The 68327-nt window shown below is 45.4% G+C and overlaps 1 protein-coding gene across 1 annotated transcript; it reads right to left on the bottom strand.

The window, feature by feature from the left end:
* Positions 1-27384: 27384 nt before the first annotated feature.
* Positions 27385-66648, bottom strand: LOC114447152 (gamma-aminobutyric acid receptor subunit pi). The gene is made up of 10 exons (XM_028423257.1): positions 66599-66648; positions 57416-57505; positions 40426-40538; positions 38542-38609; positions 37408-37625; positions 33687-33769; positions 28511-28648; positions 28275-28427; positions 27974-28164; positions 27385-27774 (listed from the first exon to the last, which is right to left on the bottom strand). The coding sequence occupies exons 2-10, from the start codon at positions 57466-57468 to the stop codon at positions 27412-27414; spliced, it is 1380 nt and encodes a 459-aa protein (XP_028279058.1). The 5' UTR covers positions 57469-57505; positions 66599-66648; the 3' UTR covers positions 27385-27411.
* Between the last annotated feature and the right edge of the window lie 1679 nt (positions 66649-68327).

The following is a 68327-nucleotide window of genomic DNA, read 5'->3' as shown; positions in this document are numbered from 1 at the left end:
AGGGACGACCTTCAGACACAAAATGCAGATTGGAGGCAGACCAGAACCGCAACAAATGTTTTTAAACCAGTTCCTATTACAGTAACACCTTGAGATTAGGGATGTCCCGATCAGGTTTTTTTGCCCTCGAGTCCAAGTCTGAGTCATTTGATTTTGAGTATCTGCCGATACCGAGTCCCGATCCGATACTTGCTATAAAGGCACTCATTACGGCAAAACCTGTGTGTGTCGCCACACTGGGAGATTTCACACACGCAGCACATCGAGGTCTCGAACCCAGGACCTGTCGCGCCAAAAGCGACTGTCATACCCCTACACTACAAGACACAGAGCCACCCTGCACAGAGGTCATTAACTTTGACAGGCCTAATAAATATATATCCGAGTCCTGATCGGGAGGTAATGTCTGATTCCGATCGAGTCTGAAATCACGTAATCGGGCCCGATTTCCGATCACGTGATCTGATCGGGACATCCCTACTTGAGATACAAGTTTAATTCGTTCTGTGACCTTGCTCATGTCTTAAAGCAACTTTCCCTATTTATTAAATTAACTATAATCCCATTAATCTGTTCCAGCTCGCAAAATTCCACTCCAGTTGTTTCGTTTATATGTTATGAATAGAAAAATGTACAGTACCTGTATAAACCCATAGAAAAACTCAGAACAGGTCCTCTGAAACCTGTGGGTGAAGTCAGGCAGCAGGTTCCTGAGGTCCCAGCAGGTTCCTGAGGTCCCAGCAGGTTCCTGAGGTCCCAGCAGGTTCCTGAGGTCCCAGCAGGTTCCTGAGGTCCCAGCAGGTTCCTGAGGTCCCAGCAGGTTCCTGAGGTCCCAGCAGGTCACGTTCATCGGTCTGCCTGTGAGTCACGCATGAGCTGTCCGGACATCTCATCAGCACATACGTGCAGTCCTTCCCCTCCAACATATTTACATGTGCTTGTGGACGGTTGATAAAAATGTGAGTGGGCACCGGGCACCTGTGACATGTACTACTGTGACACCACCAACACCAACAAGAGCCCGTGGCTTTTAACCAGTTTAAAGCCCAGAGGATCTTTGGTCAAGAAAAGTCAAGTCACATCAAATCCAGCCTTGTTTTTAAAAGGACTTCACCAAAAGTGATTCATCACAGAAGGAGAAGCAGCATGCATATGTGCAGGCTGTGAGAGAGACCACAGTCGAAGAAGTGATAATGCTAATTCTCACCAGGGAGCAACAAGTACAACAACAACACCAAATAAAACTCTAATTACACGTTCTGCAGTGAACAATCTGGCCTCCTTTCCTGGTTAAACAGGCTCGTTGGATGAATTACCATCAATAAACTCACTATAATAAGGCGCCAAGAGGGTTTGGGAAACCAGTGCTACTTTTAAACTTGAGAACGGAGGGCGATGTGGTGCGAGCTGGCGTGTTGGTGCTCCTACAGCGACTGGGTGGACCCACACTGACCACCAACCGCCACGGTGCAGCACAAGGACTACAGTAAAGGTTTGGAACATGTATAATGATCTAAACAGAGACGACTGGACTCCATCTTCTCAGGCCCTTTTTTTTTTATGAGAGGGTGGACTGCCTCCACAGTCTCAGCCTGAGAACACAAACACTGGATCTCAAACCAGACGTCGACAACAAGTGCACAAACCGGCCAGCTTCCTCAGAAACATTCTTTTCAGAGGAGGCTGTGGACGACAGGCTGAGCGTGCTCATTTGTAATCACCGTTTCCCCTCAAGCCTCATAAACACGCCGTACATAAACTCCTCTCTTGTTCTCACATCTCAATACGACCGTCATGAAATTTCATCAGCCTGCTCATTTGTCTTCATTAGCGCTGATGGAGGTCGCTCTGCGCCCGTCTGCCGATGCTTAACAACACATCTGACACACGAAAAGGCTATCTGGGCACAGAGTGATGTGTGCGCCTTTATTTTGCTGTTCTGGTGGAGAGAGAGAGAGACCAGAGGGGGGTTAGGTCCGGCTCCATCTGCGGTGCAGAACTGAACTCGGCCTTATAAGTATTCTAGTCTCCCTCCATAATCCAGACTGCGTGAGCGGAGCCCCAATGAGGAGATGAAGTGCCATGGGAACATTTCCTGGCAGAAGAGAGGAAGAGAGGCAGAGAGGAAGGGGACGAGTGTTGCTTAAGAAACAAAAACTATTTCAACAAGTCTTCTTATCATGTTTCTAGACTTGAAATATATTTTTATAAAACAATTTGCAAGCAGGGTGCACAAAACTCACAGCTCCTCTCAGCACCCTTTTAAAAACAAGAAACGATATTTTTCAAACATATCACGCTGATTCTCAGGGATAAGGATATGACTTCCTGCAGCTTCTTCTGCTTTTTGAAGATTTTAGAAAGACAGATTTATTCCTATTGACATTATTCGTAGCAGTACATATACAAAACAATATTTTCCTGCTGCCCTTTACTTGTCATCTGAGCTATTCTTGGCTTGTGTGCAATTCTATTTCACAGTACTGGGAAAGGGCAGGATGCACACACACACACACACACAATCACACACAGCGGAGCATGCCACAAACAGTCCCACCAGTGTGTGATCTAATCATGAATATGGGAATTAAGTGACAATACTGGGCCCTATTGGGCAAAAGGTGGAATTCACTCCACTATAATCTACTCTTCTTTAGAGGATGTTACGAAATCCCAAGGGGGTTTAGCATGCCAGCTCCCTGGCTCCTTAGAGTACAAACAATGAATAGGAAACACAGAAATGAACATATTTTTGTCTTTAAACAAAGATGTATTGTACGATAGGATGAATCTAAAAACAGCCCTGAGGGGTGGCTTGCATGTGAACTCTGACCTCGGTGGCAGTAAACTTAGCAATAGCACAGGGGTAACGAGCAGGGCTCCCATATCCTGCCCTACCCTGCCCTTTCTCTGTAGCATAATTGCTACTTGTTCTCTGTGGTGAGATAGGTCATCACAGAGTCAGAGCTGAAGCTCTCCCACGGCAGATATTTCACGCCTGTCTGTGGATCTCTCTTTATCTGTCTGCCTCCCTCTCTATTAAAAAGACACGCTTTGGCTCGTTCTGAAGACGTCTTCTTCTTCATCATCATAGCTGCTGAGAGAGGCTTACAGCTGGACACTTTGGCACAAGTGTATCAAGGCCCGCTGCGCAGTGAGCGCCCAGTAAGTGCTTCTTTTTTTAACTACCCTTAATTCTTTGCAAATCCACTCATCCCTGACACGGCCTTCATACAGAAACATCTCTTTTCTGTTTCCTGCCCGCATCAAAGACTATGGATTGGAGGAAATCAAGAAAGCACATGTTGCTAACCGCAGAAGCCACCAGCTAAGCCGTACCTCACTGAGAAGGGTTTGCCAAGAGCCAGGCTTCTCAGTGACACATTCTCACAGGCATTTCATGGCCAGGATGCGTCCTGGTGCCCAGCTCCCTCCAATGCTTTCACACTTTCCTGAACCCCGTCATCCAAGCCCAAACCATGAGCTTGAAAACGCTCTCTAATTGGTCAAAACCACTTATTTGGCTTGTGCGGCTCAGCCTGCCCACAGAATGTTCCACCGCCGCCTCCCTGCCACAGCAAAGACTGGGAGGATGCGGCGGCCCCTGTGGGCACAAGAAGGAAGGGACATGGCTGGCATCACCAAGCAGCGAAAAAAAAAAAACCCAACATACAGGACGCACTCAAACAGCAGGACGGCCTTGGACAGTCCAGCTCATTATATCTGAGGAGAACTTTTCTTTGCAGAAAAACAAGTGTACCGACTCTCACACTCCATCACACCTCCTCCATTTTATTTGCTGCCTCTGCTACCCTCTTGGCAAGGTTGTACACAAAACAACAATACCCCGAACAAATATCCAAACTGACAGCACAAACTGGATGTGTGCACTCCAGGCTAACCCGGCGTGTGTTGTGTATTTGTTAAGTAACTACAGGTATCAACAGACGTGTGTGCAGTTGTGAATAATTCATTGTGACTAGCTGTAGTCCCAGATGGTTGTGATTTACCAAACAGGAAAAAAAATCCAAAGAGGATGTTGTCACCTGCAGAAAAGAGAAGTCTAAACCGTCTCCCCCATCTGTCTCCATATACTCATTTGCAGTTGCCATTGACCCATGCCTGAGCTGCAGCACTCCATTCCTCACTGACATGTTTTATTGACTGGAACAGCGTTTAAGCCAGCTTCTTTTATTCTTATATTGTTCATTTGCTTCTCTGTCAAAACACAGGCAGGGTTTCGGTTAAATATATCTTTCAGCAGGTTTGTTCTTTATAACTTAAACTGGCAACATGCTGTAGGAGTAACACATGAATGAGCAAGGATAGACCTCCGTCCCCCATCAGGTCTTTTCTCCCACAAAAACTTAGTGTTGTACTCGATTGAGTGTGGACACACACTGTGCAAGAGCCGCTTCAACAGATGGGTGCTGATGTGTCTGGGCCTCTTCTGATATACAGACCGAGCACCTGATGGCGTCCTGCCACCCCACCAAAGGAGGAAACTTCCAAGCTGGAAGCTGTAACGTACGTCTCCCATGGAAGCCTTTAGCTTTATTTTAGTCAAAAGGTTGAAAGCCGTGCTTTCACTTGTGGTTGTGGTGAGTCATTAAAAACATTGGGTTAAAATTGAGCATTAAAAAACAAGAGGTTTCAATAAAGACTCTGGTTTGGCTTAAACGGACTCTTTTACAACATTCAGTACATTTTACGTGGCAAAGCTTTCCCATCTGTCTCTGTGCCATGACAACAAGTCCCACCATCAACAACACATCTGACCACAGGGGGGCAGCAGATACACACACAGTGGGCATTTCCAAGTCCTGGCAACCTCATGTTATTTTTTTCCAGGCTGTTATTAATGGAGACAGATTAAAGGAGTGTAATCAGCAGCTTTAGCTGAAGCTGCAGGGCTATCTTAGCAGCTAGCAGCTCGGTTTCTTTGGACGACTGTAAAACAGTTACAGCAGCCTGGGCAGCAGCACAAACTCAGAGTGAAGTGCAGCCACTGTGCAGTAACTGTGGCTTGTTCTGGTTTTTATAGCTAATATAAAAATGTCCTTTTCATTGATATTACATTTCTATGACACAATTACATTTTTACGGCAGAACTACAAGCCAGAGTGAAAGTGGTGCAGCGTGTTTGGACTTTGTGTGGCATATGTTTCCTACAGAGAGCAGATTAACTCTGCTTAAAAGCCAACGTGCCCCGGAGGCTTTCTCATGTTGACACATACTGTACTCTCCAGGGAGGTCTTGGAATAAGATGGATGTAAGTTGAAGCACAGCTCCGGAGCCCACAAACCCCCGGGGCTGGCTAACCTCTGCCGTGCTGCGCTGCTCTGCGCTCTGCTCGGTCCTGATGTGTGTTTTTTCACTTGCTCGCTCTCCCCTGATTTCCTGAGCTTATTGAGTCATGATTGTGCGCCGGCGCCCATTGACAGAGGATGTCAGTTGGCTGTCAGGCATTCAGGAGACTCCAGCTGAATCAACAGACTCTGCACAGAGGACGGCTCTCACTCACACACAGCTTCTCAGCCTCTTTTCTGTATATGTATATATATATAGCAATAAAAAATATGCTTACAAAAATAGACGAGAAGATATTTACAACTCTTCATGGACATCATAAAAGAAGCAGATCCTTCTTTTACTGGATGCATTTATCCTGAGCAGATGGGCCTAGACGTCACACTGCAGGAGTTAAAAATATTAGCCCTCTTTGCCGTTTTTTTCCTCCTCATTCTTTTCCCTTCTCCAGCACTCCCTCCTCTAGTTCATGACACTGGAAGCATGCCAAGCAAAATGTTGACGCCGATTCCCCTGGCGTCACTCGCAAAAGCAGGTTGAACCCTGGCTGCAGACGGTCCCGAGCTACGACTGACCGACACAAGCCCACAGGTAGCGTACCGTAGAGAATTAGCTGATGCACTAGGACATAATCTGCCCGTGCTTCGAAAAAAGCTTTTTTGGATTTACTTCTTTTTTCTTTTGCTTTTTTTTAAAATAACTTCCGCACTGGCTGTGCCCGAGTCTCCACGGAGACGGATTTATCTTCAAAAGAGGCTTGACATGTCTAATGTGCCTGCTGGTCAGTCACCGAGGGGTCAAGCTATTCTCAGAACCCCCCAGCGGGAAAAAACAAATTCAGCATCGAAGACAACAAATGAAAACACTCGATTTCCTCAAGACTTTTGAAAATAAACAGACATATTCACATGCCTCAAATATGGACAGAAATAAACCCTCATCTGGTTTTTTTGTCTGAGACTGAACCCGCCATATATTCTTCATCTGCGGGTCACCGCTGCACCCCAACTGCCAACGGGGACGCCACCCAGACACCCAGACGTGCTGTGTGTGACATCACTTCCTGTCATTGTGTCAGAAACCGATGCAGACGAGACGAAGTAACATCCCAATCAGGCCTCTCACACGCCTTCAGTCCACCAAGAAAAACAGAAGTCACAATTAGAGGAAAACTACAAGAAGAAAAACAGACTTTTAGTCCAGACGTATGAGTCACCGGAGATAAACAACCGCCAGTCGCTTCTGTCATGGTTTGGTAAACACTGAGGGAAAATGTATTTTGACTTTATGACTAATTGCATCTGCTGAATGTCATTAGCAAAGCAAACGGCGGTCGTCCTTGAATTTTATCTCCGTGCAAAAACACTGAAATTATAAGGTTTCGCTTGCTCTCAGTGTTGTGAAATGAGTTCATTTAATCCATGACAAAGCTAATTGATTTTGTGTTTTGACAACGTCTCTTCCAGAAGTTCTATGAAGCTGCGATTCCTCTCAATAATTGCAGAGCGACGAGGATCTCTTTTCATTTTCTTCTTTCTAATCCGTTGTTAGTCTAAACGACTTTGTGGAAAAGAACGACATAAGATAATGACTGCATTTCTAAAACAATCATTATTAGCTTTAAAAGGGTTAAAAGACAAATGTGGAGGATTCCTTTCAGATTTTACAGCTGCCGTCTGAGCGAACTGATGGTGGCGGAGGTGAGGACGCAGGAAGGGCTCTAAGGGTTGTGAAGGCGCCTGTGAACCAGGAGAGCTGGGTTTGAGATTCATCAGATGATCACTGATTCCACCGCGTCTCAATGTTTTAAAACACATTCACTCCCTAGTTGGTTGGGTTTAGGGATTAAATTACAGGGTTAGCTTTAGAAAAACATCATTGTTTGGGTTACCATGGTTACAACTCCTGTCCCTTTCTACAACATAAATCACTGCCGGAAAAGAAGCAGCTGCTTTAGGCTCACGGTCTCTATGACAACCAGCGCCAAAATGCTTCACTCTTTAAAACACCCTGACTATATGTCGCATGTCAAAATTCACTCTTGTGAGTTTGTTATAAAAAGTCACTTATCAATAGAGACCAGAACTGTGTTTTCAGTAGGCAGTGAACAGGATTATTTCTGTTGGACATTTTAACATGGAGGTCTGCAAGGATTGACTCACATTTGGAGCCAGCCCCTAAAGGCAGCAAAGGGAACTGCAGTCCCCAGAGCTTGGGACTCGATCAATATTGACAAATGGTTTAACATTAAACTACAAAGGCCCCGTTCACACTGGGAAAATAAATCCGGCTAGAGCAGGATTCGGGCTGTTTCTGGATCCAGATCCAGATTGTTTCTGAGTCTAAACAACACGAATCTGGATATATCCAGCTTGATTTCAGTCCACCTCTTGGAGGTGGATCTAGCCAGATTGGCTTACATCTGGCTCAGGTCTGAACGCAAATGCGGCTAGCGAATCCCACTAGCGATGTGATACTACAGTGTCTGGGTCACGTACAAAAGCCGTATGTAAACAACCGTTGAACTACGACAGCTTTGCCCCAAGTTTATTTTCCACAGGGCTACAAAGGAATAAACTGCTTTTTGAACCAAACAAACAAAACAAAAAAAAAAACACATGACAGTCCTACGGCGGGCAAAACAGACTCTGTATATTACGAGGTGCCACCTAGTGGTTTGGAGGACAACAAACAAGCCGGGTTAAGCTTGAATGAGTGCGAACACTCATGTGTGTGATAGCCAGATTTGAAAATAGCCTTTAAGCTGGATACATTCAGACCTATCTGGATTCAATCCTACTCTAGCTGGAATGAATTTCTCCAGTGTGAACGGGGCCAAAGAGGCAAAGAACTAAAAATGATTAATGTAAATGATTTTTTTCTTCTGCTGGAACCTGTTTCTCTTACCAGAAGGAAGATTCATGATAGTTTGTGTAGTTCATCATGTTTAAAGACACCCCCCTGTGTCAGAGATGTGTATTCATCTTGACCTTTGCTCATGCTGCATGTTATTACGTAGCCTCAGTCATGCATGTGCTTTCAGACACCTGTCAGTTCCAACCAAGGTTGTAGTTGACAGTTTTCCACGTCAGTGCTTTGCTCCGTATTTTATCACCCAGCCGATTCTCTTGTCTCTCGGGGGGCTGGAAGGAGATGTACTTCACTTCTGACTCACTTGCTCAGTCACTCCTAGCCAGGAGGCCACAAGAGCACTTGACAGGTAATATGCTGATGATTCTGGAGGTGCTCACGTAAAAAGGTTATTGTGCTTTGATTGAAAAATATCGACATGATGAACGCGAGCCACTAAAGGTCTTTTTCAAGACTTGTCATAATTCCGCCGTCTTACTAGGAACAGGAATTGCTGTGAATGTGCAGCAGGTAACGCCAGGAAAAAAGAACCCAGAAACACAGCATAAAAAGTTAAATTACCTGGAAGTATGACTTCGTCTAGAAGATGTAAAACATGAGCGTGAACTTCCATTCACAAAAAACAGGCAAAAACAAGACATGAGTTTACTGAGTGAGCAAAGGCGGAGAAACTATTGCACACACAGCCGCAGCATGAAACGAGACACAAAAAAACGACAAACATATGCAGCCTTTCAACTATGTCGTATTTTGTCTCTCGTGTGTCAATTTATGGCAATAAAATTATTTAAACTACACCTCATCCTAGACAAAATGTTTACATTTACATTATTTAATTTTTGCCTAATACAGTATTGATTATATATTAGAACCAACATTGACCCACTGGATAAAAAAAACTAAATCCCAAAATAGCACCACCTGTAGGCAAGGAGGGGAAATGACACGCTGTGGGACACACACACAGTAGATCTACTCTCTATATTACAATATTGCTCCTGTCCAATTGAGACATGCAGACTGTTTTTTTTTTTGTAGATAGCAGCTATGTGCGCCATCCACGCCTGACTCGCCTCAGCTCAGAGTGGCAGATAAGAGCTCACTAAATGAACCAGGAGCAGCCAGCGGGGCCGTTCTGCCCAGGAGTAACACAAGCCTCTGAGGACTGTGGCCCTCACCTTCAGTGACAAGTTAATCTGAGTGGGCTGCTCTTCAGCTGGACTCGTTCCTTTGAGAGCGTCCACAGCTCCGGGTGTCTGTGCAGCAGCAGCAGCAGCAGCAGCAGCAGCAGCACACATTTCACTGCAGGAGCTTTGACAATAAAATCACAGCTCTCTCAACACCGTCTCGTATAAATATTCGTACGACCCCACGTTAACTGTCCCCAGATGCCTGCATTCTTTTGTAATGAAGTGAAGAGACAGACAGGTGGTGATGTGTGAGTGTGGATATTACATGGTTTATATTGATCAGTAATTTCATATGATGTGTTAGAATGTAAAGAGTACCAGGGGAGACATCTGAACGCTCTCATTGATGCTTACAGACGGCAAACCTGATGTTCACTGATATCCACCTTTCCTTTGCCTACAGCAGGATGAGTAATATAATATGTGAGTGTGTGTATTTTCTCTGACTGCAGCCTCTCCTCCTCCTCCTCCTCCTGTGTGTGTGTGTGTGTGTGTGTGTGGCTGCGTTTATGTCTGCTTGCTCTTAATTAGGGTAAGCAGTGAGCATTTCACTTCTGGAGGGGATTTTATGGCTATGTAAACATCATACATCATGATTCAGCGAGGTGAGGCGAGCGCAGCCCAGCGGCTGCCAAATCTCACTTAGATTGCTGTCTAGATGGCAACAGTCAAGGGTGACACAGGAGAAGAAGTGATGACTGGCTGCTTGCCGCTCTAGTTAGAACACGTGGGGGTGGATGAGATTTAAGTGCAGATGTGATGTTTGTCTCCATGGAGGTGCATTGCTTAAAAAAACGATTTATTTACTCATTTAATTTGCTTATTTCTTTAAAGATGGAGTCAATGATGCTGATTTAATGGCTTCTCAAACAGCTGCCTCACCACAAGGAAACTGTGCGTGTACATTACAGTCAAAACAATCACAACACTTGGTCTGATGAGACACCAGTGTTTCCATTTTATGGGGGCTAAGGGGAGCCCAGCCCCCCTGAAAGCCTACTTTGAGACCTTTAGGGGGAGCTCTGAAATATTGTCAGTTTTTGGGTCACAGGTTACAGACTTTGGATTTTCTGTACAGTCAGCTTCCTGAAATAAATATAGTAAAACGTGCCAATGCGTGTTTATTCGCTCTGTCTCCATTAATAAACACAGTGCTGTATCTATTTCGTTGCTGACCAGGGGCCTACATAAATCACTATGGTTTTAGCGTGCCTCTTGAATTTCTCTTAAGTGGTGCGGCTGCAGGGCTCTTAAAGTCTCACACACTGAGTGAGAGTGAGACACTTCTCACACAAAGAAATTATTAACTTCACCGCACAGAAATACCTCGAGACCATCCTATAAACGAGTCAAAGGCAGACTACTGTGCGCTCATATACACAGCTGTCTGGAATTAGCGACCTATCGACCAATCAGAAAATAGAATTCCTTGTCGCCAGGTGAGGTCTGAGTTTCAGCTGCAAGACGTAATGGGTCATCGGGACACAAGTCACTGCTGCTGCTGCTGCTGTAAAGGTTTTTTTCAGCTTTCCGTGGCACACTCTGGACCCCTGTAGTACCGAGTCTGGTTTAAAGGCCACAGCCTGCCTGAATGCTATTACTGGACCATGTCCGCCATCACCTGATGGCTGCGTCCAGCAGAATTACTGGTTTATGGATTTGATCACATCTGCATCAAGGATGACTCTGTGGTATCTAACAATGCCCTCCATACTCTGGATTCTAAAATGAAGTTTAAAAGCACATCAACAGGTCCCTAAGCATCAGGGGACACTGACAACAGAGGACCTGTGGTGGAACAGGTTCACATGTAGGCCTACAGCAACTGTGTGATGCTAACATGTCTGAGGAACGTTAGCAGCAGCGTGCTGAGAATAAGGGCAGTTTGTAGGTAAACGGGGGCCCAGCATAGTGCCAGCTAGGCAGACCTGCTCTAGTCCCCTACCTGCCATCTGGGTCAGACTCAGTACTGCAGCACAAAGAGCTTTGGTGATGGATGCCGCAACACCTCTCAGTGCTGCTACATGTATTTGTAATGTCAAGAATCAATTCAGTGTGCAATTTATTCTCACCAATCCTACAATATCCACTCCAGGCTATTCATTTCACTGCGGGCGGAGAAATGTTTAACCTGCGAGCTGCAGCACATGATGGATGTGTTGTGCTGTTCCTCTGGTGTTACACAATCTTACTCGGTGTGTTATAGAAAATGACAATCATGGAAGGGTCTGCATGGGGAGCAGACACGATGCAAATGTGTACATGAACCAAAACCCTGAGATAATTCATCATTTTTCAACAGGAATTGACCAACGGGGGACAAAAAAAGGCTACACTAAAAACCAGCCTCCATTTTAACAGTCTCCACACATGCCCCCTGAATTCCAGCTCAACCTCTGGGAACTTTAATGTGTGCTGCTGACACTCATAAGTTCCCACACTGCTCTGATCAGTGGGATCTGAGAGCCTGCTTTGACACGTCTCATGGCAGTTTCGGAAGGAAAATGAAAAAACCTCTGCACTGATTATAAAAGTATATACAGAATTAGAAGAAAGTGCTACTTGTCAAAATATTGAGTACAACCTTCATGCAGCAAAAGACTTTGCGATGAAATGGAACATTATGATCACCTAACCGAACTCTCAGCGTTAGCACACTTCTTCCCTCATGACCGCAACAGAGAATCTGCTCTTTGAGATCTTTGAAACTACAAAACTGGACATAAATACGTGACATTTTCAAACTACACAAACCAAAACCTGTATTCTGCAGGGTCCTCAAGTAAAATGGTGATAAGAGACTAAAATCAGAGAGCAGAGATCGGCTCGTTTAATTTGCGACAGCAATGACGTCATTAACAGCGACTGAAAATGGTGGAGGTAGTGTCCGAAATGTCTGAGAATGGTTTCACAATGAGTTCACTGCATGGTGCCCTGATTCCGAACACAGCCACAGTATAATGAAGCCCATGCATGAGTCACAAACTGCAGTTCCAACCAACAGCCTCTGAGGGGCTTAAATCCACTACCAAGAGAAATTCACTAGCTTAAGTGTAGCTGCTCCGAAACAAGCTTCAAACTCGAAGCAGCATTTATCTGGAACCACCATGTGACTGATGGCGTTGTGATCGTCGTGATTTTGCAAAAATATACGTACATTATTGACACAAACCCTGGTTACACTCACATAACTAAGACATTGTTTTTTTGCTCACCACTAGGTGTCACTGAAACAAAGCTTTGAATGAATGAACTCATTTTCAAGACAATTGATGAAGTGGTTCATTCAATGACACAACACTACTACGTGCTGAGCCACCCAAACATCTCTGACAGCTCCAAACACAGTCACCATGTCCGTGCCTCTGATCTATTCTTATGTAATTTCCTGCTAAAGTACATTGGTGTCCATACAGCTGTGAAGCCCGACTCCTCTGCCAGCAGTAAGACTGAATTTAAAGAACTTCATAAGGTGACATCAGGTGAAAGTCCCTTTCATAATGTTCACTCCTCTATGTGTGCAATATATGAATGTATGTCTCTGTCTGCCTCATTTTGTCCTACAGTTCCTATTACACTGCACGAAGAGGCTCCATTCTTCCTCTGTAGGAGCTCAGAGTGCTCACAGAGAGACAGCCCAGATTAAAAAAAAAAATACAAATATATAAAGACTAATAGTGGGGCGGATGAGGAAGCATCCAATACCAGCTCAGAGTGCTCCACTCTTTTTTCATTTGCCTGAACTTGTGCCTTTTCCGGCCCAAAACGAACAGACTGCAGAAGGATTTAGAGCCATCACAAGTGTCACTGAAAGCCAAATATTAGCATTTATAGCTGCATTACATGAGCGCCCTGATTATAGGCCGAGCATATTACCCAAAACCTCCAAGTAGCATTAACATTTGCTATCCTCTAGCACACCGTTAATGAACACAAGGTCATACAGAGTCCAGAGAGAGAGAGAGAGAGAGAGGGGTGCTGTTGTTGTTGTAATCTACTCTTTATCACATCTGCTAATTAACACGGCCTGTCCAAAAACACAGCACCTGCCTTTCGGGGCGAGCGGGTGGTTAACCAGCCGTGGCTGTGGATGCGTTATTCCTGATAGGTATGAAACTTTCTGATTTTACCCAGCTGGCCTGTGCACACACACACACACACACACACTCACACACACACACACACACACACACACACACACACACACACACACCTCCACCACGCTCCCTCTTTCCCAGCAGCGAGCTGTGTGCTGCTACTGACCCTAATCCCAGACCGCTGCTGTCACTTCAGCTTAGGCCCTGCTTCCGATTACTTTACAGGGGAACGCCATGAAACCCCACTCTCTCCTTCTGCTTCATCTCAACACATGGAGGTGTTCCACAGGTGTGGAATTGCTTTCTGTGTTTCTGTTCTTTCCCCACCCTGCTGACATGCTCCTCTTCCACAGAAAGGGACAGAAAGGTGTCTGCAAGAGGGCATTCATGCATTAAACCTGCACAGGCATGAGAGACGCCTGAATACATTAAGAATATAAAACTTTAAAATTCCATACAGACAATCCTCTTTTAACGTGATTTACCTTGATCTTCACATTGCCATTATATTTGTCTACCTCGGTTTCCATTCACAGAAAAACATTTAGGAATAAAAGCCATAAAACTGCCACCGGTGACAGAGCACTTCTTTCCCCTGGTGTATAAAAAAAGAAAAACCCCAAAAGTCGGCAGATCAAACGACCAATAATGAGCGTCTTTTTCAAATGTGTGCCTTTCTCAAGAAGTCTTAAAAAGGATCTTCCTGGTTTAATCAAACTATAAGCGTTTGTGGATCAAACAGATACTGATCTGCACAGTAAACACTCCAGAGGAAGTAACCTCAGAGTGAAAGCTACTGGAACTTCAGATGATCTCAGTCTGTGGACTGTTTATCCTGCAGCTTACCTCTAAGGATGATTCATGTGAACGCCACTGAATCATCGCAGAAAATAGAAGCCTTCATGGGAACTACATCTGAGTGTGTATTACACAAACATGTGTACTAAGTGCTAATCTAGTTTAGCTCTGCAAAATAATGAATATAGATGTCAGAATGCCTTTAAAGTGAGCTCCAGGATTTGTAGTTTTTTTTTCCATCAGGAAGGCCGGCCATGTTGTAGGTGAGGACCTGGACAGAGGTGTCTGAGAGGAGGACGTGGTCCAAAATAAAGACCATACTGGACTGTCCCTGTCACCCACTCCACACCGTGCTGACCAGCTACAGGAGCTCATTCAGCGACAGACTCCGACTCCCACGATGCACCACTGAGAGACACAGGAAGTCCTTCCTGCCTGTCTCAATCAAACTACTGAACTGTAACAGTCACTCAGACACTGTACATTCATGTCAGGCTCTTTACTGTGTAAAGGTTTTTATACAACAGTAAATATGTTCTTTAGATACAACTCAGGGATTTAAATGCTACCTAGGTATTTAGATATTTATTATGTATTTCTATTTCATATTTCAATTTATCTTTAATTCTTGTCTGTAACAAAAAAGAATTTCCCCTCTGGGATAAATAAAGGAATTCTGATTTAATTTAGTCAGACACAGTAGATAGATAGATCGATAGATAGATATATAGATATATAGATAGATAGATCGATCTATAGATATATAGATAGATAGATAGATAGATATATAGATAGATAGATAGATAGATAGTTATATAGATATATAGATAGATATATAGATAGATAGATAGATAGATAGTTATATAGATATATAGACAGATTGATATATAGATATGTAGATAGATATATAGATAGATAGATAGATAGATATATAGATAGATAGATAGATATATAGATAGTTATATAGATAGATAGATATATAGATAGATATATAGATAGATAGATAGATAGATAGTTATATAGATATATAGACAGATTGATATATAGATATGTAGATAGATATATAGATAGATAGATAGATAGATAGATAGATAGATAGATAGATAGATAGATATATAGATAGATAGATAGATAGATAGTTATATAGATATATAGACAGATAGATAGATAGATAGATAGATAGATAGATAGATAGATAGATAGATAGGTCAGCAACTGTCCCCATATAGAAAAAGGAATATAAAAACTCAGATCCAAACCAGGCTAATTTAAGTCAAACATATTTTGAAGTAAGCCAGACACTGTTGCCAAATTCAATAAGGTTAAATAAATAAATAAAAAGGACGCTTGTTCAAAAAACATAAACATAAAATAAATAAATAAAAACAAAACAGATAAATCCAAACATGGCTAACCAAATAATAACTTCTTCTTCAGCCTAACCAGGTCATCCAGACGCCCTCCGGGCCGAGCCAAAACCCCGTCATGTAGCCATAACGCAGCATCTTCAAGGCAAGAAGCTCAACACAACACAACACAACACAACAGCACGAACACACAAACAGCGCATGCTCGGCAACGGCAGTCGCGACCATTGACAGTATAAAACGAGTAAGCTAGCTCATGCTAACAACACAAACAACATATCAAACAGATGAAACTAAGTCCTCACAATGTGGACAAAAACTCCCCGAAACAACAGCAGCAAACGCGACCGTACGTCACACAACAATATCTATGAACGTTTTACCGTCGCTGTTTGTCCGCCGCAAATTAAAATCCAATTTCCGTGTGTCGCAGTGAAATGGGTCCTCCTCTGTTTCTGGCCAATAGTTCCGGTGCACTTCTATTTATGCTAATGTGCCGAAATCGGCTCCAAACCAGAAAGCTTTGACTCAATAAAGAGAGTTAATCACTGCAATAATTATTTATCACCTGCTTCTAAACTTTAGAACAATATTAATAAAGACTACATTTGATTGGCAGCTGAGGAGAGTGGGATGAGTTGAAGCGAGATGGAGGATGCTGCAGACTCAGAACTGAACTATATTTATACCTCCTTGAGGTTTTGGGCTCCAGCTTTTCCCCGCTCCCAGGCGTTCAGGTTTCTGATTTGTTTTGTAAATGAGCGCCGGGCATTACTCACTGCACTGTGTGTCTGCAGGGCATGAGGCTGCTTTACGCCTCGACCACGACTCAAAACAATAAGATATCATTTTTAATCATTTTTTAATTTATAGTGGCATTTTTGCCATGTCTGCAATGGCCAACATAGACGTTGCATCCAACATTTCAACAAAAACAACAAAAATTTAAATCAAACATTTGTCATTTTCAGAATTAAATAGATGTCCCTGATACTATAAATGGTATAAATTCTTAATAAAAAGCATTAATTTTATAAAAAAGGATTTTTGTGCGTCAATGTTTTTATGATTATTTCCACATTGATACCCATAAGAAATCCACCCCGTCACATGAGTTGCCCCCCCGTCACGTGTGTTACCACTCCGTCACAGTGTAATTTTCTTTAAAAAAATGTGAAAGGAGAGTGAAATGCTCTATAAATGAATGTGTCATAATGCTCTCACTTCTTGGACTGTTCAAATAAATGCAACGTTCATTTGATAATATATAGTGAAATAGTGTTTTTTGTTTAGAAACTGAAGCTCTGGTCATTTCAAAACCATATTTCAAGACTAAAACTCTTAAAATGAATAAATAATAATTAAATAACAAGACTAAACTTATTAGTATCCTAAAAAAGGACAGTTTACTTATAGGAAAGCATTTGATTTAAAACAACTTTTTAATGTATTACAAGTCAAATTGTACACAAACTGTCTGTGACGGGGTGGTGCAAGAATGACCCCCAGGTCTGAATTAAAAGGATAATATAAATAAGGATTATATGCCTGAGGTGGGAAAACACATTTTTCTGAAGGTTTAACATGTCTTTTATAAAGAGGATTTCTAAAAAAAACTCTTAGCCTTGATGAAAATTTTACAAAGTGGAAATGGCACCCGTTTCGTAGAATGACCCTACAGCTTTACTCAAAGGAGGCCGAATGCATTTAGACTCCTTGTGAAGTTCACCTGGGTAAATTGGAGACAGTTCTCCTCTGCGCTCTCTCCTTTATTCACCTCAAACCCAAGTCATTGATCAAGGGAGCGGCAGAAAGTTGTTAAGTTGTAAAAGAAAAAAGAAAGAAAACAGAGAGCTTTCCACAGCGAAACATTTTCCAGGGTTGATGTCACGACTGCAACACATGATGGAATAGAAAGCGTGGGAGCAAAAAAAAAAGAGAGAGAGAGAGGGGGTTTGCTGAAGGAAGTAGCTGAAATATACATCACAGAACGCTGCTCTTTTGAGATCCCACTGCAGTCTCGGGAGGCGCAGGGGTGGGAGAATGGAAAACAAGCTCTTTAGTCACAGAGAGATGAAACTCAAACACCGAGCAGCAGCAGCAGCAGCAGCAGCAGGAGGAGGAGGAGGAGGAGGAGGAGGAGGAGATGGCGGGGATACGATGCTGGAAACGGTCGTAATGCAGCCGCGTGTTAGGTGTGTTAGAGTGAATTTCAATCACAGCTCAGGGTGAAATTAATCAGGCCTCCTGACAATTCCAGCAGAAGTGAATAAGATCAGAGGGACGTCACACTGCTGCACATTACAGGATCACCGGGTAGACAATAAGACAACCTGCTGCCAGGGACGAGGCGTCATTATTATTATGAATAACAACATGTGTGACCATGAATATTCTTTGGTTTTACAGCTTCTACTGCAGTGTCTCACACACACACACACACACACACACACATATGCACAGTCATGTTACGTGTGCAGCGGCGCTGCCTCTGCCCCCCCATGCCTGTCCGAGTGTGGCTAAAACGCCGGAGCTGCTCTGTATTCTCCACTCCCTGCTGCGATGCAGAGGCTCCAGGCTGAGCTATGACTCATCACGGGCTCTCGGCGAGATCTCGGAGGTCAGACACAAAAGAATACAGGCAGACAGAGCGGCACAAGACGCAGGAGGAATCCACCAGAGAAAATATATCCCTCTACACAAGCAGAGGTCAGGAGGAGAGAAACAGCTTCAACATGGCTGCAGAATGAGCGGGGTCGAAGCTACCTGACCAGCCCCGTCCTCTTAGCACCTTCAACGTCTTTATTTGTGTGCACCCGTGGAGAAAAGAGGCCGGCAGTCAGACAGAGCGACAGACAGCGCCGTGGCGTTATCACACAAAATGCTTGTTACATAAACAAGCTCAGATCCTGCTTCCAATTTCAGCCCAATTACATGGTGCTTGCAGGCCACGGGGAGAAACACAGATCTGAGGGCAGATTAGGGATCACTCCAGCACGCCCAGCACGGGGCCCTCAATAGAGGCTAAACGCTGCCATTCCACGGTGATCTCACAGACGGGCAAAATGGGAGGGAGATAGAGGAGTGTGTGTGTGTGTGTGTGTAGGTGTGACAGGAGGATTTGTTGGTGTGTTGTGACTGCACATGACAAAGAGAGGGAAAGCACATTTGATAAGACGCTGAGCTAAAGAGCCCATCTGATAAGAGTGCGGTGGCAGAGCTGAATAAGTGGAGCCAGGATCACAGTGAAACACCTTCCTCAGTTTGCATGAGGTAACCTGACTCACATGACTATTTGCGGCTGGTCGGAGGATCGTAAGCGCCACCACATCTGAGGCCATGGATGGACATGCTCCTTCCAGGGGAACCTGGACAGTCTGTCCTCAGGTGGAAGAGTCAATTTTCTCAAAAGGCTTAATTACACAAAAGACACACGAAACCAAATCCATCAGGGTCAATTACCCTCCTTAAGAACCGCCCTCTCTGTTTACTACAGACCCTCTGTTAACTGAGTGACGCTGTAAGCATCTGATTTGCACTTAAAAGTGAGGATTGCTTGAAGTTACTAGACAGTCCTGCACAGGAATGGACTGCAGAGAAGACACCTCCAAACCAGACTGAAGTCTGCTAGAGACCACCTGGAGACAGAGCACAGACTGAAGTCATTTGGTCAGATGAAGCTAAACTAGAGCTCTGTGCTCACAGAGATGTTGTCTTCACGTGGAGACAGAAAGGAGAGGCTAGAACCCAAAGAACAGGCTTCATACAGTCAGACATGGTGGTGGCAGGATGATGCTGTGAGGAGGACTCAGTCAGTCTGGAACTGTGGATCCTGTCAGGGTGGAAGAATCATGAAACAAGAAGACTGTCTGAACATCTGAAGTCATCTGAGTCAGACCGGGTCTGGGTCCTGGTTTTCTCTCCAACATGACGACGACTCTAAGCAAACGTCTCTTCTAGTGTAGAACTACCTCCAGGAGAGCAAAGGGTTACTGACTGACCTGCACAAAGACCTGACTGAAACCTGACTGAAGGTCTGAGGAGTGGACTAAAGACCAGGGTCCATGCAGGAGACCATCAGGTCTGGAGGAGCCACAAAGGACACACAGCTGACTGTTAGCATCAAACTAGCATGTTGAACTGTTAAAAGTTTCTCTGCTCTATTAAACACAAGTTAAATATTTAAATCTATATATTTTCATAGACACAGCGTGAGATGAGCACAGAGATCCCCACAGTGTCATCAGTCTGTTGTCTTCATCGCGCAGCGCTGACTCATGTCACATTTCTACACACACACAGCTGCTCTTCATCCTCACAGGTGTCTCATTTGTCTAATTACAGCAGATCTCTCTGGACCTCCTCACATCCACTCTGCCCTGTTTTATTATTCCTGATGGTTCTGTTACCAAGACTACAACTTCAAGGAAGTCATGATGTCTTATTTTATGATGATTTAACTCGGCTCTGAGGAGGATCTTCCTGTAGACGTGTGTCAGGCTGACAAAAACAGGTTGTATACGGGATGATTTGGAACCCTCTTCAGGTTCTCGATGTATGGGAGCGATCTGTAACGAGGAGACAACAAAAACATGAGGAGGAGTTTTTCTCCCTGGAGTGATCCAGCAAGCACCACCCAACACGTCCATCAAACGCCCCAGAGCAGCAGGCTAGCATGCTAACCTTCTGAGTGTATCACTGCAACAAATGACATCATTACCAGTCTGATATCCTCGCTGCCTATCCTAGCACATCATGTTGATAATTATAGTTAAAGAGTGTGTCGTGACCTTCCCTGGTCACCCCGGATTGCCAGACTCCGTCTTCTAAAATCAGAACATTGAATGAAAGACAATACACTTGATGTATAGTTTCGCCTTTGCAAAGGGAGAATACACTTAGTGAACACAGGCCTTTCAGTCTGCTTCACCCTCCTCCATAAGTGTTTCTGCCCCTTCCTGGACACAGGCTAGTTTTATTGAAAGTGAGATACATTTGCATAATAGATAAACCATTTGTCAAGACCCTCGTAGGTATTCCCATATTGGGACAGGTTGCCCCTTTGTCTCCACCTACTAATTATAATAGTTGGTCTAACATATTTATGACTATGAAATACTTTGCCCCTTCTATGTTGGATGAATTGTGTTACATCCGTACCTCCTAGTGCTTCGGCCTTCACCGCATCAGAGAGTTCCTCCCTAACTCTCTGTAAGAGTTATAGATGTGTTTTTCTCAAAGTGTCAGCATATATAATCGAGTACATGTCAGTGCGTAAATTACCTTATATACTTCACAATTGACACCTTCATCTTCTTCTTCTCTTGTGAATTAATCATCACACGGAGGTGGTCCAAAAAAAATTATCTCTAAATCCTACAGAGCACTCCCTTTCTGAGGATACACACTTCTTCTAAGTGTCACAAATGAGTCACATTTAATCATAACATTCAACAAACAGCTGTGCAGCCATCTTCTCATACATTACTGACATTTACTGGAGTTCTGAATGGCACTGATACTGTAGTTTGATCCAGCAGGGTTCTGATATTTCCATCTCCTCCACAAACTGCCACATGTATGTAGAAACATAACGGCTGCAGTAGATGAATTTAGTTCTTCCCTTGAAAGTAAATGTGGAGCAGCAGCCGTGAAACAGCCCTCAGCTCCCGTCCTGATGTTTTTTTACTTGTCAGTGTGAGTATTTACAGCAGCTTTCTTCTCCAAATGACCTGTAGCCCACATATTTCCTAACAAGTGAGCTGATGTGAGCTGAAGTCTTCTTTTTGACTTCCAGCCAGGTAAACTGCATCAATTGTGCACGCTGGCTCAGAGGCAAGGACGCCTGAATGTAACAATGACATCATTCATTTTGTTAATTACACCTGTGATGTTTTTTTTTCTCCATTGACACGTCCAATGTATCACACACACACACACACACAGAGGCTAGGCTGCAGTCATGAAGACAAAAACAAAGATGGCAGCCGGCGTTTTTGTGGGGAAGTGGCAGAAAACGTTGCAGAGGAGTGTCAGCGCTGAGGCGGCACATACTGTACCTGTCACACACAGGTGTGGTGCAGCTGCTGCTCTGTGAGGCACAGGTGTCAATCATACGGTGAAGACAGCCAGAGAGGAGTGGGGGTCCTGCTGCTGCACACGCCAGCTCCTCGCCATGCTGTCATGGCGTGTTGAATAGAAGAGTCATTGATGATGTGATCAGTAACAGCTGCATGCTTCATGTTATGACATGTTAACAGAAACAGCCTCTGTGGGTCTTTAACCACGCATCAGCTCCAACATGTCACATGTAACTCCTGGAGCCTCCTGGAGTCCTGAATAACTGGAGAGTGTGCGGCTTTAAAAGGTTTGATTGAATTTCAGTGTGCAGGGTAATGGTCCCAGTGGTCCAAATTTGCAAATTACAAGGAAATCTGATTGACATGAGTGAGTTATAAGAAGTGGGCGATGCTGAGGTCTGTGTGAGATGAGAGCGCACATTTAAACCTGTGATAATAATAAAAATAAGTGATCAAAGTGACGATTTTCATTTCATTATTCATTTATTATTGATCTTAGATCAATCAATTGATCAGTGTCACCTTGTTATTAGTTTCTTATTAACACTGCTTTGAGCTTTACTGAGAACGTTCCCTCACCCAGGCTCACATTAACGAGCATCATGTTCTCCCTCTGACTGTAACCTGCTGCACCGTGAAGGATTTTAAACAACGGGCCGTCACGACACACGTAATCTGCTTAAAACATTAAGGTGTGTGTGTGTGTGTTTGTGTGTGTGTGTGGGAGGAGGTGTGTGTGTGTGTGTGTGTGGGGGGGGGGGGGGGGGGGGGGGTCTGTCAATAAATTCTGATAACAGCCGATTTCTCAGAGCATCAGCAGCATGTGAGTGAATCTCATCAGCAGCAGAGCAGAGGAAACGTGGTTCCACAGTGCCATCTGGTGGCGACAGCGAGCAGCTCACATCATGATTACAATGTGCTCACAAAATAATAATAATTATTATTATGATTATTATTTTTTCTCAGTCATTTACCTGCTCACTGTACTGTAGTTACTCCCGCTCATTGATTCCTCTCGGCCTGTGAGGATTATTGCACATCCCTGTGTGACTTCTCGGCGTGTCGCCGCTGCCCCCTGAGATCTGTTTTGATAACTTTGTAGCGCCTGCGCTGCTTCAGGCCTGCATCAGACCGGACGTCCTGCAGAGAGGGGAGCCGGCTCTGCAGTCTCTTATCAGTGCTTCCACTGATGGACGTGCTGCTTCAGAGAGACACCATGCAGATGCTCAGACAGAAAGGATGCCCGATGACTTCTCTGATTCTCTGAGCACATTTATGATTGAATCACCCCTCACTGGGTGGCTGATAAGAAAGGGAACCAGTAAGATAGATGTTTCTTTAAGAACGTTCTTTCTTCACACACTGCAGCATTAACATGATGATCCATGTCCATAGTCATAGGAGGAGCAGTACAGTTCAGGTTTTCCTAGATTCTGTTTAGATGGAGAATGTTTGGAGATCACAGCCCAGATAGCAAGCAAACATGGCCCACTTCTGGCCCTGATAAAGTGGATGTGAGCCTCTAGTGGCCCACATGTAAAATAGCAGATGTGGCTCACTGTGGGCCTCTGTTGGAAGAATTCAGGTAATGTAATCCTGTGCCCCCCCCCATGAACAGCTGATATATGAGCTACTTGTTGGTGCTTAAGTTCATATACGGTCGATGAGGAGAACACTTTGACCGGGCTCCAGGGAAAGATGAGACTTTCTATGTGATATGTTACCTTGATCTATGACTGTGTTTGTATCTGTTCTAGGAACAAAGCATGTGTTGCATAACAGAAGAAGTGAGCAGCTCAGGAAGGAGCTGGAGCATCCTCAGACGTCTGTCTGTGACTCTGACTCCTTCTTGCAAGAATAAAAGCACTAAAGTGAAGAATCTGAGTTCCTTCCTAACTTTACCCTGTATTCTGTGTGCGGTTCTAAAGTGGTCCAGATGATGTATTTGGTTCATTTTTGGCTATGGTCTGGCCCGCTTGTGGCTCAGATGTGGATCACTCGAGTGCCGTCGTTACACGCCATAATCAGGCCAGATAAAGACTCGGCCCCAACCAACGCTGCCATCTGGGAGTGATCCATTTCCCCACAGTAAAGTCTGTGAGCACCTTTTGCAGACATCCTGTATGTTGGTAACAGGAAGCAGCGTAACAAAAACACTGCAGTGTCCATCTCTGTGTCTGTGTGCATCATCCACTTTGCTTGTTTTTTGTCTTTTTGAAACAACAACCGGAGCTTTGAGCGTCGACCTTATTTTCACCCGACAAATCAGATTATTTTTTAGCAGTAGTGTGTTTATTTTCAGTTGTTCTGTTGTTGGAGGTTTAAATGTGTATTAAAAATAAGAAATATTACATAACAAAAGTCTGTCCCCAGATTATTACTAACATCTGCTGCAGCACTGGACAGAGTAACGTGGATGTGTTTGTGTTAAAGAAGCTAAAGAAGGACGTGTTACAGCAGCGAGGCCACGTGCACTTTCATCAGAAAGGACTCTTTACGGTTCAGGTTCGTTGTAATATTTGCATGCTGTGGACACTATCACTGCTCATTTCTGTGGGGTGTGAGCTCTGCAGGGAGAGGCTACGATAAAAAAAAAACCCTCCCCACCGTCGGACAGCACAATGATGATCAAAGGCTGCACATAAAACGTTTGCAGTACTCGAGGAGGTTAAACGCTGCACCTTTGATATGCTCCACATCCCACTCATCATCTCCTTTTAAAGGGATTTCTGGATTCAGCTGAGGATGAGGATTTACAGTCTGAGGATTATGAACCCTGCACACACGGATCATTATTTTGGTTTCTGTGTTCAGCCGGGAGCTCGGTAGTATTGACCACAGCATACAAGGAGGAGGAGGACAGCGTTATTGTTTATCATATGTGTTCATGAACGTGGTCACTAAACTCTTCACAGCGTGAGGAAGATGAATATCTAACACCCCCCACCCCCCTGCAGGCTCCATTTCATTGCCTGTATTTGGATTAACCAGGCGGTCTCAGACCCTGCCCACACAGACTGGCAGCAGGTACAGAAAGTGTCAACACGGCACACATTAAACCTGTATTTATTGCTATCATTCATATTCATACACCAAATAAACATGCATAGTGTTACTATGTATTTACATCTGCTTCAGCAAACAGAGGCCTATATTATATTAACATGGTACTACAGTGTATAAATACATTAGACATGAAGAGACATCCCAGGAGCTGTGAGCTTGGTAGTCTGGGAGCTTTATACGTCCCACAGCGGGGAGATGTGTCCCCGTCCTCCTCCACCTTTCTGCTGCTGAAAAGTTTCATCTGTCCACAAAACGTCCATCCGGAGCAAAGCAACGCTGAGCTGCCCAGCTGTGGAAACAACCGATGCGATGTTGTGGTTCTTTGGCTCCATATCGGCATTCATTTCTGGTACTTAGAAGATTACTATCAAAACTACAACTGCAGAGCTGTGCTGAATAAATCAAAATTAAAAACGGTCGGTGTGTTTTCTTCAGCGGGTCAGTGCTCACCGGCCGGCACTAGTTCTTTCAAAGTTCAAATAAAACTACACGTACATCAATCAGCTTTTCTGAGGATTTTCCATGTTCATGTTGAACAAAATAAACGAAATCAAACAAAGCAGAAGAAACCAAAGTTACACTTGATCATCATGCAGGAAGAACAGAAGAGAAAGGAAACCCTACGATTCTAACATCAGGCAAAGAGAGCGACCAGAAAGTCCGGCTGTTGATGGCATATTCAAAAATATAGATACAAACATGAGAACATAAACAAGTCAGTGGAGCATTAATACTGTATATTTATATTGGAAGTGTCATTATAAAAGTGGAACCTCTGAGACGTGGCGGCTCGATGCACGCTCCACAGCAATACTGGAAACAGCGATAAGTAAAACATGCATCTCTGCTGATCAACTCAATCCTGTCGTGTTCATCTGCTCACTGACTGCATGCGTGATCAGACTTCAAACATATTTATTATATTTAACATCAGAAAATGCACTTCAAATCTCCTAAAGGGAAGCCGAGAGGAAACAAAAGTGGAGTCTTTGGTTCTTTGGTTCACATCACCTGAAACTGAGACACTCAGATACTCAAGGAAGATGAAAAAAATGAAACCAAAGTGTGGGTAACGCACAGATGACGACATCCTCCTGAAACATTTGGGCTGTCTTCATTCATATGCAAATCGCCTCTAACACACCGAGGTCTGACTTTATGGATTACATGAGCACAGTGAGACACACAACCAGCAGCCCACACAGGAAGAGATACTACAGCGTATATCAACATTATCCAGATCAATTAAATATCACAATTCAACTCATCGTTGACTCTATTTCTATTTAAGGGATTCTTTGCTATGGTTAGCTCGCTCAACAGCTAGCTACAGGACATGCAGCCTCTTTATGTTTTTGTTAGCTAACTAAAAGTAACACTCAGCCCAGCTGATGCAGGACTGAGGCCTGAGACCAGGAAGCATGTTAGCACTTCCTGTGTCCTGGCTACTTGGGACTACAAACAATATATTTATCAAAACATCATCAACGTGTTTGTAGCATTGACTGTAAATAAAGATGGATGACGTGACACATCTCTAAAGTCAGACCAAAGCATCTGGACTGCTAAGATTCTGGATCCTAGATGTCTTTTTCCAAGATGGCAGCAAGGGAGGGAACTCAGAAGAGGCTAAAGTCCAGGTTAGCCCACAAAAACATGCTATCACTGCTGCAAAACAAGCTCTAGTTTACACAGTTAGAGTGTTAGCTATAACAATCTCTGGTGGTTGAAAGACCTTCCTGGCTTCAGCTTCCTGTCCTCCCCCTTCTCATGATGTTTGTAGAGGCTAATGTTTGCAGATATTACATGATTATCATTTGATCATTTAGCCCTCACTAACAGCCAGTTGTTGCGCGGTTTGTTTTGTTTACTGTCAGTGAATCCCTCTGGCACATGTTTAAGATGAAGAAGAACATTCATGATGTGAAGCGTGTGATGAGACTTCAGGATTAGCGGTTTGAAACTTCGGAAGTCTGAGCCTAGCTTCTACAAAGCAGGAAATCCTTTAGTTGTAGCATTTAAGTTGCTTTTGTTATATGTTATTGATTTATGAAACATGGACGCTGCTTGGGGACATGGTGATGGGATCGAAGGCCACTACATTTATAACGTCAACGGAAAAAAAAAACGGTCAAAGTGAGAAACAGCTCTGCTCGCTGAATTCAAAATAACTCACAGAAGAAGAAAAAGATTCCAGCAGCGAGCAGGAGACGCCTTTAACATGCTGTCACTCTTGTAGTTACTCTCTCCACCTGCCTCGTCTGTCTTTGTCTCCATCGGGCTGAACGTGGTACCTGCAGGCAGGCAGGCAGGCGTGGAAGATGAAGTCGTGAAATGCCAATGATCCATCCATCACAGCTGACAGTGGAAATGGGAATTCTCTCTTAACTCTCACTTAACAGCGCCGGTGATTTCTGTTATTGAATTACAGCTCCATCTTAAAATGAAAACACCAGAAAAGACTTTTCTTATCTGGAAGCTGATCGGATCTGAACCCGTCAGGTTTTTAAAATGGAGCCGCAATTATCAGCACGAGTTTGTTTCTCATGACTTCGTACACACTCATCTCACCTAAATAACACGAACTGTACACACACTCCTCTCCGTCTCATCTGCTGCACTCGGGCTAGTGCTAAAAGTACAGATAATATGTCCAGTAGAGGAGGTTGACGATGACGAAGGACAGGGGGAAGGTGACCCGGGAGTAGTTGTCTATGTGGTGCGGGTTCTCCACATGACAGCAGCTTATCAAGCGGAGGATTTTGCGCAGGGTCCCCAGGATGGTGAGGCACCAGTTGGTGGGCTCCGGAGGAGACGCCTCAGGCTTAGGCTCACTGCCCGAGGGGCTGGAGGGGCTCACCGTGAGCTCTGTGGAGGCAGGAGCTTGCGAAGGAGTGGCGGCGGGCTCCTTGCGCCTCTTGGCCCGTGAGTGAGTGGAGATGGTGGTGACGATGCCGTTTATTTCATCGTCAAAGTCGTGCATCTGGTGGGCGTACTGCAAAGACGTGGAAGCAACAATGAGGACAGACGGAGGCCTGCAGATCTGAGAGTGTGTGTATGCAACTTACCCCGAAGACGGACATGATGGTGATGATGATGATGATGATGATGATGATGATGATGATGACCACCAACACAATGACCACAACAATGTGCACAACAGTAATGCATTGTTACATCCAGCAGGGGCTCACCATGAGCATGTGTGTGTCCGGGTGGGTGAGGGTGCAGAAGTGGGCCACGGCGTACTCGATGAGCGCTCCGAAGATGAAGCTGAAGCAGATTCCCAGGTAGACGTCGATGGCTTTGATGAAGCAGTTGGCGTTGGGCAGCGACGTCCGTGCTCCCATCATCAGAGTGGTCATGGTCAGCACGGTGGTCACTCCTGGCACAGAGGACACAGTGTGGTGATCATTAATACGCAGCAAACACTCAGGTGCTTATGACACCAGGGATGAATGGGCCTGGATCCATTTGAGGTTCCCTTTACCATACCTATACAAATACGTGCTGGAACAGAGGACAGGGAGATCCAGAAGGAGACCCAGGAGAGGACGACCAGCAGGCTGGAGGGGACGTAGGTCTCCAGGATGAAGTACAGGATGCTCCTCTTCAGCTCGAAGTGGAAGACCAGCCTCGGGTATCGTCCTTGGAGGAGAAACGATGAAGCTCTGTGACTGTGCTTCTCTCTTCACTCATTAATCATTCGTAGAAAGTAAGACCACAGCTACCTGTTTCATAGATGGCCTCAGAGACCGAGGTGTAGTGGTCTTCAACGGTGTACTGAGCCAGCTGCAGGGTGTCCAGCCCGCTGACGGACTCGTTCCCTCTGGTCCAGTAGAACATGACATCATTGATGTTGTAGCCCCCTGTGGAGGAAAAACACACACTGTTCAATTGATCCCAAAGACTGATTGATAAGTCTGTGACCCAAACACATACAGAGCTTTTTGTACCATTCACACTCAGAGAAAGTTAATACCATGTTCCTGTAGAGGTGGTGAGCCCCTCCTCTCTTCTGTCATCATGAGGAAGGTGGTGACACAAAGTAAACAGTCTCATCCCATTACAGGAAGTCAGTTAGTGAAAGTGTTGGATTGTTCAAATGTTGAATGTTGAAAAGACGACAAACAAATAAAAATGACTCCAGTTACTTTTATTATGATTTTATTATTTGAATTTAAGATGATTTCTTTGATTATTTTAATCTGTTCAGATCCTTTACAATGGAAATCAATCATATATATTCAGTGCGTGAGTACTTTTACTTTTAATACTTTAGGTACATTTAGAAGTACTTAAGACTTTTACTGAAGTAGGATTGTTGATTGTTTTAGTTTAGAAGTTTAGGAGTATATATTTTGCTGGGTAATTGTACTTTTACTTAAGTACCGAGCTTCAGTACTTCCTCCACCTCTGCCTTTTTGGGGATGTGTTGACTCTGATGATTGTTCCACAAAGTAGCAGAGTGGTGGGAACGGCTGGGACTGCTAATTGCTAAAGCTATGCTATGCTACGGTCCTGTTACAGTGGAGTTGTTTGGGCCTGCAGTGGGTGGCAGGTTCCCCCCTAATGCTAAACAGCAGCACAGGAAAGACATTTGGCAGGAATCAAAGAGAATGTGGGAGCGCCTTTGAAGAGCTACTTTAAAACCACCCTGTTACCCCCCGAGAAGCAAACAGGCTGCACTTAAATCCATCTGCTGCTGCACCGACACAAGGCCTGCCTCTAAAAACACATTGTTTCATGTACACTTGTGTTCTCCTGTGATTCAGCCTGACACACACACAGATCCAGCATGATGCGCTAATGGAAGTGCATTTCTGCTGTTCATTCACTTCTTCAAAGCCGAGGCAGAGCAGCGCTGCTTAACTCTTCGCCTCATACCATAACAGACTAATCATGCATATTGCACCGGGCCCCAGAGAGCCCAGATAACCCAAATAAAACTCAGAATAAGGAGGCATGCAAAATTAATGACATCACGGTTAAGTGTGGTGCTGATTTATTTTGTGCATATGATAAGAACCAGTGCAGTTCACAGGACGCTGTGCTGCATTTTTCCCATTTCTCTGCAGAGGGAGCAAGAGAATAATAAAAGGTTGGAGCTGGACTGTGTTATCAGGAAGCGCTCCTTAGTCTGCGCTGCTTAAATGGAGTCATGCAGGCAGAACTGACCGGAGCACACGCTCCCCTAATGAAGGCCAGCAGTGACTCTGATGCTAAAGGCTCCTATAATTTCACCATATTCCCCCTCTATAGTGGCAGAGCTCATTATTTTTATGACCTACAGCCCAGCAGAGATTAAAGACTCATGGGCAGTGACACTGTGCAATAACATGGAAACACTTACACTAGGAGCCCCGGGGCACATGAAAGGGTTAACACATAGAAATGACTCTATACTGTTCTCAAGACCCTTCCATGATGGTAGCTACCAGATCGTACACTGGGAAAAAAGGTTGCCAGAATCAGTCTGTAAAAATGACAGTAAGACAGCTTTACAGGCCAACCTGTAAAAACCAACAAACAAGAGTGTTTAACCCTTTGAACTATGGCGGCCATCTTGAAAATTCTGTCTACATAGGTTGGACTAAAACCTCTGTAATTCTGTTTCCCTTAATTAGAATGAAATGAAACTTGGCAGAGATAATGTCCATAAGCTTAGCTACAGCTTGAAATCTGTTGTGTGCTTCAACTGCATCATTTCAAGAAGATATTCATCGTAAAAAGACGAGAAAAAAAAAATCATTTTTGCTTTGTGCCATCTTAATTTACAAAGAGCCAGAGGCATACAAACTAATACTTACACATCTGAGCGAATCTCCCAGGTGTTCCCTTTGTTATGACACCAAAAGTATTCAAATACACCTTGTGGCTGCTGAGATATACTCTATTCACTTTGGGCATGTCATTTTCAAGCTGATGCTGATGATGGGGTTGAAAGTGTAAACTGTCATTATGAGTTTGTAATGTAACATTTTTTTCCTCAAACATTTACTTTAAACCTTATAAACTAATCTACGTCGTCTACGTACATTTTAAACTGTAATATTCACTAATCGTCATGTACATGTGTTTTTTATAGGGCTGTAATCTCACGGTCGATTTATTAGTCGATGCGTTCTGGCTCGACCAAAATTCTGATTGGTCGACTTTTTATAGCGTAATTTTATCAGGAGGAACGTACCAAGTGCTAAAGGGGGTGTTTTCAGCGCACCCGCTTCACAGGTAACAGTCGATCTTTGAGACAGAGAGTACCGCCCGGTGGTTTGCTGAATATTTATTTATTTTTTAGTTTTTGTCATTTCAGTCAGTCCTCCTCCATCATGTCAGAGACATCTGCAGTGTGGCAGCGTTTCATGAAAATAGACAACAGAAACAAGTTTGCATCCTGAATTTCCCCTCGCGGATCAGTAAAGTGTCACAGCTCGACTATAAACATGTCACCTAAAAACGGAAAGCTGTCTTGTCTGTGTTAGGCTGCCCCGTCCGTTTTGAGCATATGAACATCGACGTATTTCAATGTTTTAGTCTAATAAATTGTTTTATAACTGTAGACATACCCAGACCACTAAGCCTCCCCAAAATTTGAGGGTTTCAGTCGACCAAGACTTTCTTACAGCCCTAGTATTTTAAACATAAACACATATAATTGTTTAAATAAATATCAATAATGTGAGAGGGCAGGGAGGCAGAGGACGACCACCCCTGGAGCATCTATTTTAAAATCCTCGCTCCTCACGGCAAAACATCTCAGAGCTAGTTTGTCCCTTTCCAGGTAATGTATTCAACATGGCAGCCATTTTGTGTCAACATACAGGGCTCACTCTCAGCTTGCTATCACTTGTTGGCAGAGGTAACGTCACACTAATGAACACGACTACAACAAACCCACGAAATGACACAATGCTGCTTCAAATTAAGTCAAAGACCACAGAAGGAGCGCCTCGGCTTCTCCTGACTGCTCCTCAGCTGTCAGAACGCACTAAATATTTTACCGCAATCCCGATCTAAACGCACCCTCCCACAACGCCGCTCTCTTTAAAGCTTCCCCCTGTGCAGAGGATTCCACTTTTGGCACAGCATTAGAAGAAATAAATCCTTGAATATACATCTTCATAAAAGAGACACAGAGAGGGAGATGGAGATTGAAGGGAGAGGAAAAAGAACTGCAAAGACAGAGCAGCAGGATGAGAGAGAGAGAGAGAGGGGGGGAGGAAAAAAAAGATGCAGATATTATCCTGGAGTGACTGAAGCAGTGAAGGAAGGATCCATCATCTCCTCTCAGTTACCTAACTTTAACCTCCAGATGTCTTTTTGTCTGCTAAGTGGCACCGAAGCTCCAGCTAAATGTTTTATTTGGCACTCAGGTCCTGGTGGGCTTCTGGCAGGGATCAGACTTAGCTTAGCCTGGCTGGCTGTCGTTTAATAGCATGAAGGCAAACAGCGAGCTGGAAAGCAGAGAAGGAAGCATGAAGAGGAAGAGGAGGAGGAGGAGGAGGAGGAGGAGGAGGTGGAGGAGGAGGAGGAGGAGGGAGGCTTTTTTCTCTCCCTCCACACCATCTCCGGTTCGGCCAAAAAAAAAAAAAAATCCATCCTGTCACGTCCAGTTTGAGCTGTATCTATAACCACACGGCCGCTGCTCCTCTCCTCGAGAAATGTCTGAAAATGATGAAGATGAATCTGAAGGCAAAGGTTGGCATTTTTCAGGTACCAAAGGAGAGTTAAAGGGATTTGCAGGATTAGCTTCGGTAACGGGGACAGAGGAGGCCCAAAACATTTGGAGTCTGTGTTAGACTGTTAAAAAACGGCTGCTATAATACGCTGTGAGTGGATAAATGAAGAACCCACAAACACCCGACAAAAAAGGAACGGAGCTGCCAACAGCACATAATCAGACAGAGAGGAGGGGTTAGAGTCCTCCGCTGTCAGTGCCAGCTGTACATGCTGTACCCTGCCTTTTAACCTCGGCTAAATAAATGTGATGCAGTTCATTAATCAGCTTCTTGCCAGCACTTTGTCACACACACAAGCAGAATGCATTTATAGTGTAGTTTATAGAGATACTTGAACCATCGCACTGTCAGCAGTGTATTTCATCATCAGGGTTACTTCACCTCAGCTGCTACACATGCTGTAGCTTTTAACACTAGCCTGTCCAGATGTGCCATCATTTCATATGATAATACATGCAGTTTTTGTGAATGTGGCGCACTTCTGGCATTGATTCTGCACCTGATGAAGTGGAGGTGAGCCTCTAATGGTCCACATGTAAAAGAGCAAATGTGGCTCAATCTTCCCAGATTCCCAGAAGACCTCTGCCAGAGGATCGGAGGGAGCGTGGAGTGCTTTAAAAGTGATCAATAAAATCAATCCTAAAACATACGGGTAGCCAGTGAATGGAAGCTAGGACAAGTGTGATCATATGTTTTGGTTCTGGTTAAAAGCCGAGCAGCAGACGACCAGCTGCAGCGTGTCCACAGATTTCTGACTGACAGAGGTAAACCAGGGAGTGTGGCCCAAACATCACACACCTAATGTGGCCCAGGTGTCTTCAAAAATGTCTGAAGAAGTGGCACAGTAAGCACCGGGTAACCTGCCTGGATTCATCGTAATGAAATCATGATTTTGTAGAGAGATGGTAGAACCATGGTGGTGCAGGATGGCCCAGTGTAAAAGCTAACACAGATCACATCTGTTGTATTTCTATCTAACATGATGTCCTATGTTTGTAAATCATCCACAGGAGACACACACACACAGTGTGGAGGATGAGAGCAAGTGATGTGTTTGATCCCTGGGTTTGATCAGATTCACTTGAAATCACGCCCACCCACTGACTGGCAGCCACGGCTTCAAGCAGCACAGCTCTCATGTTCTTTATGAAGTGTGAAGGGTCCTTACAGCTCTCCAGTTGGAGGGTGCACGTCTGCTTGTCCATGGGATACTTGGTCAGGTCCATGTTGCAGGCCACGGTGGTGGTGATCCTGGAGAATAGAAGGGAGGAGGCGTGAGACGCTGAGCACAGCAACCGTGGATTCACACATACATTTACAGTGTAAGACACCTGTGGTAACGTCTGTACTGTAAAGAGCTGAGTCATGGATTAAAAATGTGACGCAGCCGTGACACATCACATCTGGAGGCCCTCTACTGGCTGATTCAGAGTTTGCAGAAGGTCATCTGATGTGAATTGAGTACAGTCAGCACTCAGAGAGCACGCTGTCTTTGCTCGGAGCTTCGGATTTTACTGGTGTAAAGGATTTTCTGACGCACAAGCTTCATTTTAAAGAAGGGACATTAAACAACAGGAGCACTTTGGTGTATCACCTCAGTGTGCTCACTGGCTGCCATCTGTACAACCATGCTCCCATTTCTGTCTCTGAGGGACGGAGAGCGCGAAGATGCTTTAGTTTAAGGTTCAACTGTCGCCGGTCAAAGCTGCACGGTGCTGCAAGTTAAGATGCAGAAAGTAGCACAAAGCATGAAACGCACAAAAACTGACATTTACAAAATAACAGGAAAAAAGCCCACAGATCCAGACAGCACAGCTCCTCAGGTTTGAGGCTTTTAAAATGTAGGACAGGAGCAGCTTTCAGTCATTATGCTTTAAAACTCTGGAACAGTCAGAGACGCTGCACATGTAGAAACCTCCTGCATCAGTCTGACACACACACACAGGATCAGTTCATATGGTTATTGTAAGTTTGGTTTAAATTATTATAACCTATAAATTGGGTTATCGATATGAGCAAATATACAGATTCAAGATATATCGTAGATAAATGTGATAAATAACGATTCCACTGAATTCCTTGGGTCAACATTGTGTGGGAAAGTGTGTTGATTTGACTCTGTATGGTGTTTACATCAAAGTTTTGCCATTTTCTTATCATTTTCTGATTTTTTTGGGCTTGGGTCAGATGCAGTAAAGGGTTAAAAATGAAGTCATTGGGACATTATTTCAGCTTGGTACCATGCATATTTAGAAAATAGACACTTTAAGGATTAAACCCCTGTTTCCATCTTGACTAATAGAAAACACGATGCCACACAGGGTCAGGACCGCAGAGCAGCTGAGCACAGTTATCAGGTGACGATGAGGTTCATCTCCTCCAGCTCTCCTCCCTGCAGAGGGGGGAGGAGGTACAGCGTCTGATGGACACCGGTAGAATGGACCTCCTGTGCTGCTCCTCGGTCGTCTCATTCTGCTGCCCGGGCACCCCACAGCGTACTGCAGAGGGGTTCTATACAGTCTCCTCAGAAAATAAAGGCTGAGGAGACTCCATCCATTTTCAAGGACGGAGTCTCCTCAGCCTTTATTTTGTCTACGTTTTTCTCTGACCTCATCTTCATGTGTTCATCGGGGCGATCACACGACAGGAGCTATTTCCTTGTAAAATGTCTGTAATGAAGTTTTACAACTAGTGAAAAACCAAACAGCTGGTGGCGTCAGGGGGAGTCACCCCTCCATGTTGCATGTACCCCCACCTACTGCACCTCCCTGCTCGGACTTCTGAATGAATTGAATTGAATTCTTCATTCGTCCCATCAGGCTAAGCTGTGACTCATGCTGTGTCACTACTGTTGCTGCTGCTGCCAATAAATGGACCTCAGCCTGTCATCGGTGACAGCGCTCATTTGTTGGGAGGTGTCCTTCATTTTGTTTGCACTTACAGATGCTGCAGCTGCTTGTTCAATAGTGTCTCCTTCATTATCACGACATCATTTTGAGACTGTATTGCCCACATTTATATAAGCCATTGATTGTGTGTATGACATGGATTTTTATTATAACGAGCTTACAAGAAGGGAAGGAAGCTACAGGACGTCCATCAGGACCTCCACCTTCTGTCTAATTCTGTTCTTCTATGATCTGTACACTCCCAAACATCAACAGTGTTGTTTTTGTGAATCCTCCTCCCTTCTAATTGGTCAACCTTTGGCTACAATCATCTCATGTTTGCTCGTGTTTCCGCCTGCAGCACAGCACTGAAACATTTAGCTCAGCTGTCCTTCGCCTCCTCTTCTCACCTCGCTCTGTTCTGTTTCCCCCTGAGGAGGCCGTCTCTCTCCTGACTGCCTTTTTTTGGCTTGTTTAACTCTCACTAGTCCTGCTCTCTGAGGCGATGCCCTCCTCCCCTGTCACAGTCTACAGCAGAGAGTGACACACACACACACACACACACACACACACACACACATATTCGGACCAATAAATGACTCAGGCTGTTAAAAATAAAGTAGGAGTCTCTGATTAGCATGTCGACATGTATGAAGCGGAGCAGAGCGGGTGCCTCGTGATGTCTGCGGTGTGTAGAGATGAAATGAACTGTGAGGTCTGACAACACACAACACAACTTACTACAACACAACACCCACGCACACAAAAATCCAAATGTGTCCCGTGGGATGTTGTTTGCCGTTTTGCTGCATGACCACATCATGTGAAACCCCCGCTGGACGACAACAGTGCAACCTCCAGAGAGAGCTCCACTCGCTGAGCCTCCACAGGACGGACCTCAAACATGTCCACGTGTTGAAAAAGATTATTCTGGTCATTTTATTTTAACCATATATAATATAGCTTTGGCTCCTTTGACTCCTGCAGAGAGCAGCAGGGATGATGGATTAGGTTAGTCCAACTAGAAAATTAGCATCCTGTAGGTTTCCAATAGGATTTTTCCATTGTTTCAAGGATTAAGTGCTTTCAAACGGACCCCAGGGGGTCAATAATCCCACAAAGGTTGTCTGTGTGGAGAGACAAATTATTTTTCTGATCCTGTTTGTCACACCCTGGGTTGTCGACCAATTTAAAACAAAACATAACACTGTCAGATCACTAATGAACACCACTTTATCATTACTGAAGCTAACAGCTAATGCTACGCTATAATCCAGCTACAGCACGGTCACATGACCACAGCATCAGCACCACCGGGTCACCGCTCTGACCTCTTCTACAGCACAAACACCAGGATGACCGTTAATGACATCGTCTGTAGTCCCATGTAGCCACTTGTTAGCATGTAGCCTGTTTTAAGACAGTAAACAATCATCAGTGGGATTTACTGTGCGTACACCTGACCAGAACACACAGAGAATGAACAGGAAGTGCTAACATGCTAACAGGTTTCCTGCAGTGGCCTCTTGGTGAACTGCAGGAAGTGAGCGGACTGATTGGAGTCAGCCGCGGACAGCTCTTATATAATCCATCAATAATCTGAGGTTAAAAGGTGGCACATAAAAACAGTGGGGGGCTGTTAATCCCATCAAGACAGGCTTAAAAGAGCTGAACACATTAACTCAGCAGGATAATCTATAACCTGTCAATCTATGAACTGTCTGTTCAGACCTTCTGCCTAATGACAGAGCAGGCTCCTGCAGAGAGCCCCTCAGATGTTGGAGCAGTATCTGTCTCACAGCGTCTTCACATGCTGCTGCACTCATACAAAGTAATACAGCCGACACAACTCTCTGCTTCACAATCAGATTATCTCAGATTCAGCCCACGCTTCCTCCCACAGCCAATTTCTTCCCTGGCCTGTTTTTCATTGTCTGTTGGAGCAGAAAAAAAACATCAACAACAACCACAACCCGATCAGCTTTCCCTTCGTTATCCCACCTCAGAGCGTAAAGGACGGTCCCGTTGGGGAAGATGCGGATCAGCCTGTTCTCCACGGTGATGTCATGTAGGAAGGACTTCTTGGAGTCCACGATGAATGTGTCGGGGACCCAGAGGAGCTCCACCAGCCGTCCGTCCAGGCTCAGGCTCTTGTTGCCTTCGAAAACCAGCCTCTCGTCCGTCCAGCGCTGGCGGAGGAAAATGGTGGCGGTGTAGTCCTGCAGGAGGGAAGGCCCAGAGGTCACAGCACAGCTCGTCAACTGTTTCAACAAGCATGCCAATAATAATAAGAATACGCTGACACACACGTCTAGGTCTGAGCCTCTGTGTAGAAGTCTATTTCATTAGTCAGCTCGGCTTGTAGTCAGCACATGTTTTTCTGCGCAGGATGTTCCTGCCGTTGCATCATGTGTGGATGTTGTGTGATCACAAACATGTGCAGCAGCTCAGGAAACACCACCTTCAGATGGAGGCTGGAGCTTAAGAGCTACTCACTGACCATCGCCTCTTAATTAAGACCCTCCTTCATTGTTGTGCTAACATCACATCTGGTGGTCTGGCCAACACAATTGTGTCCTTGTCATCAATATTTTGTGCAAATTTCTTCATTTTGTGCAAATAAACAAATAAAAATGTCAGTTGAAGACATTATTCACTCAGACACACACAGTGTTTTGTGTATTCTTGTGTACCACAGTTATGGAGTCGCAGTCCTTACAGTGAAAGTTCCGCACTGATATAAAAAGAGGGAACTCGGTTGTCTAGAATAATTTAAAAAAGCTTTTTGTTAGTTAATGACATGAATTAATATTTCAATGGAATTTTAATTTTAATGGATTATCCACTGCACTGCGCACTGTGTGTTCATCTGCAGCAGCCAAGAACACAAGACAGAGAGGAGGCACACGCGGGCTGCATTCTCCATCATCATCAGAGTGTTTATTATCACCATGGGTTCAGGTGACCTGGGAACTGTTGGGTGTGGTGGGGTGGACCACCTCCACACTGTGGATGGATCATAAAGTGAGGGAAAGTTGCCTCCTCGTGTCTGAAGGTGAAGCTGCATGTAAGGTTACAGCAACAGAGGCTGCGAGCAGCTGTGAGCTGTGAAGTGCGTGACAGGGTGTGTCCTACCATGTTGATCTCGGAGATGGTGTCGATGCTGGCGATGTCCAGGCTCATACCCACCGTCACAGGGCCGTCTGGAAAGAAATGAGAGCCCCATTAACACGGCACAGCCCCTGCAGTGCTCCCTGCTGCCTGCCTGATAGTGTGAATGGCTCCATGGTGGATGCTAAGGGTTGTATAATAAAGCACTGCGTTGTATAATGAAAGGTTATTTGAGGACAGCCTATTTAAAAATGCTAAAGACCCCCACATCTCTGCAGCAGCTGCTCTCTGTCGACTGTGAGCCTCCTTCAGGGAATTGATTCTGCCTGGTTCACCATCAAAGACGCTGGGCTCCTCCATCCTTCCACCTTCCTCCTATCAATCGTCTTTTCTGCAGATACTGTACTGTACAGTAAGCAGGTGTTTGTGTACTTAGAGTAGTAGAGTTATTAACCAGCAAACACCTGACATGGTGGTGAAATCTCCCTTTAACTCTGAGAAGCACAGGCTGTTCCACGGCGAGTTCACTGGTCATTCCAGGTGTTAGTTTAACTGTCAGTAGATTTCTTTTCATCATTATGTGGAGACTGTCATGATGGTGGGACACCGTATGAGTCACAGCTGTTTGCTGATTGTTGATACACAAAAAAGCTGAGGTTGTGTAGTTTTTGTAGATATCTGAGCCTCTTTGCTGTGATAAATACTTCCAAAAATATTCAGCAGATAAGGAGTGGTGTCAGTTTGGATGCACTGCGAGTCTCTTGGGTTGTGTGCTAGAAATGAAGATTAGCTGGTGAAAAGCCTGCACCGAACTGTTACTACAACAAAAACACAACGAATAAAAATCAATGTGTCTCTCACAGTGCTAATAATGCATGCGTGTGTGTGTGTGCGCTTCTGTTCAGCCGTGCTTCGGCCGCCACTGTGTGCCAAACGTGCTGTTCCTGAGCGGCAGGACTGGTGATTACACTCACACAGCGCTCGCCTTGGTGAAGTCCAAGGTGTTATTACAGATCAAACAACGAGTAAACAAACCGTAATCACATTGTGACGGATTCCCGGAGCCCAGAACCAGAGCAGGAGCGAGGGATTTGCAGGGAATGACATAACGTCGTGCTGCTGTGAGCATGTGAGCACTGGGATCGACCATATTCAGAAGCAAATCAGTCACTTGCTGGAAACATGTCGTGTGTGAATCGTAGTTAGACAACCTAAAACAATATATATATGAATATACAATATGACCAAAAGTATGTGGACAGTCAGCTACCATGTGTGTTTGCCAGTCTGTCCAGCCCAGTCAGGATTTGTAAAGTCTGATGAAGGGTGATGAGGTCAGAGGTCGGGACTTTTTTGTGCAGACAAATCTATCTGAATCCTCATGATCTGCTACAAAGCTGCAGCAATGATCACTGAACGGAGGTTTTAACTGTTGGAAACAGGAATATTTTCACTGTTTGTCCATCAAATGTTTGATTAATCATGGACAATCAATCAATCATTAAGATTTACGCCTTTAAAAACAGACGGTGCATGCCGTCCACTTACTTCTGGTCACTTTGAGTGTATATGTTTCTATGAATATCAGCTGGTTCTTTGTACGTGTGTGTGTGTGTCGGTGTTGATGCTCTCTTTCAATACAGCCAAAGTATCGGCACACACACACACGCACACACACACACACACACACACACACACACACACACGACTTCAAGGAGAAATTAAAGTACATTTAAATGTATGCATGTCAGCACATATTACTCCAAGGGGACACACAAGCGCAAAATTGCAATATGAGCCCCCCTCTCACACACACACACACACACACACACACACACACACACACACACACATTTCCCCTGAGTGCTCTGTCATTTCCACGGCTGCATGTGTCTGCAGTTTCCTTACTGTCAAAGAAAGGCCTGAGGTACTTGTTGTATCCTTTCATCAGCCTCTGAATGGTAGGAGGCAGAATCTCTCCTTCCTTCATTTCTGCGTTGAGCAGCGAGCTCTCTAACAGCCTGAGAACAAAGAAAGAAGAGAGGTAAGAGTTTTTTAGTTCAGGTGGAGTCCTCCTCAGTCCCTCACTGAATCTGCAGGGTGTCGACTGAGTTCATATCGTTACAGCCATGAAGAGAGGGAGATGAAGAACAAACAAAAATCCAGCTTTAATTATCATATTACTGAAACCCAAAGCAACCATGTTTTTAAATTACACTTTCTGTCTGAAAGCTCTCCTTAAAGGCTCAGTGAAGTGGAGGAAGACGGTCATATTGCCGCCAATTGCAGCAGGGATGTAGAGGAGCGCTGGCTGCGCCCTCCCCTGTGGTACGAGTGTTTGTGTATAAATCAGGCTCTAAATACAGAGCGCCTGCTCCGCAGAGAGAGAGCCCCGGGGCACGTGCCGTGATGTAAGAGGGGCTGAAGCAAGACAGATCGGGCCATGTGCAGAGGCAGAGAGCGCTCATCTCCATCCGCTGGCAGCACTTCAGATCGCCCCCACCCCACCCCCGCCCCCGCCTCCGTCACTTGTTCGCTGCTGTAGTCAAATGTGTGACAAAGAGGGGAGAATAGTGGGAACAAAATGGGCCAGCTTTCTTCATCGCACACCCTCCTCATCATGACTCATTCATCATTAGTGAAAATACATTTCAAAGCATTGGAAATTCATCACATAATTACTGTAAATTAGTTAATGGACTTTTCCCCACAGCAGCAGAGCAGTCATGTAACCATGACTACCATGACGCTGCACTGATGCCGTCTGACTTGGTGGGACGGAGTTTGTATGAACAGTAATTTTTAGGAAACATCTATGATCATCTTATTGATGCTGCATGCAACTCTTTACAGACCAGAGACTTTTGAAGCAGTGGTGGAGAGGAGGACACTGAACAAACTGTCCTCCATCATGGATCACCCCGACCACCCTCTCCTCCCTGTGCTGGACAGACAGCGGAGCGCCTGTTCCAAAAGGCTCAGACAGCCTCGACCTTAGACCTATATGTATACCTGCATTACAAATTGCACATTTTTGCTTCTGCATTTGTATTTTTATCTTGCTGTAAATAATGTTTATACTGACTATTTTTTTAGAGGTATATTTTTTATTTTTAGTTTGCTTGAGTGACTGTATTGTGCTGCTGCAATAGTGAAATTTCCCAGCTTGGGATGAATAAAGTATTTTCTATTCTATTCTATTCTTACAATGTTGTGAGCAGTGTGTGAGGAGACAAAAAAATCATCATGCTATAGTTGAAACTATCAGTAATTAATATGCTGGGAGCTGATCACCTGCACTGTTTTTGCAGGAGGAAAGAATGAAGATATTTCAAAAGCTCAATATTGAAGCTGCAAAATAAATACCAACCAAAAACAAAATAAATCACACTTTTATAAGTGATCAAATATACATAAAAATACTTAAAATGTTGTATAAATTAGGGTGAGAGGGCTTTGACAGACCACCAGACCATTCCCACCCTCCTCAGCTCCACATGTGCTCCATCTCCTTGCCTGTATTTGGATGAACTGGGAGTTCAGGCAGACTCAGACGCAGCCAGCAGCTGGAACCTCCCACAATGACTCGGAACTGATTTTCAGAAACCTTTGGCTGAAGTCACAGAAGATTAATCCATATAAGGACTGACTGTTATTCTAAAATGAAGGGTGACTGTATTCTGCTCTCATCAGCTGGATCCCAGCTGGACAGAGGTGCACTGCTGTGAGTTTCTCTCTACATGAACCCACTCCTGGGTCCAATCCTTCCTTCTTAGAGAATATCTCTGGTTGTTCTTCTGCTGAATCCACCACATGAGAACGTCTGATCCAGGCACAGTCTTCTACAGTGCAGAGAAAGCATAGAGAAAAAAAGTCTTCCTCTCAGAACTCAGAACTTGTTTCACCTGACTGTGTCAAATCAGCTTAGCCAGTTCCCTTAGAGGGGAACTGGCTCCCAGCACACTGTTGCTATGCTGCAGAAAGTCTCGCTCACATGGCTTGCAGCCCGGTTGTTTCAGGCAGGCATCTGCCTCGGATGGGGAAGCCATGTTAGTGACAGCACTCTGCCTCTGGCATGCTGCATTATCAATTTGGGTCGCCCTGTGTGACCTTCCGTCTTCACACATGGTCTTGTATGCTGTATATGTCTCTGCATGGTATAAAATACGTCTGCAGTGATGAAGGCAGAGACACACATATAATATAAAAGTCCTCTTTTTCATCTTTGAGGCTTTGGTTTGAGGTTTGAATGCTCCTCTCGCTCCATCCATCTCTGTAAATCCCCAGACTCTGACTTCTGGCTGTCTAAACCTTCACCTGCAGGCGGGGGTGAAACCTCGGCTCACCAACCTGCCAAACAGTCACTAACCACTGAGCCCTGACAATGGAAAAAAGAGAGAGAGCTAGATCTTCAGAATGCTCCCAAAGGCTGCTCATATTAACGGCTAATCTTTGTTGTTTTTCATGTTTCATGCCAGTGTGTGTGTGATGCAGTGCCACACACACACACACACACACACCACTCATGTTTATGTACTGTAGGGCTCTTCTCTCCTCAGATGAAAGCACGATGAGAGCACGTTTTCCCAGAACACATGCTGACAGACCCTACGCACCTGCCCACCAGGCTGCTGATCAGGAACAACAAGGCGACACGCTGAAGGCCCACAGCTGAGCTGAGGAGGCCCTGTATCTGGCGATCGGGTCGCTGTGGCCCAATCCTCTTTGCAACGGCCCCTTACGGTTCGTCCTGCAGGTGGTAAGCCCACGGGAGGTCGGCCCCACATCAGTCATTCAGGCTAAGCCCGGCCGGGCCCCAACCCCGGGCCTGGCTCCAGGGTTGGGCCCCGGCTGCGCCGTACCGGGCAACGTAACGAACCTCGCTGACATTCTCTTTATAAGGGGGAGACCCAGGATGTGGAGCGGAGCTAGAAGAAGTGTCCAGTGAGAGGGAAGTCTCTGCTTAGACTGCTGCCCCCACAACCCGGCCCCGGATAGGCAGTTGGAGATGGATGGATTAAACAAGCAGTAGCCAGGTAGCTATCCGTTTGCAGTTGTTTACTGATAATGAGAGTAGTGGTAAGCTAGACATTTTAGCAGCCAGATCGGCTATGGAGTCAAGGACAGTGTAACCAGTGTGTACACAGTGTATGTAGCTCCATAAGGGAATGTTTATCTATCTGGATGAGTCGCTGGATGGATCAGATGCTCCTATCCATTCAGTTTATAGAAGGTTCATGCCAGCCATCAGGCTAACATCACTAAGACAAGGCACTCAGGAGCAAATGCAGCCATTAGTGTGTATTTATGTTTCTCTGGCTGCCTGCACGCTCCATGTGTTTCCATGGTGTGCCCAGCCTCTGACCCATGCTGGGATACGTTCCAGCCCTCCCCCCCCTCACGACCGCAAGCACGACAAGCAGCATATAAATAACGTTGGATGGATGCATCGATTTTAAAGTGACAGTTTGACCTTTGACGTTTTTGATGCTTCATCTGGCCACATTAAAAACGAATAAATGAAACTATAAGGTTCATTAAAACACATTTGTTGTCATAAAGTCTGCTATATTATCTATGTTTTGTGTTAACATATTTTGCAAAAACATAACATTAAGAACTAAGCATCTAACAGCTCAGCAGCTGGATGTGGACGAGCATCAGCGCCTGGCGACACTAGTTGATTTCTGAGCGTTTGAATGTTTGATGGCAGCAGCATGACCCGCGCAGACACACGACACTGAATCTAAACAACACCTTCTCATGTGCTAATTGGCCAGTCACAAATGATTTCTCATCCCAGCCCTCTGAACTTGGTGGCGAGGCGAGCAGTGATCCGTCTGTCTCCGTCACGATCAAAACTCTTTAATGAGCTCTTTGGTTTGTTCTTCATCTTTCAGTCTTCCTCTGATTCTTCTCATCTTCTTTCTCACATTATTAACACATAAACAAAAGTTGCTGCTTAGGGGCTCCACAGGGGAGATAATTACCCAAAACATTACAAGCACATGACTCAAAATGATACAACACACTGCAGATGTTAAACTGGCAGAAAGTGATCTGTGAGGGCACTTCTGTATATATCACAGACTTTAGCTATTTTTAGGGATGTTAAGAGGCGTTAGACTCATGTAAACACGATGATAATAACACTAACATCTATATATATATTTCCTTTGTATTTGTTATCATACACCTGAAACACCATGACAAATTGTCAAATTGTGTTTTTTTTATTTTTAATAAAGTACGACGATGTCATCTGGATCGCCCCCTAGTGGCTGGCTGCAGGATTAGACAAAAGCCCTGCCTCCTCTGTGTTATGGCCTCTCACCTGTGTGATTTTTATCAATCCTTTAAGATCATGTCATGCATCACTGTCCCTCCACTGGTCTATATTTGTATCCATGCATCATATATTGTGCTCATACTGCGTACTGTACTCTGATTTGGATTTTAGTGACACTTATACTCTGTATTTAACTGCATTTAATGTAACTTGATACCTCTGGCACAAGAATTTTCTCCGGGATTAATAAAGTTTTATCTTATCTTATTATGCGACGTGGATCTAATAAACTTTGGTACGACGTCAAGTTTGATGCGTGCAGGTTGTACAAAGACCATTTACTGATCGCAGGCGATCACAGGTTATGACGCACGTCAACATGCGAGGAGGAGGAGGATGAGGGCGCAGAGTGACAGGTCGTAGCAGCTGTCGAAACCCCAAGATCCCCATTTGTCGATGACACACAGACACAACTAAAAACTTGCTCCTCAAATTAGGTTTTTATATATATTTACTCTGTATTCATTGTGCCCAACATACCAACTAGCTCTGCCTCGCCTCAACTACTTTAACAGAAACATGCATCATGTCAAAGAAACCTAGAGACGAGTTAACTCTTTGCTGTCAATCACACAAGAAACAGACTTGTTTGTTAGCGTTATATCCAACAAGATGTCTGCCGCTGCCTCCTCTATGGTCCTTGGTAACTGCAGACAGAGCTGCATCAGTGCAGCTATGGCTGTACATCCATGAGCGACCTCTGCCACCATGGCCTCTGTGCCCGTATACATTCTGCAGCCTGTAGGCTACATGCTAGCATGCGGGCGTGTGTGGGTGGAGGATGGGGCAATAAGGGGGTGACAGGGTGGCTTCGGGTCAAGAACTCAAGAGCCCCATGGGTGGAACTCAACACATCCACCTCCTCTTCTTCCCAATCTCCAGAGCAGCACATGGCATCGAGCACTTGCACATTTCAAAACAGATTAACTTAGCTGAACATAACCCCTGCAGAGAGCTGACTAACACTCTCCACGGACACCCACCGCCCCCCATCCCTCCCGTTATTCCTCCCACTTGGCGAGCTTGACTCCAATCCGCTTCTCACTTATACTTCATTGATTCATGTCACTCCCCGTTCCTCAGACTCTCTCATCTGGCCTCATCTAAAGAAATCCCCGAGGCCGCTGGCGTAACGCTTCACACACGGGAATAACATGTGTGCTCTGCAGCCACACGGGGAGCTAAATCTGCTCTGATGAAACGGGGTCTTCTTCGCTCCCAACATGGCAACACAGCAGCCCTGTAAAGTTACTCCTGTAGTCTTTCATACTGCTTCATAATGCAAAGCCTTTAATCAGACTTACATAACGGGCTAAACAGTAGATTTTAAATTGCACGGGTTACATCATCATCATCATCATCATCATGGATTCAGCAGGTCCTCCGTTAACCTCCAAGGTCAGAGAATCCACCTTATTAATATTCAAATGACATTTGTGTCTTAATTCTGATTACACCATAGGAATGGGTCCACCCTGCTCTCCATGCAGGCCAGTAATTACACTGCTCAGTGGGTACAGGCGCAGCACCTCCCTCCTTTGGAGGTGAGCGGAGGCATCCATTGTCCAGTGACAGCCGGCTGCTTGGTGGAGGTAAAACATACGGCTCAATCCTCAAGGTGTGCTAGCAACGGTAGATTCATAGCAGATGCTTCGCCTGTCAGGTTGCATTAAACGTCTTCTTTTCTTCTTTTGCGCAGAATATTCTCTTTTTTGCTGCTGTGAAATGGGATTTGAGGAAAGTCGCTGCTGCTCTCATACACTGAGATTATTCTCTCGCTCATCGGGGAGTTTGGAGGCTTCCTCAGACCTCTCAGCCGCTGCAGACGCAGAGATGCAGAGCGGCAGGCAGCTAGGCAACCACGAGAAAAAAAAGAAATAAAAGTCCTCCTGAGTTCATGTCGCAGGCTTGTGTGGATAAAAGCAGCTGTTTCGTGCTTTCATGCTATCCCAGGCAGCTCCCTAAGCCCTCCACACAGGAGAATAGACCAACAGTTACTGTCTTCATAAGCCGACTGAAGGCAGAGGAGTCTCAGGGAAAATGTGACATGAGAAACATGCACATGTATGCTTTCAGCTATGTTTGTGTACATTCTAGTGAAATGAGTAAAATGGAGGCGACTATTGTAGAATAAAAATGGGAAGAGAACAACATGACGTGTAACAGACACACAACAAACACACACCACAAACAATTCAGGTCCAAAGACCCAGATGAACATCAGCATGAGGAGCAATTAGATAAGTAATATTTTGTTGTAAGTAAAAAAGACTAAAGTAATAATTTTGAGCCAAATAACCTGTCTGAGGAGAAGTTTACACACATAAGAGTCATCTGCACAAAGACGAAGAGAATAATACGAACATCCGTCATGAAAGGGAAACTAGACACACTGTATCTATGCTACATGTCTGCTGACACGTGTTCAGCGTCTGCTCGCTCCAGTATCTGTTACTCTGTCAGCTCCTTCATTATCAACACACGCAGGCCTGAGAAGCCGCACTGCTGATTATCAGAGGGCCCGAGTGAAGCACTCTAACCTGGCGCCTCCAGCCAATTAGGCTGAGATATTGCTCACTTTGCACGTTGGGCTTGTCGTGCCCTGTTGTAACTACGCAGCATTCAATCAATTACAGCACCAGCACAATCAGAAATTAGCCAGGACCCCGAAACCTACAGTACATTAATTGGATTATTCATGTGGGTGTTACAGCATTGCTAATATGCAGCATGCAGCCTTTTTATGATATGTCACTCACACACGGAGCTGCTGCTGAAGTAGGAGGAGGTTCATGTGGTACTTTCTGTGTGTGTGAGAGGAGAGAACATCGTCCTGCTGTGAGAGAACACACAGACATACGGCTGTCTCAACAATAAACAGCGCGTGATCTGATGAAGTTAGAATTCCTCAGCGAGGTCTTCAGACTGATTAACGCAGCTTTGGTAAACCTGCTGTGAAACCGGTCCAGCGGCCCGTGAGGAGCACTGATGGCCTGCTTTCAGTCCGATGTTCACAGATCCAAACATGATCAGCCATGAGTAACTGATGGAACGCGTGGGCTCAGCCCCGGTGCGTTAGCTGGTGGTTGCACAGCTGAGCGGCCTCTTACCTAATGCAAAAGAACGTGGTGCTCAGCACAATATAGACTGATGCAGATGTCTGAATGTCTTTGAAACATGAAGACACTGCTGTCTGCAAGCAAACCGACCGAGCTGAGACTCAGAAAGGCTTCCTTTCAGGAGACTCTGGTCAGGTTTTGTCTTCGTCTTTGGTGCAAACATGAGAGGCCAACATTTGTTGGGGGTGGCTATCTTGGTTGGGTCAGAAACAGAAGAGTGTGTCATACCCTGAAAACAATGACAACTGCAGGAGAGAGAAGGCAACACGTTCTAACAAATAACCACACCCCCACCACAAAAATAGAACACGGGTGCCTTCATGGTTACAAGAAAGGCCTGGACAGCACCTCTGAGTGTCTGGCTGACATTGTCTGTCCATGGAATTGATGTATCTGTGTACATATTGTGACTCTAACTGTGCTCCGTACTTTCACCCAGCAGGCTGGGCTTTGTGTCCGCGGTGGCAGCATCACACACAGTCAGCCATGAAAAACACTGATTTAGATAAAAATGGTGGCAAAACGTTCCCATCTGTTGCTGGTCATTTCCACGGCCTGCAGACACTGACCTCTTTTTACATTCTGCTGGTGACGACTGGCTGAAATCTGCAGCAGAGTGCACCAACCATGTGTAACGCCCGGAAAGTGGCACCACCCTCTCACTTAGGTCCTGTACAGTGTTGTCAAGCAGTAATGGGACATAATGGCAGGAATAACAAAGCTTTAATAACAGAGAGAAGAGAAGAAGTGGAGCTTGTGCTTGTGTCAGACAGGAACGTGGCTCTCTGGACCCCCTGGTGCTCAGATTTTATGCAAATGAGGCACAAGGCTTCAGCAGCTATGACCCTGGTTAGTCAGGCTTGCTGCACTTGGTATTAATTCTAATTACTCAGACCAAAGAGTAGGAGTTAAGGCCTACTTTTTTGGTGGCTGAAATGTTAATAAATGCCTGTGGCTAAGGAATCTACTCACACAGCTTGTGTATTTTTGCAGGGTTGAACGCAGCACTCTGTGTGAACAGAACAAAGATGGAGGACCAGAGCGTTCAGAGCTTCAAACGCAGTGAAAACATCGACCTGCAGCTTAAAAAGCCAAATAAATCCATCCTCTACGTCTGAAGTGATCAGCACGACTTCGGCTAGCTCGGTCATTGAAGGTTTATTTTAAACTAAAGGCCACGAAACAAATGTCATTCTTTCAACTGGTGGGCAGAATCTGAAATGGAATCTCAGTCAAATCTCTGCTGGTGAAGCAAATTGGATGAAATGGAGTGAAAATGTGAAGTCAACAGAGACTGCAGGCGGCGTGCAGCAGTCAGAGAGTTGAGTTTGATTAAAAGGAAATCATCAGCGATGCATTTTCTGCTGCTGTGGGTAATCTATAATTACTCTCGGAAATGTTCCTTTTCCATTTCAGAGTTATGCCATTACCGAGGAAAAAACTGATTAGTGATGAAGAAAATGTAACCATCCAGAAACATCCTATCAGCAGGATAATTAGCTGTGTTTCCTATTCAGTGCCAGATGAAACAGAGTAACAAGCATGTAAATGGAAGCCTCTCCACCAAATATGTCTGCATGTAACTGCAGAGAGGAGGAAGCTGCACGGATACTCAGGCAGAACTCAGTCACAGTGGAGGAAACAGCATCATCACTGAACAGCTGGTAATGATCACGAGTTAGTTCATAAGTAAACATCAATCCCCGTTCACACTGGGAAAATCAATCCAGCTAGAGCGGGATTCAGGCCGTATCTGGATATATCCGGATTGATTTCAGTCCACCTCTCAGAGGTGGATCTAGTCGGATTGGCTTACATCTGGCTCAGGTCTGAACACAAATGCGGCTAGCAAATCCCGCTAGTGACGTCATACTTCTGGTTCACGGGGACAGAGTCCGGGTCGCGTAAAAAAGCCGTATGTAAACAACCGTTGAACTACGACGGCTTTGCCCCGAGTTTATTTTCCACAGGGCTACAAAGGAATAAACTGCTTTTTGAACCAAAAACAAACACACAACGCATGCACACGCGGTCCTACCGGGGCTGAACGGACTCTGTATATTACGAGAATTCAGCGACACAAGCTGCAGCTTCTCCACGCTGAGCAGCACAAAGAGTTCACCCTTGATTTCCTGCCTTCAGTAACACGATATAACATTGTTCCCACTTTATTCCCTCACTTGTATCCCGCCGTACCTCTGGGGACGGCTCTGAACTTTTGACCTAATGCCGTCCCTCCGCTCCCCTCTACTTCCTGGTGTCTGCCTCAAATGGAACTTTGATTAAATTCCCCCTCTGTGATTGAAGCCGTGTGTTTCTGTGCGTCTGTAAGGAAATCAGACGGCACATTAGGAACAGCTTCTTGGTGTGCCGGTGAGTGTTTGGATGAAAGCAGTCGCCCTCAAACTGTCAGATCTGATCGAACTGATCCTAATGATCCACACTTTTCAGCTCATTTACCAAAATAAAAGCTTACAGGTGTCTGCTGAGTGCCTTCTTGGGCTGACTAATCACTCTGTCACAGAGCAGGTACTTCAGCCTTCAATCCAGCGTCCGCCCTTTGAAGCTTCTCACTGGGGACTGAAATATGTGGTGACTGAACCCAACATGTAACTGCACTGACATGACAGTCAAAGTCAAACTGAGGAGGGGCCACTCCGGACCTTGTCTTCCTATGAAGGGGCCACTTTTCCTGTATCCTCTGCGGCTCACTTTAAAGGGTTAGAGCTAAGCTAGCCTAGCATGTCCAGCTGTGGTTGTTTCTTCTTTAGAATGATGGCATATATTCATTAGAACCCCTCATGTCCATATAAGTTTAGAGCCTCTTTTTCTCCATAGAAATACAGTGAGCATCTTTTAATAAAGTCCTCATTATGTACATTATATGAGTGGATGTAAAGAGGGGCTTGATTGGCTCCAATGATGAAGAGCACAGAGACTCCAACTTTCAGAAACCTCCTGAAGTTTCTGTGCTTGGACTTTCTGCGACCCCAGATAACGATTCAATTAGGCCGTTACTTTAGAGCGTTATCTTGGGATCGTTAGGAAGCAAAGCCTGCAAAGCTGTGGAGTGTGAGGCGGCTGAGCCTCCAAGAGGCTGCTGACCCTGAAGAAGAGCAGCACTGCTGGTGAAGGATCCCGTGTGATCCCGAGTTTAGAGTCCCTGTCCGACGGGATATCAGCTCCAGTAGCATCCCACTTAAGGCGAGCATGTGCTCCTTTATTAAATCTTCTTTTACACAACCCTCTGAGATTTGAGCAGCTCAAAGGAAGGAGCCTAAATAAGATCTTTAATAATAATTAAACTGACACTACAAAGCATTATCGTGGTAATAAGAATGTTATCTGTGGAACCAGCCTTGTAGTCCTGTAATGTGAAATGGACCTCTGAGCTTTGGGAGAGCTTACGCTCACAGATACTGTACATACAGTACAGGCAGGCTTAGTGGAAGCCACTGAATCACTCATCTAAATTCATTAAAGAAAAAAGATCATGTTACATGGCACAGCGTGTACAGATGAACGGCGGGGTGATTTATGGCTGATTTGGTGGCGACCTCGATGTTAAATTCATGAGAAAAAAAACCCTTAACAGCTGCAGATGATCTGTATTAACCCTCACAGTCACCGATGTGTTGCAAAGGTGACAGCAGCAATACTTTAATTTAACCATACAAGTACCAAGGAGGAGGCCCCAACCATCACCGAGACGTGGACAGAGAGTCTGCTCCTGTCCTGGATGGACCAGGCATCAGGAGAGACTACCTCTAAGACCCCGTTCACACTGGAGAAAGTCAGTCCAGCTAGAGTAGGATTGAATCCAGATCGCCTTTAAGCTGGATACGTTCAGACCTATTTTCAAATCTGGCTATCGCACACATGCGTGTCCACGCTCAATCCAGCTTAACCCGGCTTGTTTGTTGTCCTCAAAAACACTCAAAAAGGCAGCAGTAGAACCACGTGTGCACATGTCCCGTAGTTCGGCGGTTGTTTACATACGGCTTTTGTACGCGACCCGGACACTGTCCCTGTGAACCCGAAGTATCACATCGCTAGTGGGATTCGCTAGCCACACTTGCATTTAGACCTGAGCTGGATGTAAGCCAATCTGGCTAGATCCTCCTCCGAGAGGTGGACTGAAATCATTCCGGATATATCCAGAGTCACGTTGGTCAGTCTAAAAAAACAAACTATCCGGATATATCCAGATACGGCCCGAGTCCTGCTCTAGCTGGATTGATTTCCCCAGTGTGAACAGGGTCTAACAGGATTAGCAGAAAGAATCCGGCATGTTCACAATTGTACATTAAATTCAGAAATCAGCCTGAGATTAAAAATCATTCAGATCATATGATCTAAAATCCTGAAAAAAATCCTCCTAAATACATCAAAAAGGCTCAAATCAAAGAAAAGATGGCGTCCTATGAAGCATTTATGTGTATAAAGAGGTGAATGAGTTTGCGGTGCTGGATGTTTGGCGCTATAATTGGGTTTAGAAACAGACATTTCCTCGAGGAAATCCAGGGGAGATATTATTCTAGATGGAAGAGCCACAATTAAACCTAATGAACACAGAAAACAGGTTCAGGTTTGGTTTGTCTGCAGGAAAATGATCAATGATTATAAAGGGAAGGTGATTACCAGCAGCTGCTGTGGTGAAGATCTGCTGGTCTGTGTGTGTGAAATCTGACCAAGTTCTGACCAAAGAGCTTCAATGACATTAACTGTGTTTAATACTTTGAATCAAAGCTAAAGTCTGACCTCGTGAGTTTTTCAGTCCAGTCTGAGTCGGGCCGTGGCCTCAGCTCCCCGCTTTCATATTTTGTTAAATCTTGATGTGACATCATCGAGGAGCCTCCAGCATGAACGTGTCAGACGTGGTGCAGCTGAGGACCACGCTGCCAAGTGCCACAGACACTTGTTGAAGTCCAGTCTTTGTATCTCTGTGAAGCTCACGTCAGCCGTCACAGCTTTTCATTTCATCTGTAGCTGCAACTCCTCAGGAGGAGGAAGGCCTAACCCTCATCACCAGAGGAGGAGGAGGAGCCCTAACCCTCATCACCAGAGGAGGAGGAGGAGGAGGAGGAGGAGCCCTAACCCTCATCACCAGAGGAGGAGGAGGAGGAGGAGGAGCCCTAACCCTCATCACCAGAGGAGGAGGAGGTCGATGTTCCTCCGATGTTAGCATGCTGTTACTGTAGAAGCAGATATTTAAATGCCAGTTTCAGGCTGCTGTTTCTCTGTATGCTAAGCTAACACATTTGACACTGTGTAGCTTGTAGCTAGTTGCAGTATAGTGATAGTACGACGTGGGTAAGATGTGCAGCCACTCTTAAAGAGAAATAATCTTTTAAAAAAATCAATAAAATAACAGCGACAACATGCAGTCGACAGCTGAGACACTAAAAACATGACTGTGACTGCTAGTTCGTGTTAGCATGGGGTTAGCGAGGCCCTGTCGTTATACAACGTCATGTCGTCATAGCTCACTCACCTCCCACTATAGTGTTAAACTGCTTTATCTTAGCACTGAGAGTCAGCCAAAGCTACAACAGTCGTGACTGTCGATGAATGTGCTGGTCACTGTTAATAACTACACAAAGTCCTCACAAGCCAGTCACTTCTAGTACGTTAATCTCTGCAATAACAATCAATAAAGAAAAGCTGACAGAAAATAGATTTCTATTCAGGAGGAAGTCGTGTCTCTCCAGTAAAAGCACAATGTAAGCCTTTAATCTGCTGGTAATAGCTTCAGTTAAATGTTATCCGTGCTGTCTTTACCCAGTGCTGAGAAACCATCGGCGCCTATATTCAGTATCATGGTGCTACTTTGTTCTGAGAGAGATTAAATGAGAAATCAAGCCTGACTGCTTTGATGCTGCAGCCTGCGTTTGTGCTGTGGGCTCTGAATATAATAATATAAGAGTGCATACACATGCACATCTGTACATCCTATAGCTTCAACAAAGAAATTCAATGTATTAAATCAGGCTAAACCTATTCAATCATTGTAGCTGAATGAGCTAAAATGTGTGTGTCCTCCACACGGCAGAGCTGTGTGGAGGACACACACATTTACTTTCTGCTGGTTGTGTAGCCAAGAAAACTGTTAGCGACCAAGCTACAGGGTGTGTTAATGATCCTCCCCTCTGAGGTGAAGGAGCACCAAGCAAGGCAAGGATCAGTTTTTGGGGTCAAAGGTTAGTTAATAAAAACTTGTTCCCACAGCAGATCCCACTGTGTGTCATTCTGTGTGGATGCTAATGGGCCTAAATGTTCTATGCAGCAAAATAACCACCAGTCATACGAGCCAAGCTCTGTGCTGAGATTCAAGAATCGAAATAATAAAACTCCTCACCCTATCTCTATCTCCCAGCTATCCTTCCAAGGAAACTTACTTCGGCCGCTTGTAATCGCGATCTTTTTCTTTCGGTCAGTACCCAGAGCTTGTGACCATAAGTGAGGGTAAGAACGTGGACTGACCGGTAAACCTTCACCACGACAGACCGGTACAGCTGCACCAATCCATCTATCAATCTTCGCTCCATGAGACCCTGAGATACACAACGTCCTCCAAGCCATCTTTTTTTCCGGTCGAGAACCATGGCCTCAGACTTGGAGGTGCCGATTCTCATCCCCACTGCTTCACACTCGGCTGCAAACTGTCCCAGTGCACACTGAAGGAACAGGACAACATCATCTGCAAAAAGCAGAGATGTGGTCCCTAAACAGGACCCCCTTAGGCCCCTTGCTGTACCTAGAAATTCTGTCCATACAAATTATGAACAGAGGCGGTGACAGCATGCAGCCCTGCTGGACTGTGAAAAGGTCCGACTTACTGCCTGCAATGCAAACCAAACTCCTGCACCGGTCATACAGGGACCGGACAGTCCTGAGCAGGTTCTTTGTCCAGATGTGAATTTTAGTTAAAGTCTGTTCAAATCACTTAAAGCTCAGCCAGATACACTCCTAAAGACTCCTAAAATCCACAAATCTGTTACTAAGAGGGGGAGTGCTATGTTAGGTCTGAATATATTTAAAAGAAGTTGTAAAATAAATTAACCCCGCGTACAGTTGACACTCAAAGGAAACGTATCAATTGAGACCAGAATCATTTTCTGACTTTCTGACAGTACAGTTTGTAAACGTGCTTATTTCTGCTGGGAAGTTTTAACATCGAGGTGTAAGAGGATTGATTCGCTTTTGCAGCCAGCCTCTAGTGGTTCGGTGTGAACTGCAACTTTTCACACTTCAGCATTGGCTTCAAGTGTGAGGTCCCGGAGGCTGCCGCTTGGTTTAGTATGTGTTTCTGGTCAGATGTGTGGTTAACACAAGCTCAGCTGTGTTTATTCTACCTATTCTACCAGGAACAGAACCTGTAAGGATCATAAACCTTCTTTATTTTCGGAGGTTTATTGTGATTAAATGCGACACGTCTTCATCAGTGTATTTCTCACTAACACTCTGTCACACACACATGCAGCTGGCATCTTCTAAAAGATGAGCTTGTGTAGTTTTTATGGATATTGGAAGCACCTGACAGTGATGGAGCCTCCCAAAGTAATTCAGCAGAAAATCCGAGGTGTTTATTTGGACGCACCCATCGAGTTAATGTGTGTGTGGTTCACTTAGTCACTGCCAGCAACAGACTCGGCCGACTGCCTTGGCTGACACAGTCTGCCTTTTTTTCTTCCTCAAGGTCAGCTGTGATCCTGGGCTCCAGCCATGCCTGCTCTGGTGGAGCTCCACTGGTGGCAGCACATCAATTTCTCCTCACAGCTCCAACATGCAGCTCATGTCTGCTGGATGGATGTCATCGACATCACTGCAACATGTGACATGTGCAACCAGCACCTTGTTTGCTGGGGCGTCAGGGGGCTTTAAGTTTTAGCGCTTTTTAAGGTGGTAGGTTGTATTGATGATGCTGTGAAGTCAATGATGTGGCCCTGTGTGCTGGTGGAAATGGCCGTGGAGTATTTGTATTCAGTGGGCAGAGGCCGAGCAGGCTTTCCTAATCACTGTAGAGCTATCAAAGCTCCAGAGCTGAGAGCAAAGAGGGTTTCTGATGGGCTGCAGAGCAGGGTAAATCAGCCTTCCTCCTGTACACAATGACTCACAAGTCACTTCAATTACTGTCTGATTTGTTGCCAGGTGAAATTTTCCTCTTACGTAGGATCATTAGCACCAAATTAAAGTGGGATTCTGTGCATATGTAGAAATCAATCTATGAAATATTCACAAAAGCAGAGTGAGCGGGACGCTGCTCCTGCCATGCTTTTATCATTTAGTGGTAGTCTGAGTACACATGTTGCTGAAATGCTGCAAACCAAGGATTTAACGTGAATTACTTAAAGCTGGTGTGTTCACTGTTACACAGAAAACACATCACATTGTTCTACGATCCAGAAAACGGCCTGAGCATCCCAAAGACAAAGCTGCATGTTAAACCGGAGTCAATCATGGCTGACTGCTGGGACTGCTAAAACCTCAACACAAAGGCTTCGCCTGCAGCCGTCTATAGTACATACATACAACAGCATACAGTGAGGGTCGCAGCCAGCGAGGCTGCACTGAGGCCCCGTGGAGCTTTGATCAGGACGTTTACACGGTCACGCTGGCTGTGCTAGCATGGTCACATTCTCGGTTTAGCCTCTCTGCTCGCACAATAAAAGACGCGTAAGCTTACGACACACTGTTATAAGATGGTATGCACCATCACATTTATTTTGTAAGGGAAGTTTCACTTCAACATGGACACCTGTAGACTTGGATTAACTTATTTTTGGAGCTAGCCCCAGAGGCTGCAGAAGGAACTGCAATTTTTGACTGTTCATACATAAGGTTCCCCAGCTTGTGTATGAACAGTCCACCAATATTTGGTATTCAGCAACTGCTGAAACCTGCTAGAGTACAGCACTATAATCCCAGGGCTGATTGTGAAAAGAGGCGCTGCACTACACAGAGAATATCTCTGAAGGCGAACTGAGCGGGCCCTGAGGGGCTCGGCTTATCTAAAATGTGCAAAAAAGTGCATTCTGTGCTGTGAGAATAAACTGTAAGAAGGGGGGGTGCGTCTTCTCCCCGTGATAACTGACAAATGTGCACCAAAACATCCCATCAGTCTCTCCGTGTGACCTCTGCAGGGATTATCGCACCAATTGCATGCAGCGGCTGATGCATGTGGTGCTGGATCGTGCCTCATCTGCTCTGCTCAGCAGCGTCATCAGCGCAGCCTTTCAGTGCTCCTCGCCCGGGGCACGGGGAGCCGTTACTGAGTATTGATGGTTCACAAGGAAACGATACGACTGAATACATCTCTCCATCTCCCCCCCCTGCATAGCTAGCCGTGCCGCGGCTGCCTATGAGACTCTGACATGGCTTGGTGGAGCTCCCTGCCTTTGTAGATCCCAGTGGTTCCACGTGGTCTTACCTGCTAATGAGGAGGATGGTGAAGAAAGTCCCCCCAGGGACGAAGAGAGCCATGGCTGCTGAGGGAGTGAAGATGCCAGGTGGAGTTTATCTGTGTGGGAACACAGAAGACAAAAACATTCAATCTGAAGAAGAGTCAGAACATCTGGATTAAGCACCACAGCTGTGTCCATTTTTAAGCTTGACATGGTCTATCACTCAGGTAACTGTGCGTTATCTTTCTCACAGATAAATCAGTGTAACGGAGTAACAGCAGTGATAAGCCTCGGGGACACTCTGAGCAGCATAATGACCTCTCCTTAATGACTTCACCCCAACTCCAAGTGTATCACTATAAGCTGCAGACTTGAGTGAAAAAGTAATAAAGCAGACTTCCCTTCCGAGAGAGAGTCCTCTTGTTTCCTATATATCCCCTGCACCCCCTCTCTGCGCCTCTCTCAAGATGAAAGCAGACAGAAAACCTTCAGAGACCAGTGACTTAACCACCGAGACCCAGCTGCTGTGGAAGGCGAGCGGGGCCGGGGAAATATTTAATGTAAGGGTGAAAGCACACTTCTGTGGCTGTGCTGTAAACGTCTCTTTACAATGGTGAAGAGTATAGATACAGTAGGACTTGTTGGTGGTAAATTGACATTTGAGTGGATTTGTAGTTATGTAACACTACAACGCAGAGCACAACCTGTCACACACAATGCAGCACAATGCAAGCAAAGCAGCAGAAGCTCCACAGCACTGATCAGACATCTGATTCCACAGCGATCAAACTCCAGAGGGGGTTAGCTGCAGTCCTCCACTGTGGGGACATTTTCAATGCATGTTAGCAACAACACTCCACGGCTAGGACAGGAAGGCTACTGTAAAGGAGGAAGAAGAAGACGGTGTTCTGCCATCTCATTACATCACCTCCCATTCAAAAATCCACCCTCTCCCTCCTCATTGTCTCCTTTGCATGACTCACAGGCACCCACCACCACCCCATCTCCACCCATCACAGCAGGGACTCCTGAAGACTCTCCTCCTCCTTCCGAGGATCCGCTCATCCTCCTCGGTCACACATTTAATTCACTGCTTCACTGTCAATTCTTTGTGAATAAATCCTCACTGCAGCTCTCTTCTAGTTGAAACACAGTGTGTTTTCATCCCTTTCATAGAACAAAGGAGCAGATCAGGGTTGATCATGATTGCAAAAGGCAGCCGATCGGGATCAAGAGAACTAGTTTGTCCTCAGCAAAGGTGGAGGTGATGCTCAAAAGATGGAGGCTGCACAGAGAGGGAACGGCGGAGCATTTTGAAGCAAACGAGCAAAGTCAGCAGGAAGAGGGAGTCGGTCAGTGAGACTTCATGCTGCAAAGTAAAGGAGGCGAAACAAACAGAGCAACATGCACATTTGAAAAACAAGCTCCGGGCTCATTGCATCATTTCATCTGTTCATGGAGTTATTTGTGTTTAATCTGTAATTTAAGAGCTGCAACATGACAGACCAAAGGAGCATTTCAGAAGCTTTTAACGCTCATATTAACAGCGTACAGGGGAGGCGGTGTAAAAACATGTTCATCATGTAAATACAGAATAAACAAAGGCTGTATGGCCTCTGCATATGTAAATTACAAGGTGCTATTTTGCATTTTAAATATCATTTTCCCCCCTCCATGCAGCCCTTTTGTTTGAATCCCTACTGAGCAGGCTGCCATTATAAATGATTATCTATACATGCAGCCTGGTAAAGCATTGAAGGCTGGAAGCCATTCACGTCCGTACATTACAGCTCTTCACAGGGGGCACAGTGTACGTACAGGATTTGACTCCAACAGGGCTGTTTAGGGAACAATAAAGGAGCTCATCTTTCTAATCTGTGCTACCATTTATTTCCATGATATAACATTTTGAGGCAAAGCATCGAGGGCTTAAAAAAAAAAAAGATCACAGCTACAGAAACTCGAACAAATGTGACAGGATGTACGGGCTCTCTGCGCCGTGGGTCAGGCCTCCCTCAGTCTTAACGGACGCTGGTCTCCACTCTGGGACTACGTCTGTCCTGGTGTCTGCTTCAGCTCAGTGACCACTGTGACAAAGGACAGTCTAACGTGGGAGGATGGGTAACAGCGCTCCAAAGTGATGCCCGTCTTTTATCTGTGACTCAAACTGTTGGCAATGTGATTTTAAGCCGACTTGAAAAGGGCAGCAGCAAATATAAAAAGATATGTCAGGCAGAACTGAGTCACTTGGTCTAATTCTCTGGCTTTTCTCTCCTTTGTTGCTCTTCTAGGTACTTATTCCAGGCATGCCGAATGAGTCACATCAATAGCACGTCAACCTTTGTGGCCTCCGAGCTGCCAGTCCAAACCCAGATTCACCTTTCCCTCAGTCATCCGTCCACGTTCTCACCGAGAGCTCACTGTACGGTTCATTAACATCAACAATACGCCGTAAAACATGTTGCTGCCCGGCGTGTAACCGGTAGCAGCACTGTTTCTGTTCATAGCATCCATCCATTATCTGAACCTGCTGTGTCCTGCAGTGCAGGGTCACGGGGCTGGAGCTTGTTGTTCATAACATTGTGGTGTTTAGTGAGTGCTCCAGTTAAAGACCTTATTGTCCTAAGTTCAGGACATCCCTGAAGACAACATCTCCTTTTTTTAATCTTAATCTTTAATTGCAGGTGCATGATAGGTCAGGCTGGGATTAAATATTGTTGCCATGGAAACCACTGTTGATCTTCTGGTGTGTACGAGTGTAAATCGAGCATGAAGTTTGAAGCTCATCAGCTGGTACGGTGTGTTGTTTTGAGACGTGAAATAAACGACAATGTTTCTACACCGTCTTCTTCCCGCCTCCCTGACTGGGACGGTGAGCTAGTTAGCAGATCTACGAGGAAGGCTAGCAGAAAAAGCTAGTGCCTTGAACCAGAGGTTTCCCTACTGCGGTACGGAGCCACCAGTCTGATGACTCTGCTGCATTTCTCACCATGAGATCGAAGTTTACATCACAACCTCTAGCTGCCCGACTGACAGCTGCTGCAACCCTCAACACATGCACATGCTAACATTTATGACGATGACACAATGCACACGACAACCAGCGGTGTCTGCTTTATCCAGCCAGCAAGCCAGTTACATCTGTTAGTTACCCATTACGAGTCTGATCGGTCCAAAAAGACGTAAAGATAGACAGCGTTTTGTTTCAGTGGTCCCAAACCTCTGGTCTGCAGACCAGTTTCAGGCCGTGGATCATTTAAAGCTGCAGTGTGATCACTGTGGTTTCACCCACGCAGTGTCAAAAAGCTTGTTAAGTGTCAGTGTGGCACACGAGGAATCCAAAACACATCCAAAAAGGTGAAGAGCTGCTGTTTGACTGTACAAACAGATTCAACCAGAACTGAGATCTGCTGAAGGGAGGAGAGAGGAGATGCAACTCACAGGATCGCTGTGGAGTCCAGCTGCCTTTCGTTTAAGCAGATCATCCTGTTTTACTCCCATGTTCTCAGTTTCTCTTCTGAAGGCAGCCATGTTGCTGGATGTTTTGCTGTTTGGTCAGCGAGGCGGGAGATTTCTGGGCGTACCACTGAGCATACCCTGCATCAGATTCAGAGTCTTTTATTTTGAAAAATGACCAAAGTTCAATCACAACCGTTTGCATGTCCTGACTGTCAATACTTGACACCAGCCAGCTAAAATAAGACTGATGAACCTCAGAGGAATGGATCCATGACCCATTTGTGGACTTAACAACCTCGGCCCTGGAAGACCCACTGCTTAAGATTGCAAAGCTCTGTTTGAGACACCACCCACTCTGCTGTCACTCTGGGTTAAAGTGAAGGTGGGAAGCCTTCAGATCCATTTTAAACAACGCACCTCTGGGAAACAGAGGACTGGACTTCAGGTGTCCCTGTCTCACTGCTGCAGGTTAATTATGAAAGGAATCTGGAGAGAGAGGGAGGGACGTGCTTGACGAGACAGCTTTGCCGGACCATGGTAACATCATCAAAAACTCAGTTATCTCAGTTTACATTGTGATTAAGGAAACTGTGTTCAAACACAGAGGATTACATTTAATGATGTTTCATTTCAGAGATGAAGAGAGTGAAAAACATGATGAAATAGGACTCCTCTTCCCTGTTTGTCTGTGCTCCGGCTCTGTGAAGCGTTGATGTGTTTACCAGAGGCAGAGGAGGAATATCTGGCTGACAACATATCTGGAGTGACAACAGCCTCACCTCCGGACAGACAAGCAGACGAGCTCTCCACAAACACAACAGCGGTGCTGCTCGCAGCCATGTTCGCACACCTGAGCGGAGGAGAAGAGGACTGTGAGCGGTGCTGGTGTGCTTCTACAGACTGACAACACAACGAGCTGAGAAAACATGTTTAGATTAGTGGAAGCCTGCATGAGTTAGGCCAGATATCCTCAGAGATGCTGGCTGGGTGCAGACTCAGAGGTACACGCTGTTACATCAGCTCGGATCAGCTCTGCTCCTTCAGGCTGACTTCTCTTTTCCACTTTTTTTTTTGGATAGTGAGATAGTCGCTGCAGGTTTCCACAGAACACTGACCCACACAGTCGGGTAGAAAGAGTCTGACACAAAGATCCATGAATGTAATATTGAGAACAAAGGCAGCAGAGGACAGAAGATTGGAGAAGAATAAAGAGTCCACAAAATATAAAGTGTCCATTTACTTTTGGCCACATGGTGCATGTTTGTATGTGCGAACCAGAAACAGGCTTCATATCCTTTTAGCTGACTTCATGCCCAGCTCTCTTTGCACAGTAAGAGTGAGGGGGAAAATAAAAAGAGGAGTGAGCTCCTGCTTCGTGCCTCGCAGCTTTGTTCTCAGCCTTCAGACTTTTTTCTTCAGAGATTCCACAAGTACGTTGGAACAAAAATAGCTCTAAAAGAATCAGTAATGTGCGAGTCGTTGATCATTTGGCTGTGTGGTAGAACAGCTTCATCTTCTCTTCAAAGTCTTACAGCGATGCTCTCATTGAGTCTTTATGGTCTCGCCACCACCTCTTATTATAAAAAGGGACTCCTCAGCTCACCTCCTGACAGGTGCCCCCTCTCTCACTCTCTCTCAGACAAACATTAAGGACCCTGTGGACTCCGTCTGGGCGGAGGCCTCTGCTCCTCTGTTCCATCTGCAGGTTTAGAAGCTCTGGAACGGGGCTCTGACTGACTTGTAGTTCTCAGCACGGCAGACAGGTCTCTGGTGTCCGTCACTCTGTGTTATTATTAGGCTGAGCCAGCAGGATTGCTGCTTAAATATAGACGATGGGGAGGAAATCTGCACGCTTGCAAATAAAGCAGCGTGACAGGGAGAGAGAGAGAGAGCAGAGATGTGGGATCATTAAAAATAGACAATAAGTATGAACATTAGAACACACCTGTGGTGGCACAGAGACTGGACTGTTTGTATACTGAGAACGTTTGGAGAGAACAGAGCAGAGGCGGTGAGAGAAAGACTGCGCAGCTAATGCTAAGCTAACAGCTAAAGTTAGAACAGACATTGCATCTGATGTTCAGTTTCACTCAGTGAGTTTTTGTGCGTTTTAACACACAAACTCTGGTTAATGTGCAGAGAATCAGGTCTGATGTGTCGCATTCACACGTGCAGCGCACAACAGGAGGCCGCCTCAGGTGAGGGGAGGCGCAGCGAGGAGGAGGAGGAGGAGGAAGAGGAGGAGGAGAAAACAACAACATATCAGAAACATGGACTCATCATGAACTCTTGCAGCACTCGCATCACTACATGAACGTCCATGATGTCTTCCAGCTCCACCTAAACCTGGTTACTACACGCAGGGAGCTAGGCTGCACTAAGGTGCTTCTGTGGCCAGACATGGAAGCAGGAAGCTCTGGCATCCTTAATGATGCATCACCTGAGTATTAATTAAGAGTTTTTAAACACGTCTGCTTCTGCTGTGAAGTTGGACATTTTAACACGAAGATCTGTGAAGATTGACTCACTTTGCGAGTTACCCCCAGAGGCCATGAGGGGAACTGCAGGGCGCACCAGTTACACCTGAACTGAAATAAAGGCCATGTGCTCCAAGGCTGACTAAACACGGTCGGAGCTGGTCCTGGTCTTATGATGCGCGTCCATGTGAATACATGCAAAGCCAAGACTGTTGCCAGGCAACAACACTTCTAAACAAAGTCTACACGAACTTCTTCCTTCAGATTTGGATGAAATGGAAACACAAAGAAAACTTAAAGTTGCTGACGGATAAAGATGAAAACTCTGAGCTGTATGCAGAGCAGTGAATCATCTCACAGCCAAGGAGAGTGCTGTCCAACGTACAAGGATCTTATCTGTGAGCACAATCAGCAGCTGCAGCAGCAACAATCTGGCCATTCCTCCTATTCTCTAACTGTTGAGCCCATATCAGAGATCAATGCATCCTAATCCCACTCTCACACACGTTCTGTTTGTGTGTCTGGCCTGTGTAGCTGTGTATTTACTGCTTGGAGTTGTGTCTAAAGAGTGCATGTCATATGTGTTGCTGCAGGCAGGACTTGTCACCATAACAGCTTAAAAGTAGGAGTGACAGATGGGAAATCTTTGCCTCCTAAAATATCTGCTGTTTTTTCAGCCTAAACCCAGCTCTGCTTTTTAAACGTCGAACCTTCCCCCAGACATGGGATGAGAGTCCAGACCGACGTTTGGGCCGGCGTGATGTCAGTCGGACGTGCTTTCTGAGCGTGTCTTCACATTGACCCTTTGTACAACCGCTGCAGGGTCCGGTGCCTGGCCTAAGGACAACACTCCAGTTAGCAGAGAAGTTTAATAAGCAGCACCTGCATTTCCACTAACAGCAGTGTCTCTGTGTTTATTTCCTTTCTTGTTGATTTGGAGAAAAAGCCAATGTCTCAGAGTGCTGCTTCCGTGGGTTAGACTAGTATGGATTCAATCTAATGCCGACACGTAACGAACCACTGATCCAGAAAAACTGCCTCTGGTCCCTCTGGACCACACCTCTCCTCCTGTGAGTGTGAGGGCCGGAGCGAGGAGGACCTCTGCCATCACCAGCCACACACACACACGTCACACTGTGGTCAAAACCAGGCCCTAACCGGACGGGAACCAGAAGACGTGGCACCGCTGCTGCCATGCTGATGGAGATGGATCTCCACCAGCACCAAGTCCAGTGACACAGGACAACAGTCCCATTTAGAGCTCAGAGAGCAGTCGATAAGAGAAGCAAAGGAGACAGAAATCAATAGAGAGAGAGAGGGACAGAGCCGTCCACTCCAGCACAGTGTCGTTCCCCCTCCTGATGTCCATCAGAGCGGGAGAGAAACGCCGCTCCTCGCCGGGGAGGTTTGATGATAACGAAGAGCCTTTCTATTATCTGCACACAGCTCACTCTGCTTATGTAAAGCTCCTTCCCTCTCCCTCTGTGCTGTGATGGCTGGCCTGCACAGGGAGAACTGGGATCTGACAGGCAGCTGGCAGCTGCCCCCCCATCTCAAAAAAAAACTTCACCAATTAAAGTATGGTTTACAATCTGTGATTGTTCCGCAGATTACAGGCATTATCACTGTGGTAAATATAGTTTGAGAAATTAAAAGAGGACTCGGGGAAACTGGCCGTGAGGCTTCGTGATTTTAATTACAGTTTTTTATCGCAGTGGAATCGTGGCATCGCTGGAGGCATTCGTCTGTAGACTTGTCAGCTTAACTGTGTTTATCTGCTGGCTGAAGGAGATGTCACCGTTGATAGGAGCTGTCTAATACACAGGAGTGGGCCGGCTTGTAAATTTCCACAGGGCACAGAGGCTGATAAATTCTCCATTTCTGAGAGAGCCACAATTAAAAACACCCCCATACATCACCCTTAGGGGGGGCTCTATGAAATTGCATCCCTGACCTTCACCTTTGATAACTGTCTATTGAAAAACCTGGCAGTTTGCTTTATGAGCTAATAAATAATATTCAACAGCATGATTTCCAAATAAAAAATAACCGTGTGGGAGAAAAAAAAACACTCAATCAGGCACACACTTATTAACCTCCTAACCCCCATTCACACCAAGGAGGAGAACCAGCTCCGCGCTGCTGCTCACACTCGTTTTAATTGCGAGCAGCGGAATTTGGGGATCAATACGCACACGTGTGCACGCGTACAGGCACGCGCTGAATCTATTTTTAGTAACACCTATCATTATAATCTCGGAATTAAGTATCTCCAGCGTCAGATTTATTCAGAGTTGTGACTGAAACGGATCAAAGTTTCGATTGTCTGCGGACTTTTGCTTCAGACCGCACGCTGCGTCCGAAGGAGCGCAGCTGAGGAGGGGAAAAAACACACAAACAGGTGCCACCATGACTTCATGCAAAACGCACACACACGATAAAGAAAGCCGAACTTTACCTGTAACCTGAAGATCGCCGCGAGCGTGCCACATATGTCAGCGCATCCTGGGAATACGGGTCCGTAATCTGCGACGGTTCCGTCAGATCGGCGCTGCTGCAGATTCCACTTCCATCCACTTTTCCTGTTTTAATGACAGCACCTGCTGATCCGCGCACACATATGCCCGCACAAACAACTGGTTGTGTTCTGTCAGCGGATTCCCATTATCCACTATGGGCTGGACGCGCCGCTGCGCAATGACGCACGCCATGGACTCGCAGCTGATTTGGAGTCTCCAAAGCTGCGCGAGATGAGTCCCAGACAACCTGTCATGATGCTGGGTGCCGTGCGCGATATGGCAATATCAGGAAGAGGAGGAGCAGGGGGGGGGTCGGTGTTTTACGCCACATCCAAAAACCAGGAACAGGCTTTTCTTCTTTTTTTTAACCCCCCCACCCCTTTTTTTGTTTGCATGACATAAAAAATGATGCATATTTGTTTCAGATTGTCACAGTGATTCACATGTTTTCATGCCACAGTGAAATAACTGCATCTGCGCTGACACACAGCTCTACTGTACGTTATCACTGCATCTCTATTTTGGTGCTTTGAAGAAATCAAGTGACAATAATCACATCAGTGCATGTTTAACGCTTCACCGCAGCACTTAAAGCAATTATACACCCCGATCAGCCTTACACAAAGGGAAATATGTGGCTCTAAAAGGAGGAGGACGCTCACAGGCTACAAGGCATACAGGTCAGGATGGAGGACCCAGAGCCAAGGTGCTGGTATCTGATGGATGGAGCTCGACAACCATCCTGAGGCCTCACCTCTTTTCCTCTGCGTGGGTGTTTCCGAGAACACTTTCATCCACACCGCCTCAAGGGGAGTGAGGGGCGGTCAGTCAGGCAGCAGCTGATCCGATCTTCAGTTCACATGTGCGCCATAAGTGGTCATAAAAGGGGCCACCATCCAAGCGGGAGAGGGGTTCTCCTCTGTTGGCAAACAGCCATTCAGCTGAAGCGTGGAGGACAGCGAATCCCTTCCATCCATGGCTCTGTTAGCATCCAACCTCCAGGGAGGGTCTGTGGCTGACCCTGACCTCCAACCTCACAGCAAAAATAGGTCCATCCCTGTGGGGACCGTTAAAGCATTAGCACTCAAATTAGCCTGTGACTGTGATCCAAAGAGACAAAAAAGAAATAACACATGTAGATTAAACATTACTGAGGACATAAAGCATATTTAGTATATTTAGTCACATGGTAAAGACAAAGTTCAAAGTGAGCATCAGAATGAAGAAAAAGGTGATCTCAGTGACAGCCATCTGCAGTGTTAAAAAGAGAGGTCTGAAACAGAAAGCATCCAGCGAGCAGCAGCTCTCTGATGATGTCAGAGGTCAGAGCAGGATGGTCAGACTGGTTGGAGCTGATAGAAAGACAACAGGAAGTCAAAGAAGCACTGGTTCCAACCGAGGTCTGCAGAAGAGCATCTCTGAACGCACAGCAACATGAAGCAGATGGTCTACAGCAGCAGAAGAGAGCACCGGGTGCTGCTCCTGTCAGGGAAGAACAGCAAACTGAGGCTGCAGCTCACACAGACTCACCAACACTGGACCATAGAAGAAGAAGAAGAAGAAGGAACACTGCTGGTCTGATGAGTCTCCATCTCTGCTGCCACATTCAGAATGTCGGCTCAGAATTTAACCAACATGAGAGCATGGATGCATCCTGACTGGCTCTGCTGCTGCTGTGATGGTGTGGGGGAGGTTTTCTTGGCACAGTTTGGACCCCTCAGTACCAACTGAGCCTGGTTTAAACACCCCAGGCTGATGTTACAGAGGGAACATGTAACGAAAAGAGGGTCATTCTAGTCAAGATGATTCAGTGCTCTCGATTGTCCTCCACAGTCTGCAGATCTCAGTCCAACAGAGCAGCTTAGAGATGTGGTGGAACAGGAGATCCACACCATGAGGTGCAGCAGCTGCTGACAGGTGGATATGGAGCAAAGTCTCTGTGGAACGTTTGCAGCTTTATGAACATCAGTGTTTTGACTTTCCTCTCATAGGCCCCGTTCACACTGGAGAAAGTCATTCCAGCTAGAGTAGGATTGAGCCCAGACAGCCTTTAAGCTGGATGCGTTCAGACCTATTTTCAAATCTGGCTAGCACACAGTTGTGTCCGCACTCAATCCGGCTTCATCCAGCGTGTTTGCTGTTCTCCAAACCACTAGGTGGCGCCTCGTAATATGGCTAATAATGTGGCAAGCCGGATTTGCTAGCCACATTTGCGTTCACACCTGAGCCACATTTGAGCCAATCCTGCTAGATCCACCTCTCGAGGGTGGATCTAGCCGGCTTGAAATCAAACTGGATTCAGCTGGATTGGAGGTGTTCACACTCGGAAAAAAACACATCTGGATTGATCTGGATGCGGCCAAATCCTGCTTAAGCCACATTTTTTCCCCCAGTGTGAACGGGGCCATAGAGGAATCTGACACACACAAACTACACACTCATGCAGCCTCGTTAGTGTTCATCAGGAGATAAAGGACAAACTT

Source organism: Parambassis ranga, chromosome 15, assembly GCF_900634625.1.
Source record: "Parambassis ranga chromosome 15, fParRan2.1, whole genome shotgun sequence".
Taxonomy (NCBI): domain Eukaryota; kingdom Metazoa; phylum Chordata; class Actinopteri; family Ambassidae; genus Parambassis; species Parambassis ranga.
This window is presented reverse-complemented; position numbering and strand designations above follow the sequence as displayed.

Bases quoted from the DNA above. Each gene is read 5' to 3' on its own strand.
- LOC114447152 (XM_028423257.1), bottom strand. From the start codon at position 57,468: ATGGCTCTCTTCGTCCCTGGGGGGACTTTCTTCACCATCCTCCTCATT. The intron at 38,610-40,425 runs GTAAGGAAACTG...ATTTCTTTCCAG, and splicing joins CCTCAGGCCTTTCTTTGACA to ACGGCCCTGTGACGGTGGGT. The intron at 37,626-38,541 runs GTAGGACACACC...TCCCTCCTGCAG, and splicing joins CCATCTCCGAGATCAACATG to GACTACACCGCCACCATTTT.